General features: G+C 45.1%; 4 protein-coding genes across 11 annotated transcripts in view; 1 reads left to right on the forward strand and 3 right to left on the reverse strand.

The window, feature by feature from the left end:
- Positions 1–5757: 5757 nt before the first annotated feature.
- Positions 5758–12876, reverse strand: LOC138225348 (maestro heat-like repeat-containing protein family member 1). Of its 2 annotated transcripts, none has more exons than XM_069185264.1 (5): positions 12769–12876; positions 12181–12303; positions 11870–11949; positions 10030–10131; positions 5758–8273 (listed from the first exon to the last, which is right to left on the reverse strand). In XM_069185264.1, the coding sequence occupies exons 1-4, from the start codon at positions 12778–12780 to the stop codon at positions 10095–10097; spliced, it is 252 nt and encodes an 83-aa protein (XP_069041365.1). In that variant the 5' UTR covers positions 12781–12876; the 3' UTR covers positions 5758–8273; positions 10030–10094. The 2 variants fall into 2 exon arrangements, with proteins under 2 accessions (XP_069041365.1, XP_069041364.1); XM_069185263.1 differs by having other exon boundaries at positions 12181–12351.
- Positions 12877–21344: 8468 nt separating this feature from the next.
- Positions 21345–31358, forward strand: LOC138225323 (uncharacterized). Of its 6 annotated transcripts, none has more exons than XM_069185179.1 (20): positions 21345–21501; positions 21903–22000; positions 22931–23073; positions 23424–23558; positions 23772–23934; positions 24159–24257; positions 24421–24548; positions 24852–24998; positions 25390–25482; positions 25799–25921; positions 26033–26158; positions 26518–26640; positions 26996–27144; positions 27299–27419; positions 28091–28279; positions 28522–28671; positions 28977–29048; positions 29372–29536; positions 29973–30038; positions 31132–31219. In XM_069185179.1, the coding sequence occupies exons 2-19, from the start codon at positions 21910–21912 to the stop codon at positions 30021–30023; spliced, it is 2268 nt and encodes a 755-aa protein (XP_069041280.1). In that variant the 5' UTR covers positions 21345–21501; positions 21903–21909; the 3' UTR covers positions 30024–30038; positions 31132–31219. The 6 variants fall into 6 exon arrangements, with proteins under 6 accessions (XP_069041280.1, XP_069041278.1, XP_069041279.1 ...); XM_069185177.1 differs by having other exon boundaries at positions 21347–21501; positions 21764–22000; positions 29372–29468; positions 31132–31358; XM_069185178.1 differs by having other exon boundaries at positions 21347–21501; positions 21767–22000; positions 29372–29468; positions 31132–31358.
- A 7159-nt stretch (positions 31359–38517) lies between these two features.
- On the reverse strand, positions 38518–40116 carry LOC138225281 (fish-egg lectin-like). Of its 2 annotated transcripts, none has more exons than XM_069184967.1 (4): positions 40020–40112; positions 39404–39649; positions 38882–39224; positions 38518–38794 (listed from the first exon to the last, which is right to left on the reverse strand). In XM_069184967.1, the coding sequence occupies exons 1-4, from the start codon at positions 40066–40068 to the stop codon at positions 38653–38655; spliced, it is 780 nt and encodes a 259-aa protein (XP_069041068.1). In that variant the 5' UTR covers positions 40069–40112; the 3' UTR covers positions 38518–38652. The 2 variants fall into 2 exon arrangements, with proteins under 2 accessions (XP_069041068.1, XP_069041070.1); XM_069184969.1 differs by having other exon boundaries at positions 38711–38794; positions 39007–39224; positions 40020–40116.
- A 28166-nt stretch (positions 40117–68282) lies between these two features.
- LOC138225315 (maestro heat-like repeat-containing protein family member 1) overlaps positions 68283–70063 on the reverse strand; it is a 2692-nt gene continuing 911 nt past the window's right edge. Inside the window, exons 3-4 of the mRNA XM_069185125.1 lie at positions 69959–70038; positions 68283–68346 (exon numbers count right to left, since the gene is read on the reverse strand). Coding sequence (XP_069041226.1) covers positions 68310–68346; positions 69959–70038 — 117 coding nt within the window. The 3' untranslated portion in view covers positions 68283–68309. The remainder of the gene's footprint in view (positions 68347–69958; positions 70039–70063) is intronic.

Genomic DNA, 70063 nt, shown 5'->3' on the forward strand with positions numbered 1-70063 from the left:
GTCTGAGGGTCAGCACGATGACCAGCGGCTGACCCTACCTGTGTAAATAATGTCATAGTAGTTCTAGTGTCTTGTGTAGTCTTATAAGAGTATAGCATGTTGTTAAGTAATTACCACCCTAAATATGTGTACGTGTTCTGACAGTCTCCTCATGTGCGTGTATATTCTGTGTTTGTTTTTGTGCGGTTGTTAATGAATAAAGCAGCGCTTGGTTTGTTAATCACATCTCCACTGGTCCTTTGTTCTGAAAAGAACCTGTAAACGCTACAATATTTTCAATTTCTTTTTTTAAAACTTCAAAAAATCGTTTGCCCAGCAAGATTTTAATTTTGCACGGTAACGATATATATCACGATATAGATTGTTTTCTCATCATTTCAATAGAACATGCTTTAAAAGGAGTACAACTTTTTTATTGCCTGGAGTTAGCTATTAGGTTATTATTAGCTGTTGGTTAGCTACCGTGTTGTTCCTTTAGTAGTTTTGAAATTTCACACTGAACTGAAGTGCATGTCGAACAGTTTAAGCACATTTTTATTTTGCAGAACTGAAACAATACAATAAACTTATGAACATGAATTAAATAAGTAAATATGTAATACTTCAAGTAAAATTCTTATCGAATTAAATTTGTAATACTTCTTAAAACAAAATAAAGTAAAAAAATAAGATAAAAACTCTTCAGGCATTAAAGTAATAACCCCTCCAGTATTCAAACGGCTGCTTCGTGTCCACATGGAAGCCCGCGTGGTGAATGACTCCGGCAGCAATGTCTTTTCACCCCGACACGAGAGCTGCTGGACTCGCACCCCTGTTCCGTCTTGAGCGGATGGAAGAGGGCGCTTCTACTACCGCCTCTGGCTAAAATCGCCGCCCGACAGAATTGGCAGAAAACCGGTTTCTGCTCGCGGTCCGACTTTTTAAATCTGCGCCATTTCCAAACCACTGATGAAGCGCCCTCCTTCTCAACAATTCCGTATCTTGTGGCCGGCTCGCTAGCGCTGCCTTTCTGCATTTCTCCGTGTTTTCCGTTTGTTAGTGTTCGCAGACCAGCCCGGCAAACTGGTGTTTGTTTTCAGGGAAAGGGAAGAGGACGCCCGCGTGTTTATATTGGCCGCCATGACCTCAGACGCGTCATAAACCGGACGCCTGAACCACCGAAGATCAATCATTCTGAACCTATCCGATTTCCAAATATCAGCAAGATGAACATTTTCAGAATTAGAGAATTGGAGCTAAAATATGGCAGAATTGTAAACTATGACGGTGCTGGTGGCGCAATCTGTGTAAACATCAAAATCCATTCTCTACCGGTATAAACGGTTTAGCCAAATCCATATCGGACACATGTTTCTACCGGTATACCGACTATACGGGTTATACTGCCCACCACTGTTTCAGTCCCCTCTCATCCAGCTCAAAATCTCTTTCAGCTTCTCCCCTCTGGAAAACATTTCAAATCCTTCCTCTCAAGGACTGCCCGTTTCAACCTCAGCTTCTATCCCACTGCCAGACGAACTGTGAATTCACGTTGAACTCTGACATTTAGTTGTATAATGATGCTGTTACATGGAAAGTTGTTTACATATGTGACAATGTTTGTCTTCTGTCCTATTTGAATTTGTACTGTATATGTTGTTTGTATGTCTCATCTGTGTTCTTTGCTGTACCGAAAGCCAATTCCACCAACTACTGTTGTGTGGCAATAAAGAATAATGAATGAATGAGTCCCTGAGGCGTACCGTCCAATATTTCGAAAGAGTGAAAAAACAAGCTTGCATGAGAGAAAAGGGCGCAGTGAACTGCGCAGAGTAGCTGACGTTGACCAAGAGCTAAAGTTGCTTAAAGAATTTAAAATCCGTCTGACTACTGCAGATCTCATGTAATTGAGCAGAAAGTCACCGGGCTCTTATAAGCGGTTCTGTTAGCAGAGTTTGAGTTAACACACTGCACCCCTTTGAATGGATTTTTATCACCTTTATTACCTTTGCCTGTCTGGGGTGTGGGGCTGTATCTCTTCCTCAGTTTAAAGTCTGATACGTCCGCAGTAAACCGAGAGACTAAAACCCACTATCGATAAAACATCTGCTTTGCGACACTTCTCAAACGGCTCCAAAGTCGGGCGCAGAGTATCATCCTCTAAACTGAAAGCTACAATGGAAACCACAATCTCCCGTAATATTCAATTCAATTCAATTTATTTTATATAGTGCCTTTCACAACAAGGTTGCCCCAAGGTGCTTAACAATGCAAGTAACCATGCATGTTGTAAATACAGAACAGAAGACCGGAAGACAACGGAGGAGAGGAACCCAAAACTCCTTAGGAAAAGAAAAACCTCTGGGGGTCCAAGGTCAACTGGCTGCCCAACTCCTTTGGGCATGCTAACATTATACAATTCAAAAAGGAAATAAATAAATGAGGGTATTAATCCATCCATCATGTCTTCTGTATGTCAGTATTACAGACTGCAGTACCGTAATATCTGTAATACAAAGGACCACCACAAACTAAAACAAGCCCAAGAGCAGCACGCGTGAACCAAGGAAAAAATATCAGCTCCACAAAACAAGTCCCCAAACATGCTACATCCCCACTATATTAACGGCAAGGTGAAAGTGGGGAGGTGATTTTTAATTTTTTTTAAAGAAAATTAAAAATAAGAAACAATGACATGCCCCTGCCTAACTTTATTGCATGGCTTTAAAAGCTATAAAACATTTTTAGATAGTTAAACACCACTTATGCATGAAAAGCAGCTGATTTTTCTTCCTCATGATCAGCTTAGAATCTTTGTGAGCGCTGTAAATTAAAATAAGACTGCCAATGCAACATGAAACTTATGCACAAAAATCACATTCTTCTCTTAAAACCAGGAATGACTTGGCTAAAGCTGCGTCAGTGACAATCGGGAAGGTGTACTGATGGAGAGTGCAAGTACAGCCCGCTTCCCTCCCCCACTGCAAGGTGGTAATGCGCTGGCTGGCACGAAACAGCCCTGCTTTCCGGGTCTCCTGGTTCATTCATCAAGCTGTTACTTACAGACCTGCTGACCTGCTTCACACCACAAGAAGAGAGGACAATGTGATTCTTTCTGTAGAAAACACATTGTTATGTTTACAAAAAATAAAGTGTTTTAAAAGTTTAATTAAAAAGTACAAAAACACTTAAGATCATAAGCTGATCATGAGAAAGAAAAGTCACCTGTTTATCGCACATAAAAAGTTGTTTTAACTATCGTTTTTTATAGCTTTTAAAGTCATGCAATGTCTGATTTAGGAAGGGACATGTTCTTGTTTCTTATTTTGGATTTTCTTTACAACGTTAAAAGAATCAGTTGCCCATTGTGCCATACAGTGTGATGTTACATTTTTTATGTTTTTAAGACACTTAAGAACACTTAGACCGATGCATAAAAATGTAGCACAATGCATTCTCACGTTATGAACTCGTTTACACCTGGGGTCCACTTAATTCACACTAAGGTTTCTAAAAAAGCAACCTGGTACTAGATATTGTTTAAATAAAAGTTGTGAAAATCGCGATCTTTAAAATGCCTGTGCTTTGAAGGTTCTGTGTTACTGACATCAGAAACTTGTCTTATAAACAAGCATTTAAATTAGAAAGGAGAGGTAATGAAAAACGGAAAAAACTCTGAAAACGGAAAAAAATACAAGAAATTTGAAATGATCATTTATTATTAATAAATTAATAGTGTTAATAATGATCAGATATATTATTATAGTTTCAGTGGCCTTTTTAATACCACTTTGTTATTCCCGATTATAATTACAAGGTATATGATTTCGTTTTAAGGCTTGTTGTAAAGGCTTGTGTTAAACTGCCCTACTGGGATGAATAAAGTATTTTGAATTGAACTTAATTAAACCGGTGGAACAGGTTTGTACTCCCACTGTTGACAGTATTCACAATTGCTCATTCATGTTTTTATTTTATTATTAATATCATTTAATACTGAATACACTGTGATATACAAAAAAATAATTTAAAATGTTAATATAGTGTCCATATTTATTTATTGTTTTATTTTTTAAAAAGTGGACTACGGTAATACTACCTGATTTATATATCATATTTAGATCTTTAAATTAATATCGTTATTAATTTCTTTAGTTACGTGATTCCATATTACATTCCCTATTAAACTGATTCTAAAAGGTACACATTTTTTCTGCAATAATAACAGCAAGCATGCATAGAAAAGGTTAAAACATTATAGGTTTTACAAAGTATATAAACTTAATATAGTCAGAACGAGCACGTCAAATCTTTTCCAGAATAACCACCGTAAGTGACCGTATTAAAGACTTTGATGCATAAAATGTTTATGAAGAAAGTGGAATACTGTTGTGTACTTTTTATTTAAGCAACCATTACCAGCCATATACAGTATGTATAATATATTTATATTCCTAAATTAATATCGTTTATGATGATATGACGTTCAGAGACGTTATGATCCTGTCATTTTTATACTCAGCTACCAAAATTTCCCTTTAGTTGCAAAATTTCATACTAATATTCCAGATTAAGAGGATTTAAACATGCACAGCAGAGAGATTGAATGAAGCAATCGTTTCACTAACATCTAATGCACCACAAGTGCCACCTGTCGATCATCTCTGCCCAGCGAATCACGTGCCGTGGCAACCTGCAGCCCCAATCCCACGTTACGGGGTTTTACTGCGCATTCTGGATGTCTACATCTGTAACAGGTCATTTAAATCTCACATAAAGGCACACTGACAACTAGATGAAACGTTGCATTTACATTTTTGAAACTATACATTTTTTATTCTACTCAGTGTTCCACAAATCGGCCCATCTGACAGATGATCCTTTCAGCTGATAATTCAATTACTAAAATAATAGTAAGAACATGACTGAAATGTATCAAGTCAATTCCACACGGAGAGATTTAGCCCTCTGGCTTGAGTGCAATATAAATCCCGAAAGTGAATCCCAGCAGGACTGACCTCCCCATGGCCCCGCCCCCTCTTTAGATACTGTGCGCAGTCATGCCTCGACCAAGTCCCCACAGACACCAATGGAAACACAGAGCAAACCGCTCATCTCCACCTTCTTACAATATTTCACTGATCTGTCACAAATCAACGTTTGGATTAGGTGAGCCGTTGTTACTAGACTAATAGCTCATTGACACCCGTAGAAGGCTTCACAGCCAAAACGTTGTGTTTCTTTTCTTCTCTTTTCAGCCTGGATTAAACCTTTACTTGTTCCTAACAGTTAAGCACCCGATTTTCAACAGGATTTTCTTAATTTATTATGCAGAATGTTGCTTCTGATACAACAACTTCCAAAACAAGTTAATTTATCAAAGATGAGGGCACAGTCACTGCAGGAGTGTTAATAGCCGCTGGAGCTATGGCTGCTGGTGCTGCTGTACATGCCATTGTGTGTCTCTGTGTTGGCCCACCAGGTAGATACATCTGTTCTGACCAGACTATCCTATTCTCCTCCCCACATGTCCGGACGGCGCCCGGGCTGGGGACCATCTGAGTCGGATGCTGCATCACTGCCATGGATCTAAGGGGGACATCGCGAATATAGCTATCGTTTAGGGAGGATTTGCTGGTCTACAGGGATCTGCATGGAGTACTGTCACACAGAAGGACATGATGGAAGGTTTAATACTCCACACTTAGTACTTTTTTTTAATTGTATAATGTTAGCATGCCCAAAGGGGTTGGGCAGCCAGTTGACCTTGGACCCCAGAGGTTTTTCTTCTCCTTACTGAGGAGTTTTGGGTTCCTCTCCTCTGTTGTGTTTTGGCCTCTTCTCTTTCTGTACTGTAACACGAATTACGGGGGAGCTAGGGGGAGCTTAGCTTACCTGAATAAGGCACGAGCTTCCCTGAAGAGACCATTTGCGAAATTTTGGGGGTCTCTAAAATATGGAAAATTAAAAAAATGTCCTATTTATACAGTATGGGTCACTTTTTTCCGGCATAGACTACATTTGCGTTTCTGTTCTGAGCGTGTTGCTGCCATAGAAATAGCTAAGTAATTTAATACAATACCGATCAGGGCATGGTGGTGCTGTTACAAAAGTAGGCAACGTTCCTTTACACGTGACAAACAGACAAGCTAAAACGATGAAAACTGAAAAACATCGATAATGCCCAAGAGAAAACAGGGAACTTGACGGGCTAATCTTGGGTTCACAAAAAAACCCAAACTGCGCGATCTGACTGTTGCTGCTAGCGGTTTCTCGTCAGACAGTTTAGCTGCTGACCCGCCTGCCTGGCCTGCCCCTCCAAATACGTCCACCAACAACACCAGCTCCAGCTCCCCAGAGGAAGAGGCTGATCCCTCTGTGACCCCAGTCGCCACCAATCTCCCGGCTAACTGGACCAGTCAGCAGTGGACAGAGTGGAAAAAACGCAACCCGTGGCTTTTCGATAAGAAAAGAAACTTTGGATGCACAGCATGCAGAGATGCAAAGAGTCTCCTGCTGTCAGAAAAAGCACTTGGCATGCATATATCTGAGGAGTGGATTCATGGAGATGTAAGTAGGCCTTTGCAGAACCAGCTGCGGAAAAAAAAAATATAAACACGGTGATACTGTAGCTTATCACATAAAACGGCCGTTGATATTGAAGAGACGAAGCAAAAAGAAATTCTCCCAAACAAGGTACTTGAAATTAAAGCAAATTTAATTCAAGAAACCGCAGTTTCATTCAGATCTGCCCATATGGTGTCCAAGGAAAGATTAACTTATAAAAACTTCACTCCTTCAATAATGTAACCCGAGCTTAATGGTGCCAAAGTAGGCCCTGTACATAAGTCAGACCATTCCTGTGCTGAAATGATATGTCATATTGCAAAGCAAATGCAGAACAAGCTTGTGTCGAGTATAAAAGAACTTAAGTCACAAAATAGCCTCACTATTGATGAAAGCACAGTGCACGGGCGTGCTCACCTCATCGTATACATGAAGGGGATGTGGACAATGTATTTTTAGACATCACAGAGCTGACGGATGGCACAGACACGGAATCAATCTACAGTTGCCTGAGAGGGAGCCTTAGTAACGTGGGTTTGGATGATGAGTTCTTGAAGAAATATCTCATCAGCATAGCCACTGACGGGGCTGCAGTGCTCACTGGCAAATCCTCTGGACTGACTGCTAGACTAAAGCGTTACTTTCCTAAAGTGCAGTCCATACACTTTCTGGCACATCGCCTTGAACTGGCAGTACAAGACGCTCTCAAAGAAGTGGCTGGGTGTAACCATTTCGAATTCTTTATTGCAAAACTATATTCACTTTATCACCAATCGACTAAGAACGCTCGGATACTCGAGAAAGCAGCCGCAGACCTAAATGTGCAGATTATGAAAATTGGCCAGATTTTGAATATTAGATGGGTGGCAAGCAGTTTTAATACTGTAAAAACAGTATGGAAATATTTCCCTGCATTAGCACACCATTTTAAAACAGCAAGCAAGGGAGGATGCATCACGCAGTGCCACTGAGAGACAGAAACACAAGGGACTACACAAACACCTCACTAACTCCTCATCTGTTGCCGATTTGGCATCTATTAAAAACGCTCTCCGTGAGCTGCTGGGCCTCTCCCTGAAACTCCAAAACACAGACACATCTCTGGTGGACTCCAGTTGCCACATTCAGCAGACCTTCGAGGAAAGACACCGGCGGTCAATCCGCAGTGAAGGCCGAGCAGCGCTCGTCACTGGGCGTGTTTAAAGATGTTGACATCTCAGAGGGTACAGGAAAAATAAACCAGCTCCAGGTCTATCAGTCTGTGATCAGTAGCCTTACAAAGTGACTCTGATTCTGAATTAGTCCAGATGCTGAAACCGCTGGATAAGGGCTTCTGGCCACAGGATCGTGATGTCTTAATTCTTTACGGTGAAGTTGGCGCGCTTGCTAAAGCACTGGGCGAACCCGTCAGAGAGGCAGTGGAGGAATTCCGAGACTGGAAATTACAAGGCAAAGCATCAGGACAGACGCTGGGAAAACTCCACAGCAGGCCGGACGTGCCTCACCACCTCAGCCGACTGCGAGCGGGGGTTCTCTGCCCTGAGTGACACTAAGAGAAAACGAAGCCTCTCCTCTCTTCTTTTTGTTGATCTGAATGGACCTCCTGTGGAGAGATTCGATCCCTGCCTCTTGTATCATCTTGGAGTAAAGCAGGCCACCGCTCGTCCACTTCATGGGCAACAGGACGGACACCACAGACAGCTGAGCCCAGACCTCTGTGGACACTTCTATTGTAAGGTAAGAGTAACTCCTGTTAAACTATAACTATATAATCCAGTGCTCACTTTGTATGCGCTAGCTGACTGGCCTTTCACACGTGATGCGTCCCCCCCCAAACCAGGGGTGAGCTCCCCCTGATGCCAAGATATCATTCGCACCCTGCTGTAACGTCATGTGTTGTCACACAGCTTTGTTAAGTGCCTTGGGGCAACCTTGTTGTGAAAGGCGCTATATAGAAATAAATTCAATTGAATTGAAATTGAATACAGGACAGCTTTTGTCTAAGTCATTTCTGTTTGAGGAGGTGCCAGTTACTGAAAGTAACGATTCACACACTTCAGACACCACTTTCCTTATTGCAAGCACTCCGAGTAGCCTACACAGTAAAAACTGCTCCAGTCACAAGGAATCACAGCCCTACCTGTGAACAGACTGTGAGTTTCTTTTAACGCTGAGTTCCAGTATGATGAGCTGTATTAACAATGTGATTTGTGCCACAGAAAGTAGTGTTTGTGCTGCTTTTGTTCCTCAGATGTATTGAACTGATGACTAAAGCTAGAATACAGCAATAGCTAGTCTGTATTTTACATTGTTTACATTTTTCTAATTTACTCATATTTTTAGCTGCGGCTAAATATATTTTCCCAGAAACTAGATTACTCAAATTATTACTAGCAAAAAAAAATCTGGTTAATTATGACTGTTAGGTAGTATTATTTTTTCCAACATTTTTATAAACCTTATCTGGAGAATTCTGATCAGCTTGCCCAGCAGGATTGAGGTTTGACTGTAACTATAAATATCGTTTGCACCCTTTGTGTCATCAATGTGTCACTGTCAAATTGTAAACATTACTGTTAGTTAGATGTCTCGAAGTTTAAAATTCATACCGATCACTGTTTTCAAATAAAAATATTTAAAATAGCAATTGCTTAGTGTGACTCTCGGAGAACAGCTTAGTTTGGTTCTGAAGAGGTTCTGCAATTCTGTTTTTATGCTCGCCTGCTTATTGACACTAATGCCCTGCAATGAACTATCGAATTTAAAAGAGAAGACAGTTGTGAAGACTTATTGTTCATGAGTCCAAATCACGTCCATATTAGCTCAACTCAACAGACAACACTGAGGACTGGATGGAAATATTACACCATCATGAGAGCTCTCCCCTGCTGACAGTCTCATCACACTCTGTTTGTGAAGGTGAGCTGCAGGGATCAGTGTGTGTGATCGGGAACAAATGGCAAATCTTTAATTAATCATTTAAATATTACATACAGATGAACCGCAATGTAACTGAAATCACAAATTGGAAATAAACTCTGCCTCCTTCTGTTATCTTGACACAGGTAGATTTCAGCTTGACTGGCTGAGCCACTTTCTGACACCTTGCCAACTGCTGTCTCAGACCAACATGAGTAACATACCGGAGTTTTTCGGGAGGATGATTTCGGAAACACGGAGGAGGTCAGCTCCAATGTATTTTTGTTTAACACCAATACATTTGTGTGCAGTGAACTTCACTGGGTCAGTATTATTCTGATACTAAGATTTCCATATGTTTTCCAAATTAATGTCTCCTTTTCCAAACCTTGGAAATCAGTAATTTTTAAGAAAAGGATACAGCACATGTGTCAGGGATTGTGCTCTGCAAAAGAATGTACAGCCATTGTGAATTTTCACAGGTTCCACAATGCAAGAGCAGGTATTCTTAAGACACCGTCTGCCGCCTGTACCCAACACCAGCGCTGAGTCTAGCAGTCCTACCTGGAGCTCAGGGCCTCTGGGATCCTGCAGAGGCAGTGGCAGCACATCCTCCACAAGCACACGAGTCAGGTGCTCTGCACTGCAGGGAGCTCTGGGCTGCAGCTACAGTAGGACAAGAAACAACAGGACACTGTTAGCAGCTCTTCCTCAAGACTCATCATGATGTAGACAGATGGAACTACAGATGCAGCCATTCAGAATGCGCGGGCGATACCGCATTATTTGGCGGTGCGCTTTACGCAGTCTACCGTGAGTTACCGTAAATTCTCCTATAATACCGCAATTAAAATAATAGTATCCGGAATTTCCGCAAGGTGGAGCTAATAAAGCTCAACCTCTCATGTTTGAGCTGTCGCCATCAAAGTCTTTAACGAAGATATTACTAATAGTATTAATAATGAATGACCTTGGACAAGCTGTAAACAAAGTATTGCCTTTGTCCACGTTCTTTTTTTCATTGACCATCTTTGTAAAAGTAACACCACAGCATTTCGCAATCACACATTTGTTTCCAATCATGCAAAGTACAGTAATTTTTGAGAACTGATTCACCATGCCTTTCACATGCTCATAAGAGATTGATTTAGGAACATAAACATATTACCGTATGCAAACTGTACTGTATACAGTATGTATATGTATATTTAATGTCTTAACTGTGCCCGTTTAAGTATTGAACATTTATATGGAATTTTACCACTGAAGGGAAATCTTATGTCCTTGCTCCATTCCTGTTCACCTTTTACACCTCTGACTTCAGGTACAACTCTGAGGCATGTCATCTGTAGAAGTTTTCAGATGACTCTGCAATTGTGGGGTGTATTAGAGAGGGGAGGGAGGAGGAATATAGGAGCTTGATTACCAACATTTTGGAGTGGTGTCATCTTAACCATCTCCAGCTAAACACCAGCAAGACCAAAGAAATGGTCCTGGACTTTCGAGGAATAAGTCTCTGCTGAACCCTGTTTCCATCCAGGGTGAGGCCATAGAAGGGGTGCAGTCCTACAAGTACTTAGAGGTACACCTGGATAATAAGCTGGAGTGGTCTGGTAACACTGACGCCCTGTACAAGAAAGGCCAGAGCTGACTCTCAGGTCCTTTGGTGTGTGTGGAACACTGTTACACGTTTTTTATGAATCAGTGGTGGCAGCGGCCATCTTCTACGCTGTTGTATGGTAGGGTAGCAGCATCATGACAGGAGATGCAAATAGGCTCCATAAACTCATCAAGAAGGCTGGCTCTTTGTTGGGGCTGAGCCTTGACCCCCTGGAGCTGGTGGCTGAGAGGAGAATGCTGACCTAGCTCACAGCCATCACGAACAACGCCTCTCATCCGCTTCATGGGACTGTTACTGGGCAGCGGAGCACTTTTAGCAACAGACTGATCCAGCTACGGTGTTCAAGGGAACGTTTCCACAGGTCTTTCCTCTCGGCGGCTGTCAGGGTGTATAACGCTGCCCTAGGCTGGGACTGTTAGCCCTTCAGTTGCTCGTCTATGGACAGCATGTTGCTCCATTGTACTTTTTGGACACTCAATCTGTATATACCTATGCACATTTTGCACATATTTTATTGTTTTTACAGTGACTATAATCATATTTTGCACACACCTATGTATTTATTTTTTATTTATTTATTTATAACTAATTTCTCGTCCACCTAATGTCTGTTTTTGTTTTGCTTCTCTTGGTCTGCTGTAACACATCAATTTCCATTCAGGATCAATAAAGTCTAATCTATCTTATTGCATCAAACATAATGCCCATCTGCCTCAAACACACTTAAAAATGTAATTGTGAAGAAATGGAAGCAGTGAAGGCAGTTTCATCAGGAAACAGTACCTCAGTGTGGAACAGGCGTGCAGGGCCTGCAGACAGACAGCTCGGCTCAGGGCATCACTGGGCTGCTCTTTAACAAACGCCTGTGAAGAGATGGGAGAGAAATGTAAACCCCACTTCCCTCCATCAAAAGACACAAGGACAGGGCCTGTGCTCATCTAGAGGCACAGCTGAGAGTCCCGAGACTGTGTGCAGCTGCAGCGAGGAAGAGACCGAGGGCACCTCTCTCCCCTCTGATTTCTACTGACAGTAAGGACTGTCAGAGCATCCGTGTGGGAAAACAGCAGACAGGCGGCTGCGTCAGACACACTGACCATCATTGTCGCCAGGAGCTCGGCCTTGGCAGGGAAGCTGGGAGCTCCGGAGGGACTGGCGCTGCGCACTGCCTGTGCCATCATGCCCACACTGCGGCACAGGCTCAGTCTGACACTGGGCTCCTGCAGGGGGACACACAGCAGCTCACTCACTGACAGCCCAGGCAGGCCCTGCAAGGAGTGAAAAACTCACTGAAATAAATCTTGGCTGCACACACCTTACAGAATGTACCAGCAGGTTAGTCAAGTCTGCAGAAAGCAGTTGTGAGGCTCACACTATGAGCTCTTCTGTTCTTAATAACAAATTAAAACATAAACCCTTAACTGAGATCTTTAAATTTCCTTCCTCTCTGGTGGTCAAATGACCAGTAAAACTAGTTTTAGCTCCAGTCCTGGGTTGATTGCTGTGTGAAGTTTGCGTGTTCTCCCTGGGTTTCCTCCAGGTGCTCCAGTTTACTGTTCCAGATGCTCCCCGTCTGTCCATTAAGTCATGTAGAAAGGATACGCTGATATTACAGTTTTCATGGCTGTCGTCAACAGCAGTAGAAGCCCTGAGTCTGTGTGAGGAGTGGGAACAGATCACCTCACCTCTCTCTCCATAGGATTCTCAAACCCTGCTTCTTTCACACTGTCCTGAAGCGCTTGTTTCACAGTCTCCTGCTGAGAGAGGTGCTGGGCAGACACACCGACACACTGGTACAGGAAGGCCTGTGACACCGGAGAAGAGGACAGTGAGCACTGAGCTCAGGAGGCTGCTCTGTACAGCTGCACTGAGAGGACATGTAAGCCGTGGATAGGGATGCTCCGATCGATCGGCCGCCGATCGATATCAGCCAATTTTCACTCCAAATGACTCGATTGGTGTTCTCTAAACTGACCAATCTCAAAAAACAATTTTGCGATTACTACATTTCCGACATTACCTGAACATACAGTAGCAACATGTCCTCGCCGGTCTGGCAGTTTTTCCACACTTCTACAAAAGACGAAACATTTGCAGTTTGCAATACATGTGCAAAAGAAGTCTCTCGTGGGGGATCCTGGCTAGAACATTCAACACCATGAACAGAGATTTGAGAACTCATCACCAAAAAGAATACGCAGAGTGTGAACAATCAGCAAGTGCAAGAGCTGCGGCGACTCGCAAACCGACTCTCGCTCAGCCATCAATAACGGCAACACTTAAAACACTGGAGCCTTACAGTAGGCATAGCAAGACAGCCGAAAGAACTACGGGCAGGATCTCTGCAGGCGACGTATGAGGAGATTCTGAATGAAGATAGAAGTGATGGTCGGGACAGGAATGACTCAACAGCATCAGAGATTAATCTCCACCTCAGTCAGCAACTCATCCCAAGAAGCGCAGAGCCAATGGCTTTCTGGAAGAGCAATCCAAGCCGTTTCCCTGCCTTGGCAGAAGCAGCTCAGGTCTGCCTTGGTGCTCCTTGTACGAGTGTGGACAGCGAGCGTCTATTCAGTACAGCAGCTCACATTTTGCATGAGAAGAGGAACATATTGTCTTCAACACACGAACAGCTGCTTCTCTTCATAAACAAGAATCTGCCCTCGATGATTAGTAAGAGGCTCAGTAGCTAAAGAGCCAAATTATTCTGACTTGTTTCCTCTTGGTTGTAGTCGTTTGCAATCTGCTTGTTAAACATCTTATTGAACATTTTATTTATTTTATTATAATTATGGGTTGTGATTAAGACAAGCCTTTAATGTTGTTTTAGCTGTTTTTTTGTTATTGCTATATATGTGCCAAATGTATACAGTATGTAATATTTATAAAGGTTTTGTGTACATGTTTAATGAGTAAAAAGTCTTTATTTAGTCATTGTATTACTTATTTTAGTCAAGTTAAATTATTTTATGATAATTGAACAATAAGCCCACTACATTTCACTGTGTTAATAAAAAATAAACAATTTATTCCTGTGGTCTAGTTTATTTTATTATTGGAAAAAATAACCAGGGTAACACTTAGCCATGGGACATGAGGCATGTACAGGGCTTATTGTAATGATTTTAACAGAAAAAAGCGTCCGATTCTAATGACAGGGAATCAGCCCTCAACAGCCTGATGGGAGCATCCCTAGCTGTGGAGACGACACACTGAAGCAGAGCACAGAGCGCAGAACCCTGAAGGGGCTCTCCCCTCTACTGCACAATCAAACACTGCTCACAGCTCACATCAACACAACAGCACACACGTATGAACCTAGCCTGAACAGACACACACCTTACAACATCTAATACACAGCACATTACAGACACACCTGCTATGTCACTACGTCACAACACTAGGTGAGGAATAAGACTTTTAGTGAGTAAAAGTCCCAGCTTCTCATGTAGCTCAGCCTTCTGTGAGACTCACCTTCTCCTCAGAGGTGGAGCTGAGAGGGCAGAGCACTCTGACTGTGTCCTGAGTGAGCCTACAGGCCCACACCTCATCCACCACTGCGCTCAGTGTGCTGGAGAGGAGCTGCAGACACACAGGGGAGGCAATCAGGTCCACAGCAGAATGAGCAAACACACCCACACACCACACTGGGCAGCTGAAATTACTGCACAGCTATGAGGACTGACAACGATTCTCTCACACTACAGCATGACAGGACCACCTCAACAAGAGAAGAGAGATTATTCTCTTGAATCCACAGCAACCCAGGAGAGGAAGCACAAGACAGCTGTCACTGCATTTGAATGACATGACATTACCTTATAGAGGAAGAAGATCACTTTCCCTGACTGTGCCCACTCCTTCTCACTGTGTGTGTTATCAATCCCCACTCCACACGCTTCAGGAGAGCCAGCACACCCTCTCAGGAGCAGACACGCCGGAACGCTCCTTCCTCCGTGACGTCACTGCTGCGGGCCGGAGCAAACTCTCCCAGAGTGCTTTGCGGGAACTGAAGCCCATCGCCGCTGCAACCCGGACTCGCTGAGTCTGAAGGCAAAACCTCTCTTGAGAGCTTCGCTGTCAGTGTGTGAGACTGACACACTGCTGCTGGAAATACCTGCGGCCGGGAGCAGCAGAGACCCGTCGCGGAGCGGGGCTGCAGGTCTGCCCTCGGCTCTTCTCCGCAGTGACAGGAGGCAGAGAGAGCCGCGCCTCAGGAGCCCCACACGCCTCCACAGGGATCAGCCGCAGGGAGACGATCGCTCCTCCGACACACAGCCGCTCACAAATAACGGCTGCGCTCCTCTCGCGCCCTCAGCGGAGCGGGCAGCCGCGAGCCGGAGCCGGAGGGGCGGAGACGCCGAGCGCGCGGACCTGCGTCTCAGCCAATCAGAAGCCGCGATCAGCAGAGGGCGGGGCCTGAATGATAAATAATAGTACAGTAGGAATATTTTAGATTAATTATTCACACAGTAATAACACAGGCGCCAGTGAAAATGCTTGTCAGATACACCTCAGTTCAGCATCCTTCCTTTCCTTAAAAGAGGTTTCAGTAACATGGCTGGGTAGCTTGTTCCACACTCCTACAATACTTTGTGTAAAGAACTCACTCCTGTCCTGACTGGTGAGTCATGTCCAGCTGTTTCCTGAAAGACGCCACTGTTGGGCAGCTTGTTCCACACTCCAACAATAACATTTCCATGTACTGGGACAGTTTCTTGAGAGACTCCTGTATCTTCCTTTCCATTTTTAACACGCCGGCAATTCATGTTTGTAGTGAAAGGCTTGTCCCATTCAGGGAGATTTGAGTTGTATTTGTTTCTCCTGGGAGCACTGTTCAGGATCCTATTTGAAATATTCTTGCCTCATCTCTATTGATGTTAACACTTCATAAACTTTATTAAATCGGACATGATTATGCTGAATCAGATGTTTTGTTCATTGATTATTTTTTTGGTTTTATTGGAAAACGAGCACCATAATTAAAATAAATGGTAGGCAGTTTATTACCCCGTGTGCAATCAATACCTGTGATTTGAAATCAGGTATAGAATCAGGTCATTATGAGAAGGCTGTGGAGAAGGCTAACTCTGCATTGAGGAAGAATTTTAGCATTTACCTTTTCTAAAGTTTAAAAGATAGTGACTAGTTGGCTTTGAAAAATGCCATATTTTTTTACTTTTTGATATTAATGCTACAATAGCAGAATGTCTAGCTCATTTCACACCTTTTATTTAAATACTTCCTTTTGTCTGTATACAAGGTAAAATTGCTCCTTAAGAAGAATGTGAATGTTTGTAGAGATAAAACAACTCCTAATATGGAAACTTAGAATGTGCTTTCCTGTGTGAATCTGCTGGATAAAACTCATTGCATCATCTCGGTGGAGAGGTTACTCACAGATCTGTGTGAGAGGCTGCTCTCAGCTCTGCATGGTTATATTCTCCCCATGCGCATGAATAAAGGACTCTGCTTGACCACACCTAACCTGTGTGAAGACATTTCTTCAATAATTTCTAAACTTTTCTTCAACAGTGTTCAACACAAAATGAAGCCCCTGAGCTGTCAACCTCTGAGAGAATCCAGAAGGATCCAGATTGCTTTCTGATATGTACAGCAGCTCAGAAAGGTTCCATTCACTGCAAGGCGGCTCAGTTGTTTTTCACTTCATCTAGAAAGCTGATTTGAAGTCTTATGTCTCCAGTCATATCAAAGCAGGTCTTTCATGGTCAGCCCACACTGGAACAGACTTTCCACCACCACAAGTTTGAAGGTCTTTGCCTGAACCCCTACAGCACTGAGCCGAAACTCACAAGTGAGGCCAGATCAGTAAATCGAGATCTGTGAGATCTACTCAGATCAGTAAATCCTGGCACAGTCCTGTATGAGCTCCAGATTGCACCTCAGGCACTCGTCTCTTAAATCTGGACTGGCACGCTAACGTTGAGAGAATCACTGGGATGTCTTGCTTAAGATGGACCTGATGCATGAGGTGATGGAGGGGTTCTCACCTGCAAGAACATGCCTGTAAACTACATTGACATTGTTAGGACCCCCAGCCCCAGTGGAACAGTGTCAGGCAGCGTGTGGGTGAGCAGTCCCCAGGAGTAGATCCTGGTGAGAATGACAGAACTAGTAGGGCGAGCAGTTCAGTCCCTCTGACCGGTACAATACCTTGGCTGAGTGTTTTTCTCCTGGAAGAATCTAGTCCAGCACAGCTCCTGTCCCTCTGTGTGTTATTGGTGCACAAATGATAAGAATCGTGTGAATGGGAAGAGCTCTTTTCAGCTGCCTCACATTTTCAGCAAGTGCTTCACAGGAAGGGTGGGGCCCAGTGCTGCCACCAGGGACTGGAGACCAGCCTGAGAGACACACAGCAGCCAAACAGGGGCACCAAGGGGAACGTGCCCACTCTTGCGATCAGTACCAGTGAGAGTTTCCACACCCACACAGCCAGTGTCTCAGCTTGATGTCTCAGCTGAGGATGTTCATTATATCTGGAGGTGAGGACAGCTTCTCCACCAGAGTGTTTCCTCTCTCGGACCCGTGTCAAACAGCCCTGGAATTTGAGCTGTTAATTCAATGATTAGGTCAGTTTGGTTGTATAAAACACATTGGATTGTCACTAAATCTGATCCCAGGTAGCTCAGATTGATGTTTCAAGAGCCCATCATTGACATGAATCTGTTTCTGGCATGTGCACTAAACATTAATGTGTCTCATGTCTCGTTAGCTGTGAGGAAGACTATAAATACTGTCTGCAGCACAGCTCCCTGGATAGAGATACAAGTGAGTACTGTGTGCGTGGGTGTGGATGTATATTCACCTTTACTGTTCAAAATGCTGAAATGATTTTAAATTAAATACAGCTTTGTTGCCTCACAGTGCTGGGGCCCTGGGTTCAACTCTGGAGCTGTGGTCTGTGTGGAGTTTGCATGTTCTCCCGGTGTTTGTGTGGGTTTCCTCAAGGTGCTCCATTCCCACCCCCCACAGTCCTAAAATGTACAGGTAGGGTAACTGGCTTCTGGGAATATTCTCTGTGACATGTTTGAATGTGTGCGTGTCTCTGTGTGTCTGTGAGTGTGTGTGTGAGAGTGTGTGTGTCTGTGATTGTGTGTTTGAGCGTGTGCGTGTCTGTGAGTGTGTGTTTGAGTGTGTGTGTCTGTGAGTGTGTTTGAGCGTGTGATTGATAGATACTTTATTGATCCCATGAGGGAAATTGCAGTGCAACAGCAGCTTTACACAGCCACAGTGTAACGAATGATACAATAATAATAATACAATACGTACAATACAATCAGTACAGTGAAGGTGCACTAAAAGAGTTACTCACAGTGCAGACACACAAAGAACAAACTAGAACAGAACAGGACCCAGACAAATCATATAAAACATATATGAACACATATATGAATATAATTATAAATGTAAATATAGATATTAATATAAATGTATTGCACGGGTACCTGGCATATATTGCACAAAAAACGGTACATTGAAGGACCTGAGCCTCCTCAAGAAGTAAAGTCGGCTCTGGCCCTTCTTATAGAGGGCCTGGATGTTTTTAGACCATTCCAGTCTATCGTCGATGTGCACTCCCAGGTACTTGTATGAGTCCACCATCTCCACGCCACTCCCAAGGATGTAGACAGGAGTAGGTTTGACCTTGTTCCTCCTGAAATCACCAGTGTGCGTGTCTGTGTTTGTGTTTGTGTGAGTCTGCCCTGCAGTGGACTAGTGTCCTGTCCAGGGTGTATCCTGACAAGCGTCTTGCTTGCTGGGACAGGTTCAAGCTCCCTGTGACCCTAATTTGGATGAAGTGAAAATGGACAGATGTTTCCATAATCAGAGTTTCCTAAAATAACAGAACTGCAAGCTCTCTTACAACATTGATATAACAAACGATCAAGTTTCTCAGCCAGAATCTGGTCCCCAAAACTGATCAGGACAAAATCTACCTCCCTTTCGCTGCTTCTCTCTGTCTGTCTTTGTTCTTCCGTTTGGTGTTTTACTCCCCTTTTCAGGTGCTTAAAGGGCTGTAGATGTTCGATCGAAGAGCTAACTTGGAGTCTCAGCTGATCAGCTCAGCAAACGGCTCCATCGATACACTAAGAGCTCAGCAGGAATGAAAACCTGTGACCAGGGTCCCCACTCCTGTGTGTCTGCAGGATTTCAGTCCAGCTGGACTTTCAGTGACCTCAATTAGCTCATTATTGGCTTAATTGGACCAGTTTTACAGCTTCTTCCAGCTCTTCAGGAGCTGCTGCTTCGAAGACCCCTGGAAACCTCACCTGGGTATCCAGGAGCAGGACTGGGGCTGAGCTACAGCAGGGCTCCCCAGAAGCAGGCCTGGAGAGCCTCACCTGCAGCTCACAGTGTGAGGCTGGCCTCAGCTTCACTCACGGTCTCCTTCGCTTTGTCTCCAGATGCTTTTGCAGGGACTGGATATCGGTCTGATAGTGTTTGCGGATCTCCAGCTGCGTGTGACCGTCAGTGTGTCTGTTCTGGGCTTGAGGGCTCTGAGCCAGACCGAGGCCAAGGTAAGGAATCAGCCCAGCACACAGCTGCTCTGCTGCCAAACTCGAGTCACCACCCGTCCCACAGGAGACTCAGATCAGGACAGTCTGGGGGTGTCTCACAGAAACTGGGACCTAAACTGGCCACGATCTGGTTTCTGGTAGGAGGTATCGCAGTGTCAGAACACTGACCAATAGATTCAAAAACAATTTCTTCCCCAGGGCAGTCCGCATCATAAACAGCTCAAATTAGCACCTGCACTTTAAGGTACTGCACTGTTTGCACTATGTCCTGTCTTGGGTGTGTTATAATGTCTATTGTCTAAATGTATTGTCCATGTCTGTTTGTTATTTCTTTTTCCTCCACTGTTACTGGGTACAGCTGAACGAGTAGGCATTCCAACACACTTGTTGTATATGGCCAATAAAACATCTTGAATCTTGAAAGTGACTGCCTGCAGGAAAGCTTACTTTGCCTGTTCAGCAGTAGATGAAACTGACGAGTTCTGACAGAAGTGCTTATTTTATGTGCAGCTGCTTTTTGATACTACTCTTCTGGTGAAATGAATGTACTGAAAACAAAAATTCTCAGAGTTCAGTTGGTTTTAGAAGCAGAAGGAAAATGACCACTTGGAAGAAACACATGTTGCATATCCTGCTGTTAAACCTCCAGCCATTTGGGTTTCAGTCAAATGAGGAAAAAGCCGATTCAACTTCAGTTCTTTTTCATTTCATCCAGGATGTCGTGGACAAGTTGTCATGAAGACAGGAGACAAGCTGTTTCACACAGAAATGGATCCAGCTCATGGTGTATCTGACAAGTATTTTCATATCCATCTGTTTTATTATTATATTAATAATCTAACATATTCCTACTGTATTCATGTTCTTCATTCAGGCCCCGCCCCCTGCTTATCACGGCTTCTGATTGGCTGAGTCGCAGGTCCGCGCGCTCGGCGTCTCCGCCTCCTCCGGCTCCGGCTCGCGGCTGCCCGCTCCGCTGAGGGCGCGAGAGGAGCGCAGCCGTTATTTGTGAGCGGCTGTGTGTCGGAGGAGCGATCGTCTCCCTGCGGCTGATCCCTGTGGAGGCGTGTGGGGCTCCTGAGGCGCGGCTCTCTCTGCCTCCTGTCACTGCGGAGAAGAGCCGAGGGCAGACCTGCAGCCCCGCTCCGCCGCTATGAGAACCAGCGGGTCTGCAGGACCGTCAGTCTCGGACCTCCTGCGGCCCAGCGACGGGTCTCTGCTGCTCCCGGCCGCAGGGCTTCACACACCGTGGCGCTGCTGCAGGGCGCTGCAAGACGAGCTGCTTCAAGACCAGATGTGTCGCTGCGGACTGGTTAGAGCACAAGGTCTGTGCGTGAGCGAGCGGAGTGACCATGAGGAGGAGCCGGAGAGCAGATCTGCAGGGCGAGTCTGGGTCACAGGAGGACTAATGAGCAGGCTGTGTCTGGGAGAGGTCTGGCAGGAGACTGGAGTGACAGTAGAAGCCCTGATGAGCGAGTCGTGTGAGAGAGGAGGGAGAGGCGAGTCTGGATGGAGGGAGGAAGGGGTGTCTGACGTCATATCGTGAGCAAGACGCTCCGCTCCGTGTTTTCTGAAACTTTCCGGCTGACACTTTGGAAATCAGACAATTAGTGCTTCTGTTGGTAGAGTTGGGAAAAATCAGAAAGCATATAAAATTGTAATTTTATAATTAAATATAGTGATTATAATGACTTATTAAACGTGAGCGTGACGTCGCCACATCGGGATTGTGACGCAACAATTGCGGTCCGGGAAAGCGCTCCGGTGCTGCTGAGTCGCTCAGCGCTGATGCTCGTAGCGAAGAAAACACTTCAGCTCGACACGGCTTGTCAATATTCTCTGTCTTTTCACTGAAGATCCTGGTGGTTTACGGACGAGGTAGGGACCTGCCGAGGCTCCGTATCGCGGATCCGATTGTTCTTGTTTCTCCTGGGCAGATCGAGCGGTTATTGTGTTAACACGGTGTTCAGTGAGAGGGGGTTAAAAGCTCTTAACCTGCTGGAGTTTTATTAAAGCCCAGAGTGCAGATCTGAACAGGAATTCATTGCTGCTTCTGTTCCTGTCTCTGCTTTCACTGATGTGAAGAATTTGCTTGTGTTCTCAATATCCCGTGTCTGCCCTTCAGCCTGTTGTATTCCAGTAGGACCAGCTGGTTAGAGAGAGTTCTGTGGTGTCTAGTGGGTCTGCACTGGCCTGTCAGCAGTACCTTGACTCCCAGTGTGTGAGAAGCGCCGCCCAGCTCCCTGCTTCACTGTGCTGTTCTACTGGCTGACTGACAGGTCCAAGATGAGCCCGAAGGAGTGCAGCTGTGAGCCCAGCAGGGTGAAGTGGCTCTCCTCCTGTGTGCAGCGCACAGGCTGCCAGTGCCCCGGGCCAGGTATGACACAGCTGGATCTAGACCAGTGCCCCCTGAAGCCAGTCCCCCCACACACTGACTCCTGGCTTCCCTTTCCACTGGGACTCCATCCCTGGGCTCAGCTCTGACTGACCTGAGGGGCTCTTCGCTGTCACCCTGCAGGTCTCCTCAGCTCAAGGCAGGGAAAGCAACAGCAGTCTCTTCATCTTTTCAACTAATGATGATTTGAGCAAAAATAAACAGAAGATTTAAGCTAAAATAATAAGATATAAAATAAAATAATTTAGTATGAGAGTATTTTTATGAAGACTAACATCCATGTAAGGTATGAAACTATTGAAAGTGTTTAAAATGAGTAACTCACAGTGGTTATGAAATGAGCTGTGTCTGAGTGATGTACTGCAATTATTCTTTCATTTACATTTAATTGTAAATTTGGGAAAAGCAAATCTATTGATGAAGATCTGTCCAAGTCCTTTTGACTGGGTGTGAGAGACGCTGAATTAGAGGATCTAATCCCCTTAGAGCAGCAGAAGGAGGTTCTCCACCTGGGAGCAGAGCTGCTGCCTGATTCTTCTTCAACACTGAGATCCTCTGTTTGCGGAGGAGCAGCTGCTAACAGGACTGATGTGACCCAGAGAGCAGCTCTCTTTGTGGGCTCTTCAGGGTTCAGAAGTCCCAGTGGCTGCAGCTGTTATTCAGGACCATGAAAACAAAACCCTGCACTCTGAAGCCTCCTGCCCTTAGAGCAGATCTGTATTCCTCTCTGGGGTGAAAGAGTCCCAGCTTTTACGGGCTGTGCATCAAAAATCATTTTGATCTCTATAATTCTCAGACATGTGTCAGCAGGGTTTTAGGTCCCTCAGACAACAGGTCAGTTTAAGAGTTTTCTCCCTAGAAGTCTGTGCTGCGGCGACACCAGTGTTTCCCCTGTCTGTGTGTCTGCTGTAGATGAGGTCCTGGCTGTTCTGGAGGGAATGAGCAGCTCTGATGAGGAATCTGGGAAGCTCCTGATAGAAGAGCTGTTCTCCCTCCTGCAGAGGAACACCAAGGGGACACTGCCAGTCATCCTGGGATTCCTCGAGAGCCCCCAGGTATCATGAAGGAGCTCCCTACACACCTCCTGACATAGTCGTTGCAAACGCACTCTAATCAGGAGCCCAGTGTGCTCCAAGATACTGTCTCTGCTGTTTCTTACAACTAGAAGTCAGAAGATAAGCCCTAACGTGTTGTCATCTTGACAGATGTGCTTGAGTGGAAGCCTGGGGTTTCTCTGTGTGTTTCCACTCCCTCGTGTGGTGAGCTGGGGTGGTTCTGCTGTTTCACCCTCAGTGCCCGTTGGCCAGGCTGACTGGCCCTGAAGGAGAAGCCTTTGAACAGACACTCTTGGTGCTGTGATGAGAGCAGCAGTCTCACCCCTGGCTTTGGTTCTTCCCTGCTCTAGGTGACAACTGCCCATCGCTCTGCTGTCCTCCAGGCAGTGGAGAAGCTGCTGCGCAAAACATCTGCGCAGCATCTGGATGAGTCCTTGGCCAAGAGCACCGTCTCGATGGCCTTGAATGAGATGACGATGTCACCGGTATGTAAATCCCTTTAATTTCAATCTATCGAACTGTTGTCTTGCTGCAGTGCTGTGGTCTGTTTCCTTGCCTGTAGCACACATTGTTACATCTAATGGTAGCAAATCGTTGTATGTTAACTTGTGTGCTCATTGGCTTGATCCAAGCTGCAGCTTCAACTCCAATACTATCGACTCCCAAGTCACTCTGATCTCTTTTTACTGTTGTTTCAGAAATGGCTGCCTGACTGGCAACAGCCAGCCAGCAACATTGTCGTTTGTGTGGTGAGAGACCACTACGACAGTACCATGGATATGGTGCTGTCCTTCTTCCAGCCCGGAGTGCTCCCTCACCACACGCTGCTGAATGCTGTAGGAGATATCTCCCGCAACTGCAGTAAGTTCTGTGCTGCTAATGGGGTGTGATCTGCACAGATATATTCCAGATTTTTTACTGTGCTGTATTTCAAACTTCATGATACTGCTCGTATCTGTCCATTCAAGCCCTGATACATGAGCTTATTATGAAGGCTCAGTGTTTGTTACTCATGCCGCTTCTGACTCTCTAGTGTTATCATGAGCCTTGGTCCCTACCCAGTGTGAAATGTGTTTTCTTTGAAGGTCGTGACATAGCAAGGGATATAGTGAGACTGCTGGACCTGCTGGTGCCTGTTCTTCCCCTTGCTGTGACTAATAAAATGAAGGCAATGATGGCTTTTGGTAAGTGTGCAAGCTGTCTCATTTAGGGGGACAGTTGTTATCAATGCTTGGTTCCACTGGCAATCCACTGACAAGGCCTGTTCAGACCGCTTCCCACTGAACTACAGGACTGCTTTGATGTAGCTGAGGAGTGTAGCAGGCTGTTCCTCTCTTGTGTTGTCAGCATTGGAAGGCCTGTATGAGAGCTGGGCAAAATTCCAGGGTCCCGGGCAGTGTGTTCAGGACTGTTCAAGCCAGGTCATCATAAGTTTTGATGTAGTGCACAGATGGCTGCCATCTTCTGAGCCAAAGGTATGGGATCTTTAATCCAGTGTAGGTTATTTGACATCTTATTAATCATCCTGAATTCTCAGATGTTCTGGAGGAAAGAATGGACTTGAATGCCAAGAAAAGATGTGTCCATGCAGGTATTAGGGAAGGGTATCAGGGTCCAGGGTTCAGATCACAGTAAGCAAAGTTGAATAGGGTGTACTTATGAAGCAGGTTTTATTCATTGCTTAAAGCTGTTCTAACTGTCTGTGGTTTTAGACAAGTTTGCTTTCCTGTGACTGTATCCTTTCCTTGAGGATGATGGTGTTTGTGTTTTGTCTGAAGGTGACGGAGGCCATTGTCTTGGCCCTGGCAGCTATGTGCTGCCTGCTCCCTGAGGAGAAGTTTCAGAGTGAGCTGCCAGCAGTTTTACAGGCCTTCCAGCCACTGTATGCAGCTGAGCTGGACATCAGCTACTCCAGAATCAACAAGGTAGGCCTTTAGGTGTACAGGTTGTGGATTGCGAGGTCCGTTTCTTTTAGAAAATGGATTTTGATTCCTTAAATTGTAGATCGAAACAATCACTAGTAGCACTTTCCCAGTGTCCCTTTGTCCACAAGCTCCAGTGATGTGCTGGTGAGGCCCAGTGCAGAAGAGGATTATGGTCTGTGGTGCCCCATGTGATTGTGGAAGGGTGTGAACAAGATGGATCTGCCAGGGGTAGAGTCCAGGGGAGGCGTTATCCTGCTCTGTCAGATTTTTGTGTGTGATCAAACTACCAAAATCCTAATGCTAACGTGCCATTGCATACACTGAGAGAGTGAGGCCTCTTGATGAAGCAGCAGTGCCTCTCCAGATTGACTCCAACGTGCTCTTCTTTCAGAGTCTGAGTGTGCTTGTGGGGGCAGCAGTGCCGAAGGCCAGACCAGTGCTGGAATCCCAGCTGGAGCAGCTGCTGACCATGGTCCACGCCCAGGTAATGGGGACAGCAGCCCGCTCACCTGCACAGAGAGACGTTACAGTAGTCAGTAAGAGTGTCTGTCTGAGGGGTGAAGCCCTCAGGAGCCTCATCAATGACAGCAGCTCAGTGCTGTGATCTACCCCTCTCCACAGCTCATGGCAACACAGAAGTGCCGTGTATCTGACTGCTGAAGCCCTTATTCATTCAGTTGAACGGATATTGATGACTCGGCTCATTTTATCATGGCATTAGAACAGCAGTCCATGAGAGAGTGTGCATGATGCCCTTGTGGGTGTTGTAAGAGTGCTCTGATGCCTGTCTGGTGTCCCAGGATCTGGCAGTGCTGATGGGGCTGTGTGCCAGTGTGCACCTGGATGTGGTGCTGTCTGTGCTGAAGAGACTGGAGACCCAGCTGACTGACCCAGCCTTCCCCTGCAATGAGCAGGGCTCTAGGGTAGGTGTACTGCATCAGAGTCCTGACAGACAAACAGAAGCTGCTCTTAATGTCAGCTTCTACCTACAAGTTTCAGCACCTTGATCTGGATTGTCATGCTTGTTACTGCAGAGTGATTTCACCTGTGCCCTGATTCTGTGCTATGGGCAAGTTGCACTTAAAGCACCTGCAGAGGATCTACTGCAGAGAATGGACACTGACTTTATGGAGAGACTGAGACACCATGTCACCACTAAGGTAGGCAACATGTCCTCCTTTAAGAACAAGAGACCTGACAGAGTGAACCTCACAGCTCCTGTCTGAAGAGTGTATTCAACCACTGCTACATTCTGTAATGTGCTTCTCTAACGCAGGGAGGTATTCGTAACAACTCTCAGGCAAAAGTTCTTCCTTATTTGTTCTGCTACTTTCCTGCAGTGTCTGGGTAGACATTGTTAATTATACTTCAACCTGATTGGATTGTTCTGGGGAGGAGGACACAGGGATACAGTGTCCGAGGCTGTCCAGGCTGTGAGTGTCCATCACAGCCCAGGGCTGGTGGAGGTGAGGTGGCGTTTGGTCTGTCAGTGAGTGAGCTGCTGTGTGTCCCCCTGCAGGAGCCCAGTGTCAGACTGAGCCTGTGCCGCAGTGTGGGCATGATGGCACAGGCAGTGCGCAGCGCCAGTCCCTCCGGAGCTCCCAGCTTCCCTGCCAAGGCCGAGCTCCTGGCGACAATGATGGTCAGTGTGTCTGACGAAGCCGCCTGTCTGCTGTTTTCCTACACGGATGGTCTGGACAAGCTGTATCCTGTCACTGTGAATCGGAGAACAGATAGTTTTTGAGAAGTGATTGGACGGGAAACTGTTTTGCTATTGATCAATACAGTTGTGTTTTTAGCTTTTTGGAAACACTGCTCCAGAAGTATTCAGAAAAATGACTCCTTTGCTCACACCTAGTGACATGATCCTGTGTCCTGTCTCTGAAGACAGCACTGAGAACTGCAACAAAGGGGCAGTAGTGGACAACTTCAACAGTCAGTGTAACAGAGCTCATGTGATCTGTCTGAGATTGACCTGCTGTTCTTGTTCCCTGTAGGCTCTTGACCTGCTGCAATTCTTCGGCAGTAGTTATACTCTGGATGACAGCTTGGAAGAGAGTTTGAGGGAGGGGATATTATATCTGGCTGCACAGGACCTCAGACAGACCATCCAGTCCCTAGTAACCCTCATTTCTCCCTCTGAGAGGTAGAGCACAATTCTAACAGTGAGAAGCTCTTTGCAATGATAAAAGCATCACAACAACAGCACTGTGTTGTGGCGTCAGTGTTTGTGCATTTTAGCTCTGAGAATGAGTTTGAATGCAGAGCCCTGCACTGACAGCTGGGGATGTATTTTACAGCTCACTCTCGGAGGTGTGGCAGGTCCTCAGTACCAGCCAGGTGGTCTCGGAGACCGTGAAGCACCTGGCTGATCATCTCGGCCTGATGAGGGAGATGAAGGTGGATGATCCAGAACTGGATGTAAGTGACTATAGAGCCAATCTGCTGGTGTTTCTAACTGAGCAGAGGACAGATAGTCAGACAGCTGACAGCTACAGCACGGAGGTACTGTCTCCCTGTAATATGTCGCTGCCCAAGAGCAGGCAGAGAGACACCAGCAAACAGGCAAGCGGCTGTGTGAGCAAACAGCTCCCTGTTTGCAGCACAGGGACAGGCTGGTGAGCACAGAAAAGCGTGGTGCAGACCAGCAGCCCAAAGCCACGTCCAGAACAGGCCAGATCAAAGCTGGGTGAACACAGAGGCTCAGCACACAGCAAACTCCAAACTCAGAGCTGATGGTAATAAGCACAGTCTGTAAACAGACAGACACAGCACACAAGCACAAGAGGGTAATCTAGACAACAAAGGCAGGGTGAAGCTAGGGGCCAGTATCCGAGGAGCAAAGTCGGAAGACAGGGAGAAGCTTGAGACTTTTGGCCGAGTTCCTGAGCGCTGCCAGACCAAGGGCTTGTGTAGCTTGAACCACCTGAGTCAGGCGTGGTGGACAATTATCTTCAGATGTGGCTGGCTAGCACGTCAATTTTAGCTGTCCCTTCTGCTGACCAGCAGCGACCAGCATGACCCTCCCTCAGTGTAACCCTTGTCCCAGCACTACTGGGAATGAAGGCCGACTGGTGTCCTCCTGTCTTCAGATCCACAGACACACAGAGGAGCAGCTGGCAGCTCAGAGCTCAGCCCTGACAGAGCAGGAGACCCCAGCTGAGCCAGTTGTTCTGCGGGCTCTACTGGGCTTGATCACTGTCCTGTCCATCGCGGACAAGAGTCAAGCCAAAGCACTGGTGCCCTTTGTGTACTGTAGAGCCAGGCCCTGCTTGGAAAGTGTAAGTTTTTTAAGGATGTTATTTATTCAAATATTGTGTCATTTGTTTTTGTCTATTACATTTAAATATAACGTTTGTAATTGTAATCAATTGGATATCCATGATTACAGTGTTTGTTCTTTGAGCTACTGAGCTACAGTGACAGTGGGCTCAGACTCCAGCCCTGAGAAGAGAAATAAGTGGTGACAGTTTGTGCGTGTCTGTGTGTAAAGTTTCCCTCTTGTCCTGTGTCTGTGTTACAGGAGAGCCCGGAGGTCCGCAGAGTCACAGTGGTTCTGCTGGGGCAGCTGGTCAGGCTGGGCTCTGAGAAAGCCCGGCTCAACAAAGAGGTCCACAGCTCCCTGGTCAGCGTGCTGCTGAACCTGACTGACCCCAGCCCAGAGGTCATCCAGGTAAAGACACAGAGCTGCCGCTGGCTGGGCTGAGCCTGTGGGACTATGGGTCTTCTCACGTCCTTCTTTGATATTGATACTTGTCACCTATCCAGTGTTTGACCAGCTTTGCAATTGGCGAAGAAAAAAAACCCTACAGTCAGTACGAACTTGTAGCCTGTAAATCTAAACATTCAGAGGGTTACTATCAAGGATGTGTCAAAGGGTTTCAGGGCTGGCTCTTATTTTGTGACATTTGTGTAGTTTCTGTTTAATTTGGGCTCTGTTTCAAGATAAACTGGTTTTGACAATGTGGATTTCCCCAGGCCTGCTGGACAGTCCTACAGCACTTCACCCTGGAATGTGTGCTGTCCATGAAGGAGATGTGCAGGATCCTGGTGAGTGAGGTTCTCCTGGGGCTGGCTTCTGGGCTGCTGGTGAGAGAGGGGAGCACACCCTGCTTTTGGGACACAAACACACAAAGACTTGTGTCAGATTTAGGAAATATATTTGTGCTAAACCAGACTTACACTGAGCCCTAATTACAGTGAGTAGCAGTTTATATCCAGATTATAATCACAGTAGTGCTGATGAGTTCATACACTCTCATTAGATGGATTAGAGGTGTTTATGTGTAATGGAGGGCTGTCTCTCACATGGGGGCTCCTGTACAGTAGTAGCGTGCTGTCTCACACTGCCCTGCAATATTCCCTGTGTCCAGATAACGAGTGGGCAGTTCAGCCTGGCCCAGAGGCTTGCACTCCAGGGTGCACAGAGCAGAAGGGCCTGGGTTCGGGAAAGTGCTGCCATCTTCATTGGTAAGAGCTCAGTGACAATGAGAAGAGTGATTGAGGCTCAGTGTAGAGATGATGCTCCACTGGTAAAAGTGAGTTGTGCTGTGGTTAGTGATGAGGGTATTGCCGGGATGGGAATTCATGCATTAAAACGCTACTCTGTAGGTTTCCCTTGAAACAGGTTTGAGTCTGAAGGTGTGTGATCACTGGGGTTTTCTCAAAGGACTCAGGCTCTGATATGTCGCACTAGTAAAAGGCCTCTAGTAAGAAGGCTCTAGTATGTCTAGCTACAGTAGTCTCATTTCGGCAGCAGGACACTGGGCACCACTTTCAGCCTCGTCTGTCTAGTGTTTGAAATGCATTTTTCTGTCAGTAATGAGGCAGGTTAATCAGACTTACCAATGTCACCAGGAAACACATTTCCATGAGCTGCTCTCCATTCAGAGTGTTGGCAGTGTGCGCTGGTGCAGTATCCTGTGTGGTGCTGTGTGTGCAGGAGCTCTGCTGTTCAACCCCTCTGTGTTTCAGGCCTCCAAGTGCAGCAGCTGCAGAGGAGACTCTGCTCTTGTTTCGCTCTGAGAAGAGCTCAGCGAGGTAACGATGCTTGTGTTTTGTGTCCAGTATGTTGACCAGTTGTTCTTGTACAGTATATTATAATTAATAATAATAATTGCTTACACTTATATAGCACTTTTCTGGACACTCCACTGAAAGTGCTTTACAGGTAATGGGGATCCCCTCCACCACCACCAATGTGCAGCCCCACCTGGATGATGCGACGGCAGCCATAGTGCGCCAGAACGCTCCCCACACATCAGCTATCAGTGGGGAGGAGAGCAGGGTGATAAAGCCAATTCATAGATGGGGATTATTAGGAGGCCACGATTGGTAAGGGCCAATGGGAAATTTGGCCAGGGCGCTGGGGTTACACCCCTACTCTTTTCGAGAAACACCCTGTTTTTTTTATGACCACAGAGAGTCAGGACCTCGGTTTGACGTCTCATCTTAAGGACGGCACCTGTTTACAGTATACTAATGCTAATAGTTTTCACTATACTGGGGCATTAGGACCTACATGGACCACAGGGTGAGCGCCCCCTGCTGGCCCCACTAACACCTCTTCCAGCAGCAACCTTAGTTTTTCCCAGGGGGTCTCCCATCCAGTTACTGGCCAGGCTCACACCTGCTTAGCTTCAGTGGCTTAGTATTTAGTATTTTAGTATTTTAGAGTCTGTTTAACCAGAAATTCTGGCTGTAGCCTCTCACACCATAGATACGCAGTGAACAGAGTTTTGAGAAGTTCAGAGCATGGAGATGAAAAATGTATAGTTGGCCTGTTTAGCAGGTTTTTGTGGAATTGCACATCTGTAGTAGCTCTGCTTTATTTTATTCTTTTTAGAGACTTGTGCGGTCTGTGAATTACAGTGTGGCTGTTTCTTCCAGCTTCATAGTTTGACATTTTTGACTACTGTTCCTTCTGAAATTGAAGAGAACACAGATGTCACACAGAAAGGATCTCACACTCCTTCTTTAACCCCACTGCATGAGGTCCAGACCTGCTGCTCTTCACAGTGTCTCCTAACTCACACCTGCTGTGCAAGAGCTGGATCAGCACTGCAGCTGTGTGTCAGGAGCTGAGCAGGACTGCAGAAACCCGAGTAACAGCCTCGTCTCTTTCCTCCCGCAGCCCTGAGGATCCTGCTGCAGGACCCAGAGCCGCAGGTGCGGGAGAGGGCTGCTGAAGCCATGGGGCTCTTCACCTGACCCTGAGTAGCACTCTGGAGTCGGGGCGCCCCTCCCCAGCCACTGCAGAGACACCTGGGCGTCCCAGCTTATTCTGGACCAGACAGCACACCTCTCTCTCTCCTCCACACACAACTTTGTGTTTAAATAAATTACACAACGTGTAAAGAAGCTGGTTTTCATTCCAGAATGTATGAATGGTGCTGAACCAACACTGAAGTGTATGAAGCGCTTTTCTGTCTTCAGTCTGCAAGTGTTCAGACAGGAGAAGCTGGAAACAAGCTGTTTCACACAGAAGTACAGAATACAGAGCAGTGAAGTGCAGGAGAGAGACAGAGGGGCGCAGGAGAGCTCAGGTGATTCAGCTTCAGCCCAATCCGGCGAGTCTGTCCACCCATCAGTCCGCTGACCTCCTGCGGCACAGCGGCAGGTCTCTGGCTCTCCTGGCCCACAGGGATTTCTCACACCGCGGCCCTGCTGCAGTATGCTGGGAGTCGAGCTGCTCTGAAAGTGTGATGTGCTTTTACAGATTGTTGAGAGCACGAGGTCTGTGTGTCCATTTGCTTGTGGGGAGAGCAGGAAGAATACTAAGTTGTATAATAACTTTCAATCAATTAATAATATTAATGATTGTAATCACTGATTATGCGCATGTGTCACGTAGTGGCAGCAGGATTGTGACGTAACATTCGGCAGTCAGGAGAGCGTTCCAATTTTACTGACTTAAAGAGCTCAAGTACGAAGCAAAGAAAAAATCTCACCTTCTGAGCTTCTTTTTCCACTGCGGATTCAAGAGTCATAGCTGTTTACTGGACTAGGCAGGGACGTGCTGAGGCTCGGTCACACAGATCGGATTGTTCTAGTGTTGTTTCTCCTGGGCAGATCGAGTTATTACTGTGTGAACATGACTGTCTGAGCAGGAAGGAGTTCAAGCCTCTTAACTTATGGGTGGTTTGTATTCACTAGAAGACTATGTACAGAGTGCAGATCTCAGGAGAAATGAATTGTCGCCTCTGTTCATGAAGTGCAGGACTTCCTTGCGTCTTTCATTTCCCCTTTCTGCCAGTTAGCAGAGGTGGATTGTATTCCAGTACAAGAAGTTAGTAAAAGAGAGTTCTGTGGTACCTAGTGAGTGTTGCTGCTGGCCTGTGAGCAATACGTTGACTTGTCACGAGCGTGAAGCCATGTCCAGCTCACGTCTTCACTGTGTTGATAATTTTAAATGCCAGAAATGTTTAGTTATAGTAGAATTGTAGGACAGAATTCCCGTTTTGGAGGGGCGCATTAGCACACTATTAGATATTAACCAGGTTGAGGGATGGATAGATTCAGCTCAGTCAGAACACTCAGTCATTTCAGAAGTGGCTGCAGTCCCTCCTGGCCCAGCTGTCTCCAGGTCAGCGCCGGCACCAGCAGGAACCACACGTGAGCCCTGGGTCGCAGACAGGGGTCTAAGAGCTCAAGGACTAGACCCCCTGCACACCAGTCACCAGTCAGACTCAACAATAGGTTCTCTGCTTTAGGCAGTGCGTCTGTTGATGCAGATAAGGTGCTCATAATTGGCGACTTGATAATCAGGAATGTTAGAAATCCTAACCATCACAAAGCAGTGGTCTCTGTAAAATGCCTTCCTGGGGCCTGAGTTTCTGACATTGAGGCGAAACTAGACACATTTTCCAGTAATGAATCTTCCACCTTGGTTGTTCATGCTGGAACAAATGATATAAATGTGCAAAAGAGCACAGAGAAAAATTTCGGAATTTAGTTGTGTCTGGTCCCTTACCAATCCTATACAGAGGGGACATACCCTATAGTAGGCTATATTCCCTAAATCACTGGTTGCATACAATAGAATAACCTTTATTAATAATTGGGACATTTTTTGGGAATGGCTTTTATAAATGGGACGGTCTCCACCTTAACCAGAGGGGATCATTAATTCTATCCCAAAATATAGCAGAGAAGCTGCCTGCTTGACTACTAAGAGCACCAACCAGGCCTCAGCCATGTGATCTTAAATCGCGTGCTGTCTGTACTCCCAGCTCTAGTTCACCTCCTGTACCGACCCAGGTTCTCTACCACACGGCATCCCATCAATCACATTACTATCCAGAACCAGCTATGAGTGTGAATAGACAGAGTATTGCAACTATCACTAGACCTAGATTAGAATTCAGACGTTCCTTTAGGGGCTCCTGTGTTGACACTTTAATTTCCATTCCACTGGAAATTAAACCTAAAGGAAGGTAAACCTAAATCAGTTAAAACATGAAACTACCATAAAATGCTCACTGTTAAATGTTCGCTCACTAGGCAACAAATCAGTTCTGGTTAATGATATGGTTCTTGACACCAACTCTGACCTCTGCCTACTAACAGAAACCTGGTTTCGACCCACTGACACTATTCCTTTAGTTGAAGTCTCACCTAATGGCGAAACTTTTTTACAGAAAGCTCTTTGCTCAGGGCATGGAGGTGGCCTAGCAGCCATTTTCAGTGAGTCTCTGAGAATTGAATTAAAAACTATTAATGACTTTCACACATTTGAAGCAATGCTCCTTAAAATAGCTCCTGAATCATCTACATACATTCTTTTAGTGTACAGACCCCCCGGTAGATCCCATCCCCACTCAGCTAGTCAAAGATTCCTTCGAAGTACTGGCAGGACCTATAATTAGTATGATGAACACATCCCTTGCATCAGGCGTTGTACCTGATCAATTTAAGGTAGCGGTTGTTAGATCAATATTGTTCTCTCTTTACATGCTGCCGCTAAGGAGGAAAACATGAAAACATAATATTAACTTTCATTCATATTCTGGTGACACTCAAATATACATTTTGTTTACACCAAATGACAACTCTTCTCTTATCACTTTAGTTAATTGCATTAATGAAGTAAAGATTAGGATGTGTGAAAACTTGTTACTCAACTGAGGTTCTATTGTTTGGAGGCAACAATACTGATAGGACTACTATAACTTCAGCACTTAACTCAGAGGATTTAAAAATTTGCCTCAAAGACTCTGCACGTAACCTAGGCGTCATATTAGACACAAGGCTCTCATTTAACTCTCATGTTAAAACAGTATCTAAAACATGCTTCCTATAGTTAAGAAATATCACAAAACTAAGGCAGTTTCTCTCCACTCAAGACAGAGAGAAATTCATACATGCTCTTGTAACAGCAGGTTAGACTACTGCAATGCCCTACTATCAGGGAGCACATATCGCACTTTCAACACCTTACAGCGAATTCAGAATGCAGGAGCTAGAATCGTTACTAGGAGCTGAAAGTACGACCATATAACCCCCATACTTAGCTGTCTTCATTGGCTTCCTGTCAGGTACAGGGCGGACTTCAAAATCCTTCTACACAGTACTTACTTACAAGGCTCTCAGAGGTCAGACACCTGTCTTTCTAATGGAACTTATTAATGTATACCACCCAAGTCGCCTGCTTAGTTCACAGAATGCAGGTCATCTTCATATTCTATGAATTAATAAAATAACAGTTGGCTGTAAAGCCTTTGGTTACAGGACCCCTATCTTATGGAACAGTCTCTCACCCTATATTCAGGATGCCGAGTCAATCTCAGTATTCAAATCCTAGCCTATTTGCTTACACACATAAATAAATAAATATATTTCTGGACACTTCACTCAAAGTGCTTTACAAGTAATGGGGATCCCCTCCACAACCACCAGTGTGCAGCCCCACCTGGATGATGCACCAGTACACTCCTCACATACCAGGTCTCAGTGGGGAGGAGAGCAGAGTGATGAAGCCAGTTCAGAGATGGGAATTATTAGAAGACCATGATTGGTAAGGGTCAGGGGGAAATTTGGTCAGGACACTGGGGTAACACCTCTACTCTTTTCAAGAAATGCCCTGGGATTTATAATGACCGCAGAGTGTCAGGATCTCACTTTACGTCTCATCCAAAGGACGGCGCCTTTTTACAGTATTTACAGTAGGAGGAAGTTTGACTGAAGAGAAAGCGACTGCTTTATTCTGCTATCGAAACCACGCAAAATATACACACACATGAGGAGACCGACGGAAAACGTACACAGTTTAGGGTGGTAACTCGTTAACTACAGGCTATAGACTTATAAAGCTACACAGGACACTAAAGCTACTATAACACTATTTACATCAGCAGGGTCAGCTGCTGGTCATTGTGCTGACCCTCAGACTCCCCCCGGCTACAACTCCCAGCCTGCTTCGCGGTACCCTGAGTGCCTAGGTGTGCTTCCTCCTCACCACCGGGCGGGCCCTACAATATATTTTAGATTACAAAATATAAACGCGGGAGCTGAAAAAGAATCTTGCAACCGATCTTTTCTGCAGTTCGAAAAAAACTACACCAGAAATCCTAAATCAAAGCCGGGATCCAGGAGCCGTCGTTCAAAGCAGAAAGCCAGGAGTCCGAAACCGAGGAGTGTACTTTCCGCAATCCGGAGACCGCAGGTCTAACAGAGACAAGCAGTTCCAAGCTGAAGAGGTGTAAACGAGAACAAGCGAAAAGCAATAATAAAGCTCACATGGACACCGAGCGAGGAGGTCAGGGAAGACTGTGCTTCAGTGTATAATGAGATGGTGGTGTGGTGGTGAATGAGTGATCCGGTAGGTTGCCTAATTCAGCGTGGTCTACGCAACAGGGAAGCGGGGATCATAACAAGTAGCAAAGGAGCATTTTTTTCAAACATCGGCTGGATAGAGCCCTGTTACTCAGCAGTTAGTCAACGAGGCTCCCAAGTAGAGCTGGGTGTTGTAACTTGGGCATTTCTATCCACCTCCTCCATCTGAGGGTTTATGGCAGAAACTAAACTACACTTTGCCCAATACACAGCTCATCTGTGCTTCAGAATGGAATGTGTTCAACAACTGTACAGAATAGTATGTCTTCCAGGGCGCCTTTTTGGTGGAAGGAAAATAATTCCCTCTTGCAAACAGGTTTCCTTTTCCTGCAGGTGTCACTCATCTAACATGCTTTATGCTCAGCTGCTGAATGATACACATCTGCTGTAGTCTTACCTGGCTGCTGCTTGAACTCAGTGTCTTACTGATACATGCTCCAGAGAGGCTCTTTCCATTCAGACTGATATAACCTCTGACACCACCTTTTGTTTGTGTAACCATGGAGAGTATCAATATCAATTAATTCTTTCGCACAATGTGTTTTACAAGAGTCTTGTACATACATCGTTGGATATATATACTGTAGGACAAGTTATTTTATAGGCTACAATACCATATAATAATCCAATTTAAAGTATTGCAAAAGAAAAAGTCAACATACAGAGGCAGTGTCTATACTTTACACATGCAAAAGCTTTTAACATTGCACTCTTTCAGTAAGAGTGTTCTCACAAAGGACACAGATTTGCCACTCTTCACAAAGCGCTGTCCATTGTTCTTGAAAAGGTTGAAATTCCCCCTGATCTGCATTTTTTTTCCGTTGCAGTAACATTTTCACATATTGTTGTCTGTTAACATGGAACAAGAAAGCAAAATATTTATTAAAAAATAAATATTGTAGTATTATTTACTGAAGATATTTCCTTTTAGTGACTTGGTCAGTGACTTGTACAGCTGTTCAGCTCATTGTAAGCCAGCATTAGTTCTATATGCAGTTCAAAGCCACAGTCAAGTCTATATTTGTGAGCTTATTTGGGGAGCTGCTGGGATGAGACAAGACCTTTTCTCCTGACATCAGTCCAGCAGAACTGTGGACCAGCTCTCACATGGGATCAACAGAGACTTCACTAACTCACTGCTGAGGTTCAGGCAGAATATCCCACAGTGTTGACCTCTCACAAACATGCATTTTTACTTACAGGTCAGACACGTTGTTCAGCAAGATGTTCTCAATTTGAAAATTTTAGCTGTTCTATGTTCAATTTACAAGAGTTGATCTGTTTTACAATCTTGTGCAATGACCTCACATCTCTAGACAACTAATATCAGAGTTTGTTTCCTGCTTTTCTAGGCACACAGAGCTGTCTGTTAAACACATGAAGGACACCTGATGTCAGGAACTAACGAGGATTAGATTTTTAATCTATTGTCTGTTTTTCATGTTTCTCATTAAAAATATCAAAGCTTTTTTGAAGATCCCAGAGAAGTCTATCCAGAGGCCAGTCAGCCAAGCAGCAGTGCCACCTAGTGGTCAGAAAGCTGAGCACAGATGGGTAGGACTATATCGAGATGAGGGATAATGTGGGAAAAATTATAAAGCAAATATTGTTAGGATACATAGTTAAGTGTAACATTTAAATAAGGAAATGCTATACAAAAACTGTACCACTAGTAATGCTTCATTTCAAGTTCACCGTCTGTTGCAACAAAGTTTTTGCTCTGGAATCAGCCCAAACTGTGAAGAGTGACCAGATACATTCTCAGGTTCACGTGATTGTCCTGCACTGTTCAGGGGCCCAATTTATGTATTGAAAATCCTGAAGGGCAACAACAACTCTACTGTATGACCTTCACCTTCCTGTCTGGAAACAGGAGTCACTTCTGTGCACAAAGTGTGGTCAGAAGTACTGTGTGGAACCATATTGTTGCAGTTGGTAATGATCTTTTACAAAAGGAGATCTCAATGACATTGTATCAGCAATTGTCACGTACTCAGCCTACATTAAAAGTTAAATTCTACATTAAAGATAAATGGGAAAACTGATTACAAGTAAGGAAGTAAAAATGTAAACAGGCACCTGAAAAAAGTCACAGGTGAGTGGACTGTACACAACACACAACTTGGTAAAGTACTAATAGGTGTTATTTTTGTAATGTGTCGTAGGTATTCATATGGCAACTGCATCTTCAATTGTACAAGTTCACCAAGCCACATCCCACTGAACTAGTTACAGCAATGAAGTATCACACCTAAACCTGAGTTAAACCTCGGGTGAATATTCAACAATGAATACAAACTCAGTTGTAAAAAAAAAACAAAAAACATATTACACTGGAGTGGTTTAGGGTTAAGAGAGTGAAAGGCCTTGAGGACCCCAGTAACAGCCTCAACTTACATCCCTGTTTAGGGCCACTGGAAAAGACCAATCAGTGATGCTCCCCAAGAAACATGGGTGCACACTAGCTAATCCAGTCATGCACAAAACTGGGACTAAGCCACTGTGGAAAGAGACTAGGTGCTTCCTTATCTTATTTCAGGCAAAGGGCCATGTGAGTAGAGGGCTTTCAGGTCTGGATAAGAATGTTTGATGTGCCATGCCAGGTAGTCTTCCTCATTAAATCAGGAGGACTGGTTTTAAGTTCATTAACCAATTTGAAGCTACAGAATTAGACACCACAGAAGAACAGGGTTTTTCAGGCATTTTTATTGCAGCACAGAGAAAACCAAGACGGGCATTAATGCCTCATTCCACTCTGAATCCTTCATGCAGCCCAGTCATGCCTGTCACTTTCCACTCAGGACCAGACCACACAGGCTGCTCAGACCTGGCACCTCTGGACTCGGCCATCTTTGCACACAACCCAGAGGATTCCTCGGTCATAGGACACATGCCTGGCCACACCAGCTGCCCTTAGAGCCCACCAGCTCCTGCCAAAGGGGTTACAGGCATCAACACCAAGCCTGCAGGAAAAGGCACAGGGTTAGAGCAGCCTAGAATTAGGACAGTCATTCAGGCAACCATGTGCATTAAACCCTCCCCCAGCTCACCTCTTGAAGACCACTCCATTCCTGTTCACCCCATACACACTGCCATCTGAGCCCACCTCCACCAGGGACAGGGAGCCCTGAATGGGGTACCACCTGTCAGAGCCTTTGCAGGAATCCCCACTCACATCCAGCTTGACGAAGATCTGGTCCAGCCTGTTCACTCCCCAGCAGCCAAAAGGCCCACAGGAATAGTACTTGAGGGAGCCCACAACAGGAATCCAGGGGATGTTGCCCTGGCCAGCATACTGCAGCACAGGCCCGCTGTTCAGGCAGAAGATGGAATTGGCAGTATTGACACCAACCACGAACTTGTCTCCACCAGCATCAATCTGGATGAGGGAGCCTGCAGAGGAGAGCAAGGAATACAGCTGTTCTCAGCAGGGGGTGGTGCAGTGCTCATTCCTCAGTATGAAGTCATGAACACTTGAGGAATGAAAGATGTTCTGGCTGAAAGCAGCTACTAGCCATGGATAAACTTGAAAGCCATCATTTCTAACCCATATAGATCAGCTGCAGCCTCACCTGGCTGTACTTGGATCCACTTTCCCCGAAGCCATTTGAACACAAGGCTGGCGACACTCACACTCCAGAGCCCTGCTGGCCCCACACTCACATGTTTCCCCTTCATGGCCAGAGAGACCCAGCTGTTGCCCTGGTAGCTGACCAGGTTGTCTGCATTGTCGACTCCACACACCCTTCCAGCACCAGCATCTATCTGCTTCAGACTGCCAGGCACAGCCCGACACTGCAGGGCTCCAGCCACAGACACTGGGGAGGAGAGGACACCACTGGGTCAATGATCATGTGGAAGCAGCCTGAGCTGAGGGCAACATAGGATCATGAGCATCCAACACTGAGGGACTAAGTCAATATACGAGGACAGAAGAAACAAGCCAATAGGGCATTAATGAATCAGCAACAACCACAAGTGAACAGAGCTCCATACACAGGGAACCAAAGGTTTGCAGAACTTCAAGAGCACACAAACATCCATGTCATGGATTTAACTCTCAGGCAGCATCTATACTCAAGATCAAATACCTATACTGAAATCCTTAAATACTAGCAGCATGCAGTTAAACCTCCCATCTGCCTTTATGCTGCTCCTTTTAGTCAAAGTAAGAAACCCAAACCTTACCTAGAAAGAATCCTACAAGCAAACACAACACATGGCCTCTCCCTTCCATGTTGATTAGTGATCACACAAACCTCATGTATGGTATAAACCCCCACAGTGGCCTTTATATACTCAAGGCTGCTGGGCTTCCACTCCTACACACACCTGTCTAACCAGGTGTTAAATTGTGAACCATAACGAGCTGCTGATTGAATCACTCAAGTATCAATTACAGAAGACATCATTAATTATTTTCTTTCCATAGACCTTATCCTCAGGGTTTAGGAATCATGGCGACAAGAACTGAAATTGAAGCCCAGTGCTTCAGATAGTCATGAGCTGGATTAGTACTAATACCAGCAGTGACATCCTCCAGTAGTGCAGGTCAGGGGTGGTCTAAATTAGAAAACCAGACAAATAGTTTCATTGCAAAGCTGAATGTTTGGTTACTCTTGCTCTTTGGCATGAGATATTTTTTTTCATTTCAGATTTGATCTCCCAGATTAAAGATTACATTTTTCTGAGCAATTAGAGGAAAATATCTGGGCCCTAGACTGAAATATTCCAAGTCCAGTCTTGTTTTCTCAGTTAATGTCATGTGGGAGAGGATTGGTGATAATTAAAATCTATGAAAGCACAAGTTCCTGCATTCAGAATGGGGAATTAATGATACTGTAGCTCTTAAAGCACTTAATTCACGAGTGACCATTTGGACAGCACAGTGGTGTGGATTAAGGACTGCAGCCTCACAGTTCCTGGGGTTGATGTCCAACTGAATTTCCTGCTGTGTGGAGCTTGCATGTCTTCCATGCAGATTTTCTCTATGGGATGTAATGGAAAGTTACTGAAAAAAAGTGTTTTATCCTAAATATGTCAGTTTACGGGCAGAGCTGTGTTGTAAAAGCAGCTGGATTCTTAGAACAAAGTGTTATTGTACCCAGCGAGTCAAGGCCATGGGATGTTCTAAGAATATGTTGATCTCTGTCCCAGCAAAAAGGTGATGGGTAACTGCATGTAGCTGTCTTTTCTGTCCTAAGCCTAAGACCTATAAGGACTGGAAAATGACTGTCTCGCCTGTCTTTGTTTTACCAACCTACCATAATGAAGTAAACACGTTGAGGTGTTGCATCAGCTAAGTGTATAAAATAAGGGACCTTTTCCTATTTTACTTTGAAAATCAGCTCTCACTTGCTGCACAGACTGGTGGTTGCTGTTTTTCCCTATTGCGCAATATGAATAAATGCCTTACTGAGTGAATGAGAACACCTCTCCTGGCTCGTCTTTGATAAAATTCCAAGACAGGGACCAGTTTGCTGCCAATTTAGAAAGGCATCCTGGCTTTTCAAAGTAGTTTACATGTATGTAAAAAGTTATGTCAATGATTAAAAAATTGCAGCTTAACACAGACAACACAGCAACAGTGTAACGAATGATACAATAATAACAATACTATACATACAGTACAATCAGTACAGTGAGAAGTGCACTACGAAGAGTTACTCACAGTCCAGAACACACAAAGAACAGAACAGTACACAAAAAAGTCGTATTGCACAATATAAATATGAATATAAATGTATTGCAAAGGTCCCTGGCATATATTGCCCAAAAACGGTTTTAAACGGGAAAAAGAAAAAGAACAGCTGTATCAGTTTACTGTTCAGTCCAGAAACAGGTCCCTGTCAATGTTGCCTCTGCCCAGACACACAGTGGATGCGTTGTACAGTCTTATGGCAGAAGGCAAGAATGACCTCCTGTAGCGCTCCCTGTCGCACAGTGGTTCGATCAGTCTATTGCAGAACGTGCTCTTCAATCTCACAAGCATGTCATAGATGGGATGGGAGACGTTGTCCATGATGGCCTCTAGTTTGGACACCATTCTCCTCTTGGCCACTACCTCCAGGGGGTCCAGGCCAGACCCAATGACAGAGCTTGCTCTCCTGATGAGCTTGTTCAGCCTGTTAGAATCCACTGCTCTAATCCCAGAGCCCCAGCACACCACTGCGTAGAAAATGGCGCTCGCCACCACCAACTGATAGAACATATGTAGCATCTTACTACATACATTGAAGGACCTGAGCCTCCTCAAGAAGTAAAGTCGGCTCTGACCCTTCTTGTAGATGGCCTCGATGTTCTTAGACCATTCCATCGTCAATGTGCACTCCCAGGTACTTGTACGAGTCCAACATCTCCACGCCACTCCCATGGATATAGACAGGAGTATGTTTGACGCTTTTCCTCCTGAAATCTACCACCAGTTCCTTCATCTTTGTTACATTCAATTGCAGGTGGTTCTCCCCACACCACTCCACAAAGCTGCTGACCTCTTCCTCTGCACTCTTCCTCCTGCCCATTCTTGATACATCCCACTGTAGCGGCAAGGCTTATTAAAATACAGGAATTAAGTTTGCTGCTCCCTTGCCAGTCCCTCTCTCCTTCATCTCAGTGGTGCTGGATACAGAGAGGCCATTCCAGTTGGTTCACATTTAAGGTGTTTTTCTAGCCGATAGAGTGTCCTGATAAGGAACAACTCCCAAAGCTGAGATTCTCCAGCAACCCTAATAAAAGGTCATCTCTTGCGCCTTACTGTCTGGGAGAGTCTTATTCAAAGTTGTTTACAACCCTAAGGTCAGAGTGCATTGTTACCTATCCTCAGCCAATCAGGAACTGGTAGGGCAGGTTTAGCCCACGTGGGTCTCGAATGCCCACAGAACTTTCAACCAATGAACGACCATAGTTCCTCCAGGTAAAATAGGCAGCACAGGGCTTCCTTGGGGCGCCTCCCGGACATTCTCAGACTCAGGTCCTCCTGGACATCCTCAGACTCAGCTCGGACCACCACGTAACGGCCAGTGTGTCCGAGAGTCAGAACGTCACTTCAACAAGTGAACTACGGTCAGAACTGTGGACAGCTGAATCTGTGGATTCAGGACTTGCGCTACATCAGGAACGAACCGGTCTTCTTCCTGTCTAAAGAGTGTGATCTGCTTGGACCCACAGTCACTTTTCTCCTGTGGACAAACTCTGCTAGTTTCAGCCAACACTAACTAGCCGGTCTTCAGAGAGCATCAGCAGAACACCGCAGCAGAAATCTCTCCCACTTTTCTCTCGCTGAACCAGCACTGCCTGGCACCGAGCCAGAGAACGCTGATTGGACACAGCAACAAGCCTGCAGCTGTTTGTGTCCGCGGGAGATCTGAATCCACACAGATTGGATGAGTATTAAACATCCTGCATTACAGCTCGAGAATTCAATTGTTACCTCAACCTGAGATTATATCAATTTAATTCCTATGAGTGATGTACTTGCTTTTGAGTATCTAGTGTAGAAGTTGTAATCCAAGTTCATTTACGAAACGGTCTAAATGAATGATATACTGAACGTATGTCCCTCTTGGTTTGTAACTCTTCATGACTGAATATATACCTTTTGTATTCTGCTAACCCTCACAATAAGATCTGTTATGTTTATATGCACATTTTATGTATTAATAAATGTATTGTGGTGTATTAGTATCCGTGTGTGCATTGCTGAGTATCCCTCTGGGTCGGTCTTATAATAGCCATCAAAGAATCATTTTGTGACTTAATGCTACAATTAATAATTGTCCCAGTAAATGCACAAAACCCCTACATTTATTGGTGTCTTATGAGAGGATGCCTACCCCACAATTACACAATTGCAGCACATCTGAGAACATCTGCAGGTGGCATGACTCTGAGTTGTATTTAAAGTCCAAAGTATAGAGGGTGAAGCGGAACGGAGAAAGAACTGTCTCTGAGGAGCCCCTGTGTTACTTACTACCTGTTCAGACACACAGTTCTGAAGTCTCACAGACTGTGGTCTGCCTGTCAGATAGTCAGTGATCCACAAGATCATGGATGCACCGACTTGTATCTCCTCCAGCTTCCTCCTTAGAAGTAAGGGCTGGATAGTATTGAAGGCACTAGAGAAGTAAAAAAAAATAATCCTTACAGTGCTGCCAGCCTTGTCCAGGTGTGAGTAGGCCCTTAGCAGCATGTAGATGATTGCAACCTCCACACCAAAACTGGGCTGGTAGGCGAACTGTAGGGTGTCCAGTGATAAACTAACTAGAGATCTCAGGTGGGATAAGACCAGCCTCTCCAGTGCCTTCATGACATGAGAAGTCAGCTCTACTGGTCTGTAGTCATTGAGGACAGAGGGGCACCCTTTCTTTGGTACCGGGACCAGGCATGATGTCTTCCAGAGCACAGGGACTCTCTCCAAGCGCAGTCTCAGGTTGAACAGTCGCTGGAGCACTCCACTCAGCTGATCCGCACAAGCCCTCAAAACTCTGAAACAGACGTCATCTGGACCTGTAGGCGGCCATGATTGTGGGGGATGGAGGAGGTGTTGGACAGTCGCAGCTGTGAAGGCTTAGGGAGCGTGTGGTTGTGAGGGGATGTGTGTTGAGCCACAGAGGACCCTGAATCAAACCTGTTAAAAACTGGTTCAACTCGTTGGGCATCTCCAGGTTCCCCTCCGTTGCACCCCCAGCCTGTTTGAAGCCAGTGATCTCTCACATGCTCCTCCATACGTCCCTCACCCTATTCCTTTACAGCTTGTCCTCTACCTTCCTCCTGTAGCGTCCTTGTTCTCTCTAAACTTCTGCTTTAGTTCCCTCTGTACACCTCTTCCTTATCCCCCCTCCTAAAGGCTCTCTTCTTATCATTCAGAAGAGCCTTCAGGTCGCTGGTGATCCCGGGTTTGTTATTGGAAAAGCAGTGTACGTCTTTGGTGGGGATGGTGTTGTGTACACAGAAGTTAATGTAGTCAGTGACATAGTCCATCATGTTGTCTATGTCGTCCCCATGTGGTTCGCACAGCACATCCCAGTTGGTAGCCTCCAGACCACCACATAGATCCTCCATAGCCTCCTGAGACCATCTCCTCACAGTCCTAATGCCCGAGGTTGGCGCTGGACAATAGGCGTGTATAGTGGTGTAAGCAAGACAAGGTTGTGATCTGATCTGCCAAGGGGGGGAAGGGCTGTGGAACTATATGCATCCTTAGCGTTGGCATAAAATAAGTCCAGTGTTTTCTGTTCTCTGGTCGGGCACTTAACAAACTGGGGGAAAGTAGGCAAAGTGATGGAAATAGAGACGTGGTTTAAGTCCCCTGAAATAGCTATAAAAGCGCTAGGGTGCTTTGTTTGTAGCCTGGCTGTGACTGTGTGTTTGATGTCTCATGTTGCCTCTGCGTTCGCCGTGGGTGGAATGTAAACAACAAAGATGGTGCATGTAAACTCCCGCGGCAGATAGTATGGATGCAGTCCTATGGCAACCAGTTCAATGTCCGGGTTACAGAAGCGCTCCTTTACATGAATATGTCCAGGATTACACCATCTGTTGTTGACAAGCAGAGCGAGCCCCCTCCTTTCCTCTTACCGCTCACGGTGCTTCTGTCCGCCCGCACCGGCTGAAAGCCGCCGATGGTAACATTTGAGCCAAGTCTCGGTGAAACACATGATACTGTATTCTCTATACTCCCTCTGGCTCCTCACCAGTTCGTCCATCTTGTTCACTAAGGACCTCGCATTTCCCATAATGATCGAAGGAAGATAGGGTTTAGATCTCCTTCTCTTTGCCTTTCGCGTCACACCAGCCCTACAGCCTCGGCTTCTCCTCCTCAGCTACTCTGGAACTGATGGCTTCTCTCCAGTGAGTAGAGCTGGACGCGTTAGCGCGATCAGCTGGTTACGCGTGTAGACAATGCCTTTGTAGCTATCGGCATTGCAACCCGATAGAAACAGAGGTCCGAGTATCAGAAAAAACAAGAAAAAGTATCTCCGCTTTCCTAGCATCCATCATGTTGTGATCACAAATCTAGTTGCCGGCAAGGGTATGAAGAAAAAACACTAACACACTACCATTAACTAACTGAAAGAAACAAAAAGACAACAAAAAGACACAGAGCTGCTGTAGCAGGCTGCCACTAACACAGCGCCATCTTCTTAGATGCGTTGTTGTAGCTGCTTGTTACCCTGTTTAAGGTAGAAGGTCACCCCTGTCTTAAGCAAGACATCCCACTGATTCTCTCAACGTTGATCTGCCAGTCCAGATGTAAAGAGATGAGCACGTGGGGTTCAATCTGGAGCTCATACAGGACTGTGCCACAGTCATGGGATTCACAGTCTGTCTTGGATCTCCATTAACTCACTTGTGAGTTTCGGTTCAGTGCTGCAGGGGTTCAGGCAAAGACCTTCAAGCTTGTGGTGGTGGAACATCTGTTCCAGTGTGGGCTGCCCACGAAAGACCTGCTTTGATATGATTGGAGACATAAGACTTCAAATCAGCTTTCTAGATGAAGTGAAAAACAACTGAGCCGCCCTGCAGTGAATGGAACCTTTCTGAGCTGCTGTACATATCAGAAAGCACTCTGGATCCTTCTGGATTCTCTCAGAGGTTGACAGCTCAGGGGATTCATTTTGTGTTGAATGTGGAGTTAGTCTTCTCCACAGCCTTCTCATAATGACCTGATTCTATACCAGATTTAAAATCACAGCTATTGATTTCACATGGGGTCATAAACTGCATATCATTTATTTTAATGATGGTGCTTGTTTTACAATAAAACTGAAAAAAAAAACAATTAACAAAACATCTGATTCAGCATAATCAAGTCCAATATAATAAAGTTTATAAAGTGTCAACATCATTAGAGATGAGGCAAGAAGATTTCAAATAGGATCCTGAACAGTGCTCCCAGGAGAAACAAATACAACTCAAATTGAACTTTATTGCCATATGTAACTTATACTCATTTTTCTAAAACTGATATACTGGCAGGATGTAACACTGAGTTTTTGTCAGAGTTCCATCTCTGTTTACATCATGCTGAGTCTTGAGGAAGAGCTGCTAACAGTGTCCTGTTGTTCCTTGTCCCACTGTAGCTGCAGCCCAGAGCTCCCTGCAGTGCAGAGCACCTGACTCGTGTGCTTGTGGAGGATGTGCTGCTACTGCCACTGCAGGATCCCAGGGGCCCTGAGCTCCAGGTAGGACTGCTAGACGCAGCCGCTAGTGTTTGGTTCAGGCGGCAGACGGTGTCTTAAGAATACCTGCTCTTGCATTGTGGAACCTGTGAAAATTCACAATGGCTGTACATTCTTTTGCAGAGCACAATCCCTGACACATGTGCTGTACCCTTTTCTTAAAAATGACTCATTTCCAAGGTTTTGAAAAGGAGACATTAATTTGGAAAACATTGGCAGAGTATTTAATATTTAAATGATTAATTAAAGATTTGCCATTTGTGTACAATCACACCCCCGATTCCTAGTCTCTACTTCGTCCTCTTCATCTGCTGCATCTGGTCAAGCTGCTTGGACCAAGGCTGCACTCACAGGGTTGTGTGTTTTTTCAGTCTGTGTCAAGGAGGCCCTGAAGGAGTATGTCCTGATGAGCTTTGTGGCATCCCTTCACAACCCCAGCAATCAGGTACAGTCAGAGCTGCAGTGATCTGGCCTCACTGTGCTGCCATGTGTCTGTGCTCTGTATTCTGCTGCACCTGGGAATGTGTGAAGTACTCCTGAGGTGTGTGGAAGGTGTGAGGGTGTTTGTGTGTCTCAGCGTGTGCAGACTGGTCCTCTGCAAACTGGATGTGCTGTTATTCCTGTCCTCAGGTGAAGTATCTGGAGTCGCAGGTCCTGATTGAAATGGGGCAGAAGGGCTACCCGGGGCTGGGGGGCACATTCATAGCTCTGGAGTACATAGTAAAGAACTGTGCCCTTGCAGATGACACCACCCAGGTATGGAGGTGCAGTTTACGGTTCTTTGTCAGTAATGTTCCTGAATGAACATGAAATAAAACCTTGGACTTCCTGTTGAGCAGCGCCCTGAGAACTGTCAGTCCATCCCAAGTGTTTGGCTTTACCTCTTCTTGCACAGGATGAGCATGTCCCTGCTCCACACCCAGTGGGATAATGTGTGTGTTTCTGTGTGTTCAGGCCGAGCAGAGTGTGAGCAGCAGCACTGTGAGGCAGAGCTTTGAGGCTGTGCTGGCCTGCTGGTGTGCCGATGAGAGTGTGACTGAAGTAAGTGCCTCTGTCTACAGTCTCTGCCACCTGAGACTGGAAACCTCTTCCAGCTCGATGCCCAGGCAGACTGTTGTCAAGCCTGTCTATTATCTCTTCCTGTATCCTTTCATCCTCTTTCACTGTGTTTCTTTAGAAAGTGGTGCTGCTTTGGTCGTACCTGCTGAAGTTCCTCACCTGGAGGAGTTATGAGCTTGGTTAGTATTGGGGATCAGATGGAGTGTCACAGTCCACTCCAGAGCAAATTTGCTCCTTGGTTCTGGGACTAATGATTGCCTCCCCTGTGTGTCTGCAGCTCCTCTCTAACACACTGAGCACAGTGGCGGATGAGGTGTGGGCCTGTAGGCTCACTCAGGACACAGTCAGAGTGCTCTACCCTCTCAGCTCCACCTCTGAGGAGAAGGTGAGTCTGACAAAAGGCTGAGCTACATGAGAATCTGGGACTTTTACTCACTAAATGTCTTATTCCTCACCTAGTGTTGTGACGTAGTGACATAGCAGGTTTGTCTGTAATTTGCTGTGTATTGGATGTTGTAAGGTGTGTGGCTGTTCAGGCTAGATTCATTCATGTGAGCTGTGAGCTGTGTTTCCATGAGCAGTGTTTGATTGTCCAGTAGAGGAGAGAGCCCATTCAGTGTGAAATGTGTGTTCTGCGCTCTACTTCAGTGTGTTGTCTCCAGAGCTAACATGTCCTCTCAGTGCAGCTGTACAGAGCAGGCTCCTGAGCTCAGTGCTCACTGTCCTCTTCTCCGGTGTCACAGCCCTTCCTGTACCAGTGTGTCAGTGCAGCTGCCCAGAACATCTCTCAAAAGGAGACTGTGAGAGATGCGCTTCAGGACAGTCTACAGGAAGTTCATTTTGAGAATCCTGCAGAGAGAGAGGTAAGGTGATCTGTTCCCACTCCTCACACAGACTCAGGGCTTCTACTGCTTCTACAGCCATGAAAACTGTAATTCTCTGAGCGTTTTCTTTCTACACAACTGATGGACAGACAAGGAGTATCTTTGAAAATCTTCCCATCTGACCTCATACATGGAGTATGTACTTTTCCCAAGAGAAGCATGTTCTACCTTCTTCAGAAAGTCACTGAAAGCTGAGATATGTTATTCTAGAAACTGACAACATATGAATGGAAAGTAAACATTATACCATCGATCTCTGGTATTCCTTTAAAGGGGAACTGTAACACATTTTTATATTTATAGCTTAGAAACTATCAGCATTGATGAGTGTATTTTAAACCACAATAAAGGTCAGATGTAAGCTGGAGTCTATTAAGACAGTCTAGCTGATAAATTGAACTGACTTGTTAATTCTGAATGCAGATCACACTGGAAACTTTCTGTGGTCAAATGTCTGCAGCACAACCTGTACGTATTCACTCGTACCTCACAGTACATGTATCATTTTAGTGACTAGTGAGCAGGAAGGGCCGCTTCACGGCGCAATTCATACGAACTCTCGCTCTCCCCGTGGAGAGAACAGGGGTTTGTGACAATATGGCGACTTACAGAACTTTCAAAACGTTCATGATTTTGTGGTTAATTTGATATTTGTCAATGTTTTCTATGCCGTTAATCAATTCATTTTGCTACAGAGATTTACTAACCGGTCTGAGAAACTGGGACTGCAGTTCCCCTTTGAAATTCTATCGGAAAGCTGGGCGGCGCATGAAGAACCTTTGACAGGCTTCCGTCACCTTGCCAAGACGTCACCTTTAATAATCAGCTCTTGCAGGTCCAGTCACTCGGAATGCTCCGGCTGCCACAAAGAGCACTGCAGCAGATCGAAAGGTATTGCCCAACACCGTTTCATATTTGCAGATGTTCAGGTGCAGGACAGCATTACTCTGCTAAACTGCCACGTGGCACAGTGGATCCTTAATGTGCCATGTATCTAACACACAGTAAATCTTACTTTTATAATTAAAATTAAATGTCTATTACTTATATCTGATGTACTGATATGTGACCATCTTTGTGTATTCTTTCAAGTTAATTGAATTGAATTAAGTCAGGAAGAATGTATCTGAATCTTATGTTAAGAAACGCCACATCAATTAAACAACAGCTGAGAAGTTTAAAAACATTTTAAATAACGTTTCATGCACAGTGTCACCCCCTTCTTGCAACGATCTGGTTCATGCTCGGAAACTTAAGAATATCACACTCACTCATGAATGAGGAGATACAGTACTTCAGCTTAAGAGAAATTGTCGCAAATCAGAGTGCTTACTGAGAAAACCTAAACTGCAGGTTCATTATGACTTTCTGAGAGAACAGATTTCCACCTACAATACTTCCATAAAAAGGGCAAGACAGTTGTACTTCTCTAATGTAATTAACAAACACAAAGATAACACTAAAGTACTTTTTTCCCCACTATAGACAGTTTAATAAACCTTACTTTTTCTCGTATTTTTTCTTATGATGTATCTTCTATAAAATGTGAAGATGTTTGCAATTCATTTCCAAGATAAAATTATTGATTAGACAGAATATAGCTCAGACAACAACGACGAGTCTCATCGATTGTCCTGATCAGCCACCTACATCTGTTATGACATCTGTTCTCTGTTATTAATCTTCAGACACTTAAAACTGTTACAGACATCTTCCACATGTGATCTTGACCCTGTTCCTACAACTCTTTTTAAGAAGGTTTTTGATTGTGTGTAAGATAATGTTTTTACTATTGTAAATTGCTGTCAGCTGGAGTTATTATGTTATTAGCAATTTTAGACCTATTTCAAATTTTCCTTTTTTAAAGAAAATTTTGGAGAAAGTTGTTTTTATTCAATTAAAAGAATATCTGGTCTCTAACATTTTTTTGAGTAACTTCAGTCGGGTTTTCGTTCTAACCATAGTACAGAGACGGCATTGGTCCATGTTGTGAGTGACCTGAGACTGAGTGAAGATAAACATAATTTGGTTTTACTTGATCTCAGTACAGCTTTCGATACAGTTGATCACAAGATTCTGATCAACGACTTGAAAACTAGGTAGGTCTTTCAGGGTTGGTTTTAGAATGGCTTAAATCTTATTTGAAGAATAGATCATTTTTTGTTGCTTTGGGAAATCAATCATCAAAACATTTTGACATTTCTTGTGGAGTTCCGCAGGGTTCCATTTTAGGACCTCTGCTCTTTTCATTATATATGTTACCTTTAGGTAATGTAATTAGGAACTGTGGGATCAATTTAATAGCTATGCCGATGATATAAAACTGTATATCTCTGTTCCATCTGAAGATCAAAACTCCTTCAACAGACTAATCGGCTGTGTGTTAGATATATCTCAGTAGATGTCCCAAACTTTTCTACAGTTAATCAAGACAAGACTGAAATATTGATATTGGGTACTAAAATTCAGAAAGAACTCTTGCAGGATAAATTCAAGTGTTAAATCTGTCCATGCATTTGTTACCAGTAGAATCGAATATTGTAATGCTCTGTTTAGTGGGCTTCCCAAGAAAACAATACATTCCTTACAACTTGTTCAAAATGCAGCAGCACGGATCCTAACAAAAACAAGAAAGAGAACACATATCACTCCTGTTTTGAAAGATCCTCACTGGTCACCTGTATTTTCTAGGATAGATTTTAAAGTTCTTTTACTTGCTTTTAAAGCTCTAAACGGCCTAGCACCTATGTACCTTACTGAATGTCTGTCATTATATGTTCCTATACGTGACCTGAGATCTGCAAATACTGGCCTTCTGCAGATACCACATGTGAAATACAGAAAGAGTGGAGAGGCTGCTTTTTGTTTTTATGTTTCTAAATTATTAAACTCACTACCACTTTTTATCTGGTAGTCAAGCTTGGTACATTGTTTTAAAAAACATTTGAAAACATCTTTTTAATTTAGCTTTTAGTTAAAATGGTTCTCTGTTCTTTCTATTTATCTTTCTTTTTTATTTATCTTTTATTGTTCTTATTCTATTACGACCTTCCTAATTTCTATTTCTTTTTCAAGCATAAATTGACATTGATGTTGCTTTACTGTATTACTGTGTTTTCCTTTACAACTAAAAGTATATCTCTTAATTTAAGATTTTATTTGTAGGCTTGGTTTGTAAAGCACTTTGAGATGCTGTCTGTATGAAAGGTGCTCTATAAATAAAGTTTATTATTATTATTAGGAGCACAGTTTAAAAATGTACATAGATTACTGGAGGAATGCAGGAAACTAGATGATGAAAGAGCTAGGTAGAGAAGGAAAAAAACAGAGGACTTCTGCTTTATAAGGCTGAAGCTGAAATTCAAGCTCTCTCAAAATTACACAAGGCAAATGAAAAGTTAGAACATGGAAATGTTAGGAATGTTTATAAAAGGCTTAGACGCAGGGATAGTAAACTTCGGACACTTGAGCAAAATGTTGTGGAATGTGAGCAGGCAGTCATTCTGAATGAACTGCAGAAAAGTGAGTTAGAGAAGGAAAAGGCACAACTAGTGAAGAGAACTGATGAATTGCAGGAACAGTTGCAAAAGATTAGATATACAGTACAATAAAAGTAATCACAGAAGGTTGCGTATTACAAAAGGAAATGTGATTCTGAAGCAGATTTAGCACATGGGGAGAGGGACCTGGATGAGCAGGTGCAGTTCTGGCAGGGAGAATATGAAGGCTTGAAAACAGAGACAGACAGGAGAGTGAGTCACAATATTAGCACGTGTGAAAAAGGAAAGTATAGTGATGCTGTAAGAGAGGCTTATATGGATTTAGTAGCAAACATGGGCATTCGTGCACGAAAGGCTTCTAAGATAGTCAGAATAGTTTTGGATAAATTGGTAGGTATTCAGGTCGACAGATTGCCAGGGGAAAGTTTTTGTAAATATCTTGTGTTAGAAGAGAGACAAGTTTCTAAAACATCTAAAAGAAAAACTGTTGCAAGAAAGTAATTGAAGCCTTGCCACAGATGGGACCACTTAATATGGCCATAAATATGGAACTGCAGGGACTTCTTTCCAGGAGGGTAGCAGGATGCATTTGGGACTCAGAGAGCAGAGAGGTGGTGCAAGATGTTGTTAACAGTGGAAGCAGGGATTCGGATGCAACGCTTTCTGAGAAGGAAATTGTCTACAAAATTACAAATCTAATTGGCGACAGGGCAAGTACAGAAAAAAACATTAATGAAATCCTGGCACGGTACAGAACTGATATCTTGCCTGAAATTGTATATGGATTTGATGACCTCAGTGAGACAGACAAGGCTAGGATCAGACTTATCAATGAGTTGTTCTCTGAATTGCATTTAATTGATGCCTTGGCACATGAGGCAAATGTTACACTTTCTGTCTGGGATGATTGTTGGTGGCGAAAAGGTGGGCAGTGTTAGTTTAGACTGGATGCCTAGAAGGGATGGAGAGAGTGGTACAGTTAGACTGATTAGATCAGTGTGCAAAGCCATCCATGAATGAGGGTGTGAGAAAAGTGGCAAATCTGTACAGTTTAGATCTTCTTTGTTGAGCCAGGGAAAATCTAATCATGTCCCTCTGATTCCCTTTAAAGGAAACTGAATTAATGCAATGTTCCACAATGCAGCTAGAGTTTATTTTTTGCAAGCTGAATTGCTGGAATTCATGCATGATATACTGTAGGTGATGAAAACAAATTAATAGAAGCACTGTTTAAGGTTTTGAGTGTAGCTCAGTTGCAGGATGCAGAGCACTGGGAATTATTTGTAAGGTTGTGACAGAGCAGTTGTGGAGAGCTCTTGGAGCACGTTTTAGAAATGAATGTGAGATACACAGAGCTAGTGTGTAAGCTGAAGGAATGGCAGGCTGATAGCAGTACGTTAGTCAGAGGTGAGGTAAGCTTGTTGGAGGCAAATTCCAGACTTGTTCTGCAGAAGCTCTCAGAATAGAAGAGCCCTGAATTAAAGGACATGACTAGGCAGGCAGAGGAATTGATCCTTCCTAGTTTTGTAAAGGTGTGTTGTAGGATGGTAGCAGATCATTTGGAATATGGCAGGTACTGTATGATAAGGTTTCAGAGGAGATGTATAAAATGTTTGAATCAGCACCAAGACACATGTAAGCTATGAGAGGGACTTGGGAATCTTTGACAATTTACTTAAAATACTGGTCAGAGCAACTGCAATAGCTGTTGAGGGTTTGATCATGTTTAAGGAGAACAGGTCTTGGCAGTGGCTTGAAAAACTGGATTCTGAAAAGAAGGCAGAAGTTTTATCTCAAGGTTGAGTATCAGTTAAAGAGCAGAGGGCTGTGTTTTGGGAGAGGATGGATAGGATAAGAGATGCCAGGTTGCAGACACTTAGAGAGAAGGAGGAAAAAAAGATAGAAAAGGAAAAGAGATATAAGAACAAAGGAAGTAGCGGTAGAGACAGGAAAGTATGGGGACTTTGGAACAGCGAGGAAGAAATAGACAAGCAGCTGAGGCATTTAGATGAGAACAAGAAGCTTCCTGCAGTTACAGCACAGTTGAGGTTTAGGATATTTGTGAGAGGAATGAAACATGAAAATGGAGTTTTCAATTTTTCAAAGGAGGGGAAAAGGCTTAGTCTAGAACAGCTGATTGATAACTAAAAAAGTGTTTTCAGCAGGCCAGAGGAAATCCCAGGTACATCTAGAGAAGACAAAGATTAATGTTTGGCACCATCAGGACATACTGTTGAAGAAAAGGTAGAGTTTTTAAAGGATGCTTTTAAGCAGCATTTTAAGGGTGGGGATCTAGGTAGAAAAACGGTTTGTATGGAAAGATTAAGAATTCTTATGTTAATTAAACCAGAACACTTGTTAGGAAAGAGAGTTAGACATGCTTTTGAAGAGAAAGATAGGAAGGTGAGATACAAGGGCACAGTCGTTGAAATGAGCCTAGATGGCCAGGAGTATGTTTTTAAATAAATATGATGGATTTAGAAAAATGTGGTGGTTTGCTTTGTGGAAAGATTATATGAATAGTTATTTAGAATTGCTTCCTGTTAGTGCAGAGGACTTTGTAGGCAAGAAAATGGAGCACATTTGTGAGCAGTGAAGATGGGAGTGAATGCTGGTGGCCAGGCAGGGCAGTCCGTGTAAATAGAACAGGAGAATTGTTTGTTGTGGATTGTGTAGAGGAGGGTGATCACGTTTTAGGCTTTAATTGATTATCCATTGTTAGATGATCACATGGATAATGAGGTGAGGGTTGTTGCTTAGATTTCTTAAGTTCCGGGCAGTTGCTAATGTTACACTGTGTGTCAGATGCAGATAATTTTGAGGAAGACGAAAAGGAAAACATCTTGTAGCTGATGCTGATGCTGATGCCCCAGGGAGGCTGGTGAAAAGTTGATCCCTGGAACCAGCAATACAAAATTACTGCTCTATATATAATGGCTGATGTAAATAACCTCCTTGCCTTGTGATAGCTGGTTTCCAACATTGTCTATAGTTACTTGTGAGTTATAATTTTTACACTGTTGTTCATTGTTATTTGTTGGATATGTATGTTGTTCAGGTACAGTTTATATCCTGTTAAGATTTATCTTATGATGTAGCCGTGCAATGCCTGTGATAATGCCTTTTTTCCCATCAGCTCCAAAGAAAGTGCATATCCTTAGAGACTCTATGTTGTGGGGCCTGGAAACACTGATGCCAGCAGAACAGGTGTGGCTGCACCCTGGCACAACACGCAGTGCCCACCAGCACCTGTACCACCTCCAGGCCCTGAACAAGGATATATTACTGATCATTAACATAGGGACCAATAACAGAGCCCAGGGGGACTCCTCCTATGACATCCTCAGAGCTAGAAAAGAACTGACTGTGGCAGGAAGGAGAGCATCTCCTTGTAAGGTTCATATGGCAATTTGCTCAGTTTTGCCACGGCTCTGCGATGCCTCTTTGCTGCTGGAGCTGTGAAAGAAGCTGCCCTGGCTCTTTCACAGCTCCCCTCTCACATGGACCATGTGCAGCTCCTCAGGAGCAACAGAGTGCTTCTGCAGAACCAGCAGCCCGTTGCTCAGGTCTTTGCTGCTGATGGGCTTCATCTCAGGGCCGATGGGAAAAGGAACATTTCTCAGTATATTTTACATTTTATTTCTCATTATTTTAGAACTTTAATTTGATATATTTTATTTAACTAGTGCCACATTTATTTTTTATAATTTACTTGTTTACTTTCATTTTGTGATATTTTGATTTTATTTTGTCAGATCAAATGCACATTTGACCAAAGTCTTGTAAATTATCACTTTTTACAAGATGTGGAAAAAAGTGCAACAATTGACTCCAACGTTATTTTAACATTCATGACTGTATTTGAATTCATACCTTTTATTATGCATAATAATTATTAAATGTGTAATTTATATGTACATTGTGTGGTATAGGTGAAACCTTTCCAAAATGTATAAATCATTAAAGATGATTAAAAACATTATTTTCCATGTGTAATATAATTAGGAAGTACAATAAGATCCTGCTTTAACAATGTTATCAAATGATCAGTCTAATTTGTTAAAAAACTAAAGGACTTGAAGTAAAAAGAAATGACTAACATTGTTTGATTAATTTTAAAAACTAAGTTATAAATGCAGACGCGATCGGTGCCATTAGCGCTCAGTCTGTGTTGCTAGGCTCCGCCCCCTCTGTGACGGACGCAGTGGGCGGGGCGCTGTTCTCCAGCCTGACTGGGGAACACGGACCCGCTGATCTGTTTCACACCACAGGAAGAGAAGAGAAGGAGATTGTTTCTGCACGAAACGCGTGTTGTGTTTCACTGGGAGCGACAACACCCGAGATCAAAGCGTGATGAACTATTACGGAGCGGATATTGCCTTAACCCGCTGGGCTGAGGGCCGACCTCCTGGCCACAGGATGCAGGGTGCCCAAGGGGCAGCTGTTGGGGTGGAGCTGGGGTGCGAGAGTCATGCAATGTTCCAAGCTGGGACACTTCACTGTATCATATTGTAACGCCCTCGCCTGGTGGTGAGGAGGAAGCGCCCCTATGTGCTCGTAGTACTACTATCATTTTCTGACGTGCAGCTGGCCGCGCCAACATCACTGGAGAAGGCCTTGGCCCTTGCTACACGGGCTGAGGTCCTGTTCGGGTGGCTAGAAGCACCAGCAGACGCAGTGCACCCTGCCAGCTGAACGAGGCGGCGACGGAGGAATCCAGCGAGGGGGAAGAGGAGCCAGCCACTGCAGCGACCCCCGCGGAACAGCCCCGCACGCTGATTTGCAACCGCTGCGGGAAGAGGGGACACCGAGCCCGGTTCTGCCGGGCACCCGAACCTCGCACTTCTCGATCGGCGTCGGGAAACGGGAATGGGGCGGCTCTGCGCGGGGAAGGCCGCCCCTTGAACACCTCAACCCCCGCTCCAGGGAGCGCTGTTAAGACCGGCACCCCTCACGCCACTGTGGGGCGAGTCGGCTCTAGCCGGGGCCTGTACCTCCACTGCCAAATCGAGGACCAACCCTGCCTGGCCCTACTCGACACCGGTTCATCGGTAACCCTACTCCGGCCGGGCGTCCTCCCCGACGACGAGGGCACCAACCCAGCAGGATGGGAGGCCTCCAGCCTACGGCTGAAGACCGTGACGGGACAGCTCGCTGCAGTCAGGGGGAAACAGGTGCTTGCCTTCCGTCTAGGTGCAGCGACGGTGCGCCACCCCTGGACCTACTGCAGCGAGTGGGGGCCAGTTTGGACTTGAGCCGGCAGGAGTTGGTGTGGCAGGGGGAGCGACTTCGCCTGGTGGAGGGCAGGCCCGGCGAAGGCCGAGGGACGCGGGCTTGCCAGAGCCGGGGGAAAAAGAGGCAGTGGCGGCGGCGGCGTCAGTCGCCGGGGCAGACCAGGCCTGCGAGCCGGGGAGCGAGCGTGCCGGATCCTGCCCCCGAGTCAGCCGGGGGGCCAGACAAGGCGGCGGCGGTGGGGGCTGAGTGTTGCGTAGAAGCGAGGCGCACCGTTGAGGACCTCTACCAGCGGAGCTGCAAGGGCCTCAATCAGGACCAGCGGCAGCAGCTCCAGGAGCTACTCGCCCAGAACGAGGATCTCTCGGGACGCATGGTTCACGCCAAGCGCAGCTTTCTGGGGTTGGCCATGTACTACCGGAGGATCGTCCGGGACTTTGCCAGCATCGCTACCCTGCTGCACCGCCGTTTCGACTGAGACTCGGGCTGTGAGACGGCCTTCGGCCGGTTGCGTGAAGCTCTGGTGGGGGCCCCCGTGCTGGCTACCCTGACCCGTGGTTACCGTATGTTCTCGATACCGACGCGAGTAACTCGGGGGTGGGTGCGGTGTTGGCGCAGGAGGGGCCAGATGGGGAGCGCGTAGTGGCCTACTATAGTCGGGCTTTGACTAGGGCTGAACGGAACTACTGCGTGACCCGTCGCGAGCTGCTGGCGGTGATGGCGGCGGTCCACCACTTCAGGCCGTACCTGTTCGGGACCCGGTTCCGGCTGAGGACCGACCATGCGTCCCTCACCTGGCTGCTCCACTTTAAGGAGCCGGAGGGGCAGATGGCGCGATGGATAGAGATCCTGCAGGAGTACGACTTCACTGTCGCGCACCGTGCGGGGTCTCGCCATCTCAATGCCGACGCTGTCTCGCGGCGCCCCTGCGAGGCCGCGGACTGCCACCACTGCGCCTGGCGGGAGCAGCGTGAGGAGAGGTGAGCACCGCGGCCACGGCCCGGGAGGGGCCGCTGGGGGTGGGCCTGTCAGAGTTGGTGCAGCGTCAGGCAGCAGGAGTGGGGCCGGTGCTCCGCTGGAGGGCAGCAGGAGTGCGGCCTACGCGAGAGGAACTCGTCCCGCACCCAAAGTCTGTCAAGGCCATTTGCGCCCTGTGGGAGGCCTTGGAGGTAAAGGACGGGGTGCTGCGCTGTGGGTGGCGGGTACCCTCCAGTGGCGAGGTACGGTGGCATCTGGTGGTGCCACGGTCGCTCCGCGGGGCAGTGCTCCGAGCGGTGCACGGCCAGCCGGGCGTGGGGCACTTCGGCAGTAAAAAAACCCTGCAGCGTCTCCGAGGCCATTTTTATTGGGGTCTTTGCCGCTGGGACGTGGAGTGGTATTGCCAAACGTGTGCGGTGTGTGTGGCGCAGAAGGAGCGCTCTCGGGCCCCCCTCCAACAACACCAGGTGGGGGCTCCTATGGAGCGGGTGGGGGTGGACGCTTTAGGCCCGTTTCCACGCACCAAGTCCGGGAACCGCTACGTCTTGGTGGCCATGGACTATTTTACGAAGTGGCCGGAGGTCTACGCCCTCCCGGACCAGAGTGCCCCCACGGTGGCCGATGCACTGCTGGAGGGGATGTTTGCCAGGCTGGGGGCGCCTGGGGATCACTAAGACGCGGACCACACCGCTGCATCCCCAGAGCGACGTGTTGGTGGAGCGGTTTAATCGGACGCTCGCCACCCAGCTGGCCACCCTGGTGTCCCGGCACCAACGGGACCGGGACCGCCACCTCCCCCTTGCGCTCTGGGCGTATAGGACCGCGGTCCAGGAATCCACCGGGTGCACCCCGGCCTCGCTCATGCTGGGCCAGGAAATGCGAACACTGGTGGACCTGGTCTTCAGCCCGCCGCCCGGAAACGGGTCGGAACCGCCGGCTGGACCGGACTACGAGTGGGACCTGCGACAGCGGATGCGGCGAGTGCACAGCTTTGCACAGACCCACCTGAATCAGGCGGGAGTCCGGCAGAAGCGGCACTACGACCTGCGCTGCAGGGGGCCTGCCTACCAGCCCGGGGACTAGGTTTGGGGGTACAGCCCGCGCCGCCACAAAGGCCTCAGCCCTAAGCTGGCGCCGTCGTGGGAGGGGCCCGCTGAGGTACTTGGGGTGGTGGGCGAGGTCTGCTACCGTGTCCGATTGCGAACACGGGGGAGAGTGGTGGTCCTGCACCGAGACCGCCTGGCCCTCTACCGGGCCCGGGAGGAGGAGCCGTGTGGGGAGGCTCTAGAGGAGCAGCTGGGGCTGGAGCTGGCCAACAGTAGGGCGTCTGTGGGTCGCCAGCCGTCACCGCGGCTCAGCGGTCGCTCACTCAGGGTTCCACAGCAGTTAGCCGAGTACGAGTACAGCCTGAGGGGGGTGTTCGACGTCGGCGAGACGCCAGACGATTCAGGTGGGGGCAGTGTAACGCCCTCGCCTGGTGGTGAGGAGGAAGCGCCCCTAGGCGCTCGTAGTACCGGTGGACAGGCTAGGAGTTGTAGATGGGGAGAGTCTGAGGGACCTTACCTGTGTAAATAATGTCATAGTAGTTCTAGTGTCTTGTGTAGTCTTATAAGAGTATAGCGTGTTGTTAAGTAATTACCACCCTAAAGATGTGTACGTGTTCCGTCAGTCTCCTCATGTGAGTGTAGATCCTGTGTTTGGTTTTGTGTGGTTGTTAATGAATAAAGCTAGCGCTTGGTTTGTTAATCGCGTCTCCACTGGTCCTTTGTTCTGAAAAGAACCTGTAAACGCTACAATATTTTCAATTTCTTTTTTTAAAACTTAAAAAAATCGTTTGCCCAGCAAGATTTTAAGTTTGCACGGTAACGATATATATCACGATATAGATCGTTTTCTCATAATTTCAATAGAACATGCTTTAAAAGGAGTACATCTTTTTTATTGCCTGGAGTTAGCTTTTAGGTTATTATTAACTGTTGGTTAGCTACCGTGTTGTTCCTTTAGTATTTTTGAAATTTCACACTGAACTGAAGTGCATGTCGAACAGTTTAAGCACATTTTTATTTTGTAGAACTGAAACAATACAATAAACTTATGAACATGAATTAAATAAGTAAATATGTAATACTTCTTAAAACAAAATAAAGTAAAAAAATAAGATAAAAACTCTTCAGGCATTAAAGTAATAACCCCTCCAGTATTCAAACGGCTGCTTCGTGTCCACATGGAAGCCCGCGTGGTGAATGACTCGGGCAGCAATGTCTTTTCACCCCGACATGAGAGCTGCTGGACTCGCACCCCTGTTCCGTCTTGAGCGGATGGAAGAGGGCGCTTCTACTACCGCCTCTGGCTAAAATCGCCTCCGACAGAATTGGCAGAAAACCGGTTTCTGCTCGCGGTCCAACTTTTTAAATCCGCACCATTTCCAAACGACCGATGAAGCGCCCTCCTTCTCAACAATTCCGTATCTTGTGGCCGGCTCGCTAGCGCTGCCTTTCTGCATTTCTCCGCGTTTTCCGTTTCTTAGTGTTCGCAGACCGGCCTGGTGAACAGGTGTTTGTTTTCAGGGAAAGGGAAGAGGACGCCCGCGTGTTTATATTGGCCCCCATGACCTCAGACGCGTCATAAACCGGACGTCTGAACCACCGAAGATCAATCATTCTTAAACTATTCGATTTCCAAATATCAGCAAGATGAACATTTTCAGAATTAGAGAATTGGAGCTAAAATATGGCAGAATTGTAAACTATGACGGTGCTGGTGGTGCAATCTGTGTAAACATCAAAATCCATTCTCTACCGGTATAAACGGTTTAGCCAAATCCATATCGGACACATGTTTCTACCGGTATACCGACTATACGGGTTAAACTGCCCACCACTGTTTCAGTCCCCTCTCATCCAGCTCAAAATCTCTTTCAGCTTCTCCCCTCTGGAAAACATTTCAAATCCTTCCTCTCAAGGACTGCCCGTTTCAACCTCAGCTTCTATCCCACTGCCAGACGAACTGTGAATTCACGTTGAACTCTGACATTTAGTTGTATAATGATGCTGTTACATGGAAAGTTGTTTACATATGTGACAATGTTTGTCCTCTGTCCTATTTGAATTTGTACTGTATATGTTGTTTGTGTAGCGGCGAGGCTTAATAATAAGAAAGAATTAAGTGTTCTGAGCCTTCCCAAATGAGGCCCCATTTCTCTGTTCATCTCTGTGGTGCAGCCACAGAGAAACTATTCATGCAAGCTGATTTAAGGTTTGATAAGGACAGCTCCCAAAGGGGGATGTACTTAGCTAAGGCTGGCTATCATGATCAATGGTCATCCATTGGCGCCTATCTGTCTAAGGAGTGCCAGATGGACATCTGGACTGCATTCCTAAGTGTCAGGAGTAAGTGACTCATATCTCACCTTGATCAACCAATCAGGGACTGGTAGGGCCGAGTAACCCACGTGGGACTCTGATGCCCATGGAACTTTCAGCCAATCAATGAGCTGAAGTTCATCCAGGTAAAAACAGGCAACACAGAGAGCCTGAGAGATTCAGTAAGATTCAGGAGAATTCTGTGGACTGTTCTAAAGGGAATTCAAAGGAGAATTCCGGGGCAGGACGGCCCAGGAGCAGAAGGCTCCCAAGGGCAGGACATTCTCGCAGCGCGCCTCCTGACCATCCTGAGACTCAGCCCGGACAACCATGGAACGGCCAGTGTGTCCGAGTGCCGGAACTTTCCTTTGTTCTAAGAGTCTAGAGTGGAGGTTGCCAGAGAGTAACCAGCAGCAGGCCTCGTGAACAGGTCGGAACTGTGGACAGCTGAATCACTATTCAGAACTAGCTCTTCATCAGGAACGAACCGGTCCTCTTCCTGACTTGCTGGGACCCACAGTCATCTTTTCTCCTGAGCACAAACTTTGCTAGTTAAAGCCAGTGAGCATCTGCAGCGCATCGTCGCAAACCGCACAGCACAGCCTGGCACACAGCCAGAGATCGCGGATTGGACAGCAACAGCCTGCAACTGTTTCTTTGTGCCCGCAGGAGATCTGAATCCACAGAGATTGGATGAGTATTCAACTTCAATGCATTACAGCTCGAGAACTCAATTGTTATCCCAACCAGTTGATATCAATTTAATTCCTAAGAGTTATGTACTTGTTTTGAGTATCTAATGTAGAAATTATAACCAAGTTCATTTATGAAACGGTCTAAATGAATGATATACTGAACATATGTCCTCTTGATATGTGTAACACTTCGTAACTGTTGAATATATATCTTTTGTATTCTGATAACCCTCTCGATAAAATCTGTTAGTTTAAGGCATATTCTATGTATTAATAAATGTATCCTCGTGTATTAGTACCTGTGTGTGTGCGTTGTTTGAGTTTTGTCGCATGGTTGGACTCTAAAGCCATCAAAAGAATCAATTTGTGATTTACTGCTACAATTAATAATTGTCTCAGTAAATGCCCAAACCCTACAGAACTGGTGCCTTCAGAGAGCCACTACATTACATTTTGGCTATGGCAACTTTACATATTTGGCGTCCCTGAACGGCTATGAAACACTACATTTGTATGTCTCATCTGTGTTCTTTGCTGTACCGAAAGCCAATTCCACCAACTACTGTTGTGTGGCAATAAAGAATAATGAATGAATGAGTCCCTGGGGCGTACCGTCCAATATTTCGAAAGAGTGAAAAAACAAGCTTGCATGAGAGAAAAGGGCGCAGTGAACTGCGCAGAGTAGCTGACGTTGACCAACAGCTAAAGTTGCTTAAAGAATTTAAAATCCGTCTGACTACTGCAGATCTCATGTAATTGAGCAGAAAGTCACCGGGCTCTTATAAGCGGTTCTGTTAGCAGAGTTTGAGTTAACACACTGCACCCCTTTGAATGGATTTTTATCACCTTTATTACCTTTGCCTGTCTGGGGTGTGGGGCTGTATCTCTTCCTCAGTTTAAAGTCTGATACGTCCGCAGTAAACCGAGAGACTAAAACCCACTATCGATAAAACATCTGCTTTGCGACACTTCTCAAACTGCTCCAAAGTCGGGCGCAGAGTATCATCCTCTAAACTGAAAGCCACAATGGACTCCACAATCACCCGTAATATTCAATTCAATTCAATTTATTTTATATAGCGCCTTTCACAACAAGGTTGCCCCAAGGTGCTTAACAATGCAAGTAACCATGCATGTTGTAAATACAGAACAGAAGACCGGAAGACAACGGAGGAGAGGAACCCAAAACTCCTTAGGAAAAGAAAAACCTCTGGGGGTCCAAGGTCAACTGGCTGCCCAACCCCTTTGGGCATGCTAACATTATACAATTCAAAAAGGAAATAAATAAATGAGAGCATTAATCCATCCATCATGTCTTCTGTATGTCAGTATTACAGACTGCAGTACCGTAATATCTGTAATACAAAGGACCACCACAAACTAAAACAAGCCCAAGAGCAGCACGCGTGAACCAAGGAAAAAATATCAGCTCCACAAAACAAGTCCCAAAACATGCTACATCCCCACTATATTAACAGCAAGGTGAAAGTGGGGAGGTGATTTTTAATTTTTTATATTATAAGCTGACCTGCTTCACACCACAAGAAGAGAGGACAATGTGATTCTTTCTGTAGAAAACACATTGTTATGTTTACAAAATTAAAGTGTTTTAAAAGTTTAATTAAAAAGTTCAAAAACACTTAAGATTCTAAGCTAATCATGAGGAAGAAAAATCACCTGTTTATCGCACATAAAAAGTTGTTTTAACTATCGTTTTTATAGCTTTTAAAGTCATGCAATGTCTGATTTAGGAAGGGACATGTTCTTGTTTCTTATTTTGGATTTTCTTTACAACGTTAAAAGAATCAGTTGCCCATTGTGCCATACAGTGTGATGTTACATTTTTTATGTTTTTAAGACACTTAAGAACACTTAGACTGATGCATAAAAATGTAGCACAATGCATTCTCACGTTATGAACTCGTTTACACCTGGGATCCACTTAATTCACACTAAGGTTTCTAAAAAGGCAACCTGGTACTAGATATTGTTTAAATAAAAGTTGTGAAAATCGCGATCTTTAAAATGCCTGTGCTTTGAAGGTTCTGTGTTACTGACATCAGAAACTTGTCTTATAAACAGGCATTTTAATTAGAAAGCAGAGGTAATGAAAAACGGAAAAAACTCTGAAAACTGAAAAAAATACAAGAAATTTGAAATGATCATTTATTATTAATAAATTAATATTGTTAATAATGATCAGATATATTATTATAGTTTCAGTGGCCTTTTTAATACCACTTTGTTATTCCCAATTATAATTACAAGGTATATGATTTCGTTTTAAGGCTTGTTGTAAAGGCTTGTGTTAAACTGCCCTACTGGGATGAATAAAGTATTTTGAATTGAACTTAATTAAACCGGTGGAACAGGTTTGTACTCCCACTGTTGACAGTATTCACATTTGCTCATTCATGTTTTTATTTTATTATTAATATCATTTAACACTGAATACAGTGTGATATACAAAAAAAATAATTTAAAATGTTAATATAGTCTCCATAATATTTATTGTTTTATTTTTTTAAAAGTGGACTACGGTAATACTACCTGATTTATATATCATATTTAGATCTTTAAATTAATATCGTTATTAATTTCTTTAGTTACGCGATTCCATATTACATTCCCTATTAAACTGATTCTAAAAGGTACACATTTTTTACTGCAATAATAACAGCAAGCATGTATAGAAAAGATTAAAACATTATAGCTTTTACAAAGTATATAAACTTAATATAGCCAGAACGAGCACGTCAAAACGTTTCCAGAATATCCACCGTAAGTGACCGTATTAAAGACTTTGATGCATAAAATGTTTATGAAGAAAGTGGAATACTGTTGTGTACTTTGTATTTAAGCAACCATTACCAGCCATATACAGTATGTATAATATATTTATATTCTTAAATTAATATCGTTTATGATGATATGACGTTCAGAGATGTTATGTTCCTGTCATTTTTATACTCAGCTACCAAAATTTCCCTTTAGTTGTAAAATTCCATATTAAGAGGATTTAAACATGCACAGCAGAGAGATTGAATGAAGCAATCGTTTCACTAACATCTAATGCACCACAAGTGCCACCTGTCGATCATCTCTGCCCAGCGAATCACGTGCCGTGGCAACCTGCAGCCCCAATCCCACGTTATGGGGTTTTACTGCGGATTCTGAATGTCTACATCTGTAACAGATCGTTTAAACCTCACATAAAGGCACACTGACAACTAGATGAAACGTTGCATTTACATTTTTGAAACTATACATTTTTTATTCTAATCAGTGTTCCACAAATCGGCCCATCTGACAGATGATCCTTTCAGCTGATAATTCAATTCAATTTAAAGATGTTGACATCTCAGAGGGTACAGGAAAAATAAACCGGCCCCAGTTCTATCAGTCTGTGATCAGTAGCCTTACAAAGCGACTCTGATTCTGAATAAGTCCAGATGCTGAAACCGCTGGATAAGGGCTTCTGTCCACAGGATCGTGATGTCTTAATTCTTTACGGTGAAGTTAGTGCGCTTGGTAAAGCACTGGGCGAACCCATCAGAGAGGCAGTGGAGGAATTCCGCGACTGGAAATTACAAGGCAAAGCATCAGGACAGACGCTGGGAAAACTCCACAGCAGGCCGAACGTGCCTCACCACCTCAGCCGACTGCGAGCGGGGGTTCTCTGCCCTGAGTGACACTAAGAGAAAACGAAGCCTCTCCTCTCTTCTTTTTGTTGATCTGAATGGACCTCCTTTGGAGAGATTCGATCCCTGCCTCTTGTATCATCTTGGAGTAAAGCAGGCCACCGCTCGTCCACCTCATGGGCAACAGGACGGACACCACAGACAGCTGAGTCCAGACCTCTGTGGACACTTCTATTGTAAGGTAAGAGTAACTCCTGTTAAACTATAACTATATAATCCAGTGCTCACTTTGTATGCGCTAGCTGACTGGCCTTTCACACGTGATGTGTCCCCCCCAAACCAGGGGTGAGCTCCCCCTGATGCCAAGATATCATTCGCACCCTGCAGTATCGTCATGTGTTGTCACACAGCTTTGTTAAGTGCCTTGGGGCAACCTTGTTGTGAAAGGCGCTATATAAAAATAAATTAAATTGAATTGAAATTGAATATAGCACAGCTTTTGTCTAAGTCATTTCTGTTTGAGGAGGTGCCAGTTACTGAAAGTAACGATTCACACACTTCAGACACCACTTTCCTTATTGCAAGCACTCCGAGTAGCCTACACAGTAAAAAACTGCTCCAGTCACAAGGAATCACAGCCCTACCTGTGAACAGAGTGTGAGTTTCTTTTAACGCTGAGTTCCAGTATGATGAGCTGTATTAACAATGTAATTTGTGCCACAGAAAGTAGTGTTTGTGCTGCTTTTATTCCTCAGATATATTGAACTGATGACTAAAGCTAGAATACAGGAATAGCTAGTCTGTATTTTACATTGTTTACATTTTTCTAATTTACTCATATTTTTAGCTGTGGATAAATATATTTTCCCAGAAACTAGATTACTCAAATTATTTCTAGCAAAAAATATATCTGGTAAATTATAACATTTTTCTGTTAGGTAGTATTATTTATTCCAACATTTTTATAAACCTTATCTGGAGAATTCTGATCAGCTTGCCCAGCAGGATTGGGGTTTGACTGTAACTATAAATATCGTTTGCACCCTTTGTGTCATCAATGTGTCACTGTCAAGCTTAGTTTGGTTCTGTAATTCAGTTTTTATGCTTGCCTGCTTATCAACACTGAAGCTCTGCTCTGCAAGACAAGTCTGTTGTGAAGACTTATTGTTCATGAGTCCAAATCACGTCCATATTAGCTCAACCCAACAGACAACACTGAGGACTGGATGGAAATATTACACCATCATGAGAGCTCTCCGCTGCTGACAGTCTCATCACACTCTGTTTGTGAAGGTGAGCTGCAGGGACCAGTCGACTGTGTTCACGTGTGTGTGATCAGGCACAAATGGCAAATCTTTAATCAATCATTTAAATATTACATACTGTACATATGAACCGCAATGTAACTGAAATCACAAATTGGAAATGAACTCTGCCTCCTTCTGTTATCTTGACACAGGTACAGTAGATTTCAGCTTGACTGGCTGAGCCACTTTCTGACACCCAACAACTGCTGTCTCAGACCAACATGAGTAACAACCCGGCGTTTTTCGGGAGGATGATTTCGGAAACACGGAGGAGATCAGCTCCAGTGTATTTTTGTTTAACACCAATACATTTGTGTGCAGTGAACTTCACTGGGTCAGTATTATTCTGATACTAAGATTTCCATATGTTTTCCAAATTAATGTCTCCTTTTCCAAACCTTGGAAATCAGTCATTTTTAAGAAAAGGATACAGCACGCGTGTCAGGGATTGTGCTCTGCAAAAGGATGTACAGCCATTGTGAATTTTCACAGGTTCCACAATGCAAGAGCAGCTATTCTTAAGACACCGTCTGCCGCCTGTACCCAACACCAGCGGCTGAGTCTAGCAGTCCTACCTGAAGCTCAGGGCCCCCGGGATCCTGCAGAGGCAGTAGCAGCACACCCTCCACAAGCACACGAGTCAGGTGCTCTGCACTGCAGGGAGCTCTGGGCTGCAGCTACAGTGGGACAAGGAACAACAGGACACTGTTAGTAGCTCTTCCTTAAGGCTCATCATGATGTAGACAGATGGAACTATACAACCTGTCACTATAGCTCTTTTAGAAAAAGCATGACCACAGGCCTGTCCTATAGAAGCCATTATAAAGGTCTGAAAATACATCACATCATATATTTTGAATGTATTGTTTTAGACTTAGGAGTACTGCAGTTGATGCACCACATATTGATGTTAGGAAATGGCACTTATTGAAGTGGAGAAGACGGGGAGCTTTGTGAGTGTTATGTTCTTTGACTTCTCCAGTGCCTTTAACACCATCCATCCACCTTTACTGAGAGACAAGCTAAGGGCGGCGCAGGTGGACACTCCCCTGGTGTCCTGGATTATAGACTATCTGACCTGCAGGCCACAGTATGTACGGCTACAGAGCTGTGTGTCCGAACAGATTGTTAGCAGTACTGGGGCTCCACAAGGGACTGTCCTAGCTCCATTGCTGTTCACCTTTTACACCTCTGACTTCAGGTACAACTCTGAGGCATGTCATCTGTAGAAGTTTTCAGATGACTCTGCAATTGTGGGGTGTATTAGAGAGGGGAGGGAGGAGGAATATAGGAGCTTGATTACCAACGTTGTGGAGTGGTGTCATCTTAACCATCTCCAGCTGAACACCAGCAAGACCAAAGAAATGGTCCTGGACTTTCGAGGAATAAGTCTCTGCTGAACCCTGTTTCCATCCAGGGTGAGACCATAGAAGGGGTGCAGTCCTACAAGTACTTAGGGGTACACCTGGATAATAAGCTGGAGTAGTCTGGTAACACTGACGCCCTGTACAAGAAAGGCCAGAGCCGACTCTCAGGTCCTTTGGTGTGTGTGGAACACTGTTACACGTTTTTTTATGAATCAGTGGTGGCAGCGGCCATCTTCTACGCTGTTGTATGGTGGGGTAGCAGCATCATGACAAGAGATGCAAATAGGCTCAATAAACTCATCAAGAAGGCTGGCTCTGTGTTGGGGCTGTCACCCTGGAGCTGGTGGCTGAGAGGAGAATGCTGACCAAGCTCACAGCCATCATGAACAACACCTCTCATCCGCTTCATGGGACTGTTACTGGGCAGCGGAGCACTTTTAGCAACAGACTGCTCCAGCTACGGTGTTCAAGGGAACATTTCCGCAGGTCTTTCCTCTCGGCTGCTGTCAGGGTGTATAACGCTGCCCTAGGCTGGGACTGTTAGCCCTTCATTTGCTCGTCTATGGACAGCATGTTGCTCCATTGTACTTTTTGGACACTCAATCTGTATATACCTATGCACATTTTGCACATATTTTATTGTTTTTACAGTGACTATAATCATATTTTGCACACACCTATGTATTTATTTTTATTTATTTATTTTATATTTATTTATATCTAATTTTTTGTCCACCTAATGTCTGTTTTTGTTTTGCTTCTCTTGGTCTGCTGTAACACATCAATTTCCATTCAGGATCAATAAAGTCTAATCTATCTATATTATTGCATCAAACATAATGCCCATCTGCCTCAAACACACTTAAAAATGTAATTGTGAAGAAATGGAAGCAGTGAAGGCAGTTTCATCAGGAAACAGTACCTCAGTGTGGAACAGGCGCGCAGGGCCTGCAGACAGACAGCTCGGCTCAGGGCATCACTGGGCTGCTTTTTAACAAACGCCTGTGAAGAGATGGGAGAGAAATGT

The sequence above is a fragment of the Lepisosteus oculatus genome, chromosome 27 (assembly GCF_040954835.1).
Source record: "Lepisosteus oculatus isolate fLepOcu1 chromosome 27, fLepOcu1.hap2, whole genome shotgun sequence".
Classification (NCBI taxonomy): Eukaryota; Metazoa; Chordata; class Actinopteri; order Semionotiformes; family Lepisosteidae; genus Lepisosteus; species Lepisosteus oculatus.

Bases quoted from the DNA above. Each gene is read 5' to 3' on its own strand.
- LOC138225348 (XM_069185263.1), bottom strand. The intron at 11,950-12,180 runs GTCAGTGTGTCT...ATCTCTTCACAG, and splicing joins AGCTCCTGGCGACAATGATG to GCGTTTGTTAAAGAGCAGCC. The intron at 10,132-11,869 runs GTACTGTTTCCT...GTCCTACTGTAG, and splicing joins CACGCCTGTTCCACACTGAG to CTGCAGCCCAGAGCTCCCTG.
- LOC138225281 (XM_069184967.1), bottom strand. From the start codon at position 40,068: ATGGAAGGGAGAGGCCATGTGTTGTGTTTGCTTGTAGGATTCTTTCTA. The intron at 39,650-40,019 runs GTAAGGTTTGGG...TCTCCTCCCCAG, and splicing joins GCTTGTAGGATTCTTTCTAG to TGTCTGTGGCTGGAGCCCTG. The intron at 39,225-39,403 runs GTGAGGCTGCAG...TCTCCTCTGCAG, and splicing joins GTGGATCCAAGTACAGCCAG to GCTCCCTCATCCAGATTGAT.
- LOC138225323 (XM_069185177.1), top strand. From the start codon at position 21,910: ATGAGCCCGAAGGAGTGCAGCTGTGAGCCCAGCAGGGTGAAGTGGCTC. The intron at 24,258-24,420 runs GTAAGTGTGCAA...TTGTGTTGTCAG, and splicing joins GAAGGCAATGATGGCTTTTG to CATTGGAAGGCCTGTATGAG. The intron at 24,999-25,389 runs GTAGGCCTTTAG...CTCTTCTTTCAG, and splicing joins GCTACTCCAGAATCAACAAG to AGTCTGAGTGTGCTTGTGGG.